General features: G+C 38.6%; 3 protein-coding genes across 6 annotated transcripts; 2 read left to right on the top strand and 1 right to left on the bottom strand.

Moving 5' to 3' along the window:
• Nucleotides 1–11,927: 11,927 nt before the first annotated feature.
• Nucleotides 11,928–15,313, bottom strand: LOC307134759 (patched domain-containing protein 3-like; the record flags this gene model as incomplete). The annotated part of the gene is made up of 4 exons (XM_079830756.1): nucleotides 11,928–13,867; nucleotides 13,944–14,089; nucleotides 14,167–14,294; nucleotides 14,615–15,313. The coding sequence occupies 4 exons, from the start codon at nucleotides 15,311–15,313 to the stop codon at nucleotides 12,249–12,251; spliced, it is 2,592 nt and encodes an 863-aa protein (XP_079686882.1). The 3' UTR covers nucleotides 11,928–12,248.
• Nucleotides 15,314–28,741: 13,428 nt separating this feature from the next.
• Nucleotides 28,742–42,822, top strand: LOC307131105 (stonustoxin subunit alpha-like). Its single transcript, XM_079824581.1, has 9 exons — nucleotides 28,742–28,862; nucleotides 28,971–29,018; nucleotides 32,429–32,541; nucleotides 32,646–32,694; nucleotides 33,098–33,168; nucleotides 34,070–34,162; nucleotides 34,323–36,026; nucleotides 41,921–41,956; nucleotides 42,138–42,822. Exons 6-9 carry the CDS (start codon nucleotides 34,126–34,128, stop codon nucleotides 42,656–42,658), a joined length of 2,298 nt encoding a protein of 765 aa, XP_079680707.1. The 5' UTR covers nucleotides 28,742–28,862; nucleotides 28,971–29,018; nucleotides 32,429–32,541; nucleotides 32,646–32,694; nucleotides 33,098–33,168; nucleotides 34,070–34,125; the 3' UTR covers nucleotides 42,659–42,822.
• A 3,975-nt stretch (nucleotides 42,823–46,797) lies between these two features.
• Nucleotides 46,798–58,370, top strand: LOC307131114 (stonustoxin subunit alpha-like). 4 transcript variants are annotated; one of them, XM_079824596.1, is made up of 9 exons: nucleotides 46,806–46,891; nucleotides 47,000–47,047; nucleotides 51,271–51,383; nucleotides 51,488–51,536; nucleotides 51,961–52,389; nucleotides 52,554–52,634; nucleotides 52,794–54,496; nucleotides 57,471–57,506; nucleotides 57,688–58,370. In XM_079824596.1, exons 7-9 carry the CDS (start codon nucleotides 53,155–53,157, stop codon nucleotides 58,206–58,208), a joined length of 1,899 nt encoding a protein of 632 aa, XP_079680722.1. In that variant the 5' UTR covers nucleotides 46,806–46,891; nucleotides 47,000–47,047; nucleotides 51,271–51,383; nucleotides 51,488–51,536; nucleotides 51,961–52,389; nucleotides 52,554–52,634; nucleotides 52,794–53,154; the 3' UTR covers nucleotides 58,209–58,370. The 4 variants fall into 4 exon arrangements, with proteins under 4 accessions (XP_079680720.1, XP_079680721.1, XP_079680722.1 ...); XM_079824594.1 differs by having other exon boundaries at nucleotides 46,798–46,891; nucleotides 51,961–52,634; XM_079824595.1 differs by having other exon boundaries at nucleotides 46,798–46,891; nucleotides 51,488–52,389.
• The last annotated feature ends 13,719 nt before the right edge of the window (nucleotides 58,371–72,089 follow it).

Genomic DNA, 72,089 nt, shown 5'->3' with positions numbered 1-72,089 from the left:
GGTCGCGGACTTCCAAACGTCCACCTCATCCTCATCCAGCACTCTCTCGCTTCCAGCAACTGTAATACAATCCATAAAGACAATAAGCAACCTGAAAAATACTCACATTGACAAAAAACGGATCTAATATAATAAATCTTACCCTTTTTCTTCTTGATCGACTCCGAGCTAAACTTCGCAGTTTCCGCCTGCTATGTAACGTTAAGTTCAGGTTGTTTGTATCTGAAGCTCCAGCGTGTCGATTCATAATACGTCTTACAGGCAGCTGGAAAACAATTACATGAGACTGGTATTAATAAAAACAGTCACGTTAAAATTAAACAAGGAATGAGAAACACATTAGAAGTTACTTACACACAATTTCGTCGTGATCAGCGGTTAAATCTGGACTCGCGGAAATCGCTCCAAGCAGATAAGAGCTCACAGCTTCGTTATGAGGCGAGGATAGTCTGTGTAAACAAAATGTGCAGTTTTAAGCTCGGATCTATTAACGCATCCATTTCCTTATACAGCTGAATAAAAGCATATTCTTTAAATCGTAACGTTACATACCCATGCTCTGGTTCATAGCGACTGCAGTTTGCCTCAGAGTTATGAAGACGAAGACAGCCTCCTGAAAATGAGTCCAAAAAGTTCGTCGCGTCCATGCAGAGATTGAGTTGAAGACGGTGTCCTGTCATTGTTGATCACGAAAAAGGAAAGCAGCAAAAAACATAAAAAAAAGTTTAAAGCTCGTCTTCTACGCGTCATGGCCATGACCTCGACCTCGCACCTCATTGGACTAGGGCTATAATAAGGAACGCGCCCGGGGCCAAATCTCTTTATACGAAACGCGTGACTTATAATCGTTTCAACCTTCAACACGCCCTGTTTTCCGCTTCAACGCAGCAATTTTTTACGTGTGTCTTCTGTATGTGTAGACCCATGGTGTAGACACGCACATTCTGGTCGTGTAACAGGCATACACGCACAGTCGACGCACAGTTTTAACATGTTAAGAAGACACATTTGAACGTGTTTCTTAACGCGCACATTCTGTACATGTCGAAGTGTAATATTTTTTTTTAAAGCAGACTTACCTTTAGATGTAGCTTAGGCTACATACAGATTAATATAAGATATTAATTAATTGCTTAACTGACTACTGTGCTAGAGTAAAGTAGCCTAATGTTACAATGTATATTAAGTAAATGCTTAATATTATACAATTATTATAATTTATCTATATGGGTTATTGTTTGTTTTTTAAAGTTAGGCTATATATAATTTCTAAAAGTATAGGCTAATTTACACAGCACATATTTATAACTGAAAACACACACAACTTTATTCACTTTCACATAATAATGTTTTTGTAATTTGGTGTTTAGTTTGTTGTATAGTTTGTTTATGCTGTTCTGTCTCTGTTTTGTTTCCAGGAACATCTGATGAGTGCTATAATAAAATGACTTCATTATATTTAAAATATGTTTTGATATTCATTTTATTTATATTATTAATATTTTATTTACCCATAAACGTGTCTTTAGGAAGCCATAAGTTATAGAGACAAGAATAACTTTTGCCATTTAAATGCCACATTCATTTACTGAGGACCCATACAGCCAATGATCATGTGTGAAAACACATACATAAATTGATCACTTAGAAATCAAAACTAAGGTTTGAGAAAGAAAGAATATGCATACAACAAAATATATTGTTTCATAGCAGCTTCAGTAACAAGTTCAAAACAAATTCTGCTGTAAACCGGCTCTAACAAGCCAATATAGTGTCAATATTCAGCTCAAGTGACTTCAGTGTTGATTCAGTTCAGTTGATTTCAGTTCAACTGTAAATTCCTCAGTTGTGCATTGTGTGTAGTTAGATATATGCAAAAACAACATTTTTGGAAATAGTTAAAATAGTTTTGCACAAAGTGTTGCTTTTGCAAGAGATGTCTGATGTTTTGTGTGTAGAGTTACAAGAAATGGAGCCATATTTTCAGAAATTGTGTGTAAGCAATTAGATAAAACTGTAAATGAATCCAGTTTATTTTAGTTCAGGACTCATAGTCCAGGTGTTAGTAATCTGTGCTTAATCTTTGTTCCAGGCAACAATTTTTTAACTCACGATTAACTAGATTAAGGCCTACTCTTGGCATAATTTAAACCCTGTCCAGGAAACCACCTCTTGAAAATCTGCATTGATAATTCATAAAATGTGGTGTGAGCTCAATTTAAATGACAATTACAGAAAAACACAATCTGACTTAACTATAAACAAACAAACTTGTACTTTTCACATTTATGATTAATAGCCATTTAAAAAATCATTCACAGTGCAGGGTGGACAAATTAATGTTGGTATGTAAACTGTATGCTTTACTTGATTTATTTGTGTGCTTTGGTTCATTGTCTTGTTGCATCACATAACCTCTCTAAAGGTTGAAGACATGAACTGCTGTCCTGTATTTTTTTATTTTTTTTACATAACATTGGTTATTGCTAATGACATACAGAGTAATTAATCTACACTGTGAGTCCGGACAAGTTGAATCTACTTAAAAAATTGGAGCAAACTGGTTGCCCTAAAAATTTAGTAATGTGAACTAAAACGAGTACATTTAACTTAAATTTAAGTTAACATTTTAACTTAAACTTTAAACTTGTTTTAGTCAAAAAAATTCAGAACCTAGATAAAACTCCCCCTGCTGCTACTCTGATTTGCATTTGTGTAGCTCACAGCATCTTCATTTACATGATAAAGCCTCCCCTAGAATTAAGGGGAGGGGGGGTCATGGGGGGACAACTGCCAAGCAAGGCCCACGTCAATTTCAGACAATTTACGGCAGTTTTCGGTGTTGCCTGCAAATTGCCGTGCACAGTCGTAAACCTGAAGTTTCACGGCAATCTACAGTGTCACATACTGACGAAAATCCCACTTTTCATGCAGTGAGACCTGAGGTATTTGAATCGGTCTCTGCGGAGGTCCGGATTCAAAATGCTCACGGTTCCCATCATCGTGAGTCAGATCCAGTTCGAGGACTGGTTCATCACGATAGATCTAAGGGACGCATTCTTCCATATCTCCATCCTTCTACGTCACAGGAAGTTCTTGAGGTTCGCCTTCGGGGGCGAGGCGTACCAATATCGAGTGCTTCCCTTCGGTCTAGTTCTTTCCCCACGCACGTTCACAAGGTGCATGGATGCAGCTCTGGCTCCATTGAGACTTCAGGGCATCCGTGTGCTGAATTATCTCGACGACTGGCTCATATTTGCCCAGTCGTACGAGATGGCAGTTCGGCATTGAGATGTCGTTTTGGCCCATATAAGGTGACGCCGTCCTGGAGGACTACGGTTCTAGGGATCGTATGGGACTCGACGATGATGCGGGCACAATTGTTTCCCGCGTGAGTCGAGACCATACTGGCGATGGTCTCAGGAATAAGGCTAGGCCACAGCATCACTGTGGAGCACTTTCAGAGAGTGCTGGGGCTCAGGGCAGCAGCGTCCAACGTTATACCTTTTGGCCTGCTGCTCATGAGACCCCTGCAGTGGTGGCTGAAAACCAAGGGGTTTTCCCCCAGAGGGAATCCTTTCCGTATGATCAGGGTAACGCGCAGATGCCTTCGTTCCCTAGTCATATGGAAGAAACCTTGGTTTCTGTCCCAGGGGCCAGTGTTGGGAGCTTCCTGTTGCCGGAAATCCGTTTCAACAGACGCCTCCCTCACTGGTTGGGGCTTGGAGCAGGGGAGTTTGAGGTCGCGCCCTCTATGCAGACTGGCACATCAAATTCTCCTGTGGACCCTAGGGAAACTGTTGTCCATCAGGGCAATGTATGTCCCGGGGGTCCAAAAGCAGGGAGCAGACATCCTGTCAAGGCAGGGGCTGAGGCCCGGGGAGTAGCGACCCAGCCAACATGTCCATGTGGGCCCCACGTGGTTTTTATCTGGGCTATATGGGCGTCATCTGGGCATGGGCTCAGAGTGGGCACTTTGATGGGCTGAATGTGGGCCCCATCTTGGATAAAGTTGTGGGGCCCAGTTAGGTTGCCCATTATTGTTTATTTGAGGGTCCCATGTGGGCCACATTTGGGCTATATTTAGAATTGTAAAGTTTTATTGTTTGCAGTTGGTTTTGTTTTTTATACAATTATGGGTAACAGCCTAACCCTATTATATATATATATATATATATATATATATATATATATATATATATATATATATACACACACACACACACACACACATACACACATATATATACATACAAACACACTTCATTAAAATTCTTTTTTTAAATGATCTAAAATCACTTGCCTCGTGCAGGCATGGCTTTATCATAATCATGTATGCTTTTTAAGAGAGTGTTCTTGTTAATGTTTTGATAGTATTTTAAACTAATTGTGTCAGGGTTCTGCCCTGGCAGCCTTGTCTGTGTTGTCCTTGTTTAATGTTTCTATGTTTGTGTTGTGTCTGCCTTGTGTTCCTCTTGTCCCACCTCTTTGTTTCCTGTTACCACGCCCCCTTGTTTAGTCCTTGTCTAGTCCTCGTTTCACTAATTGTGCTCACCTGATCCTCATGTGCTTTTCCCTTTTATATTGAGTTCCTTTCCCTCTTGTCTTTGCTGATTCGTTGTATGTACGTATTCAGTGTTTGCTCGTTCATCTTGCCAAGTCAGTTAGAGATTTAGTGTCTCCTATATTTTTGGCTTTGAGTTTATTTATTTTCAGTTTTTTCCCTTTGTTCCTGAATTTTTAGTCAAGGTTCTATCTTTATTTTGCTCTAGTTTTCTCCAGGCTTTATTTTGGTTTCTCTTTTGTTTTCCCCTTTTTCTAGCTCCAGTTATATCTAGTTTATCGTTTGTTTTTAGTGTTCTAGTTTCGCCAGTTTTTATTTGCTTGGTTTTCTTTTGTTGTCTTGAGTGTTGTCTTGTGTTAGTTCCTGCCTCCTCCCTGGGATTCCCTGCCTGCTGGTTCCCTCTGCCTGGTAACTTGACTGGTTCTGAGTGTGTGAGCAGTAAGTACGGATCCCTGCTTCACTGTGTCCTGCCCTGTCTTCTCCACTACCATCTACCTGGCCTGGTCAGTCCTCAGAGGTTCTTCAACCAGCTGTATCTTGGAGCTGGTTCCAGCAGTCACACTCATCCGTTGTGTCATTGTTCTGCGTTGGCCCTGCTGTTTGGACTCACTCGTCCACTACCCTCTTGTGCCTTGTTGAACTGTCCTGTCAATAAATTATCTTTGTTCACTCTGCATCTGGGTCCTCCATTTCAGAAGTCCTGACAAATTGCCTTTTCTTTCATTACTGTTCTTTAGATATGAAACTGATGGGTCTGCCCAATCCCAGGAGTGATGGACTGAAGAATTTTCAATGCTCATGTCCTGTGTGATTTAACTTTTATTTTGTTTTTCTCATGGTCAATAAAAAGGTGATTTGCAAATTCTGAGTTGAAAGTCATTTTTTTTCACAGTAGAAATATGTTTTGCATGTAAATTATTAAGGTCAGGTACAGGTTTAGTAAAACATAGATTAACTTAAAGTTGGCAGGGTTTGATAGTTTATTTTGCAAATCAGCACATTAATTTCACAGGAATAAAAAGAAATATAAATGGGGCCCAGTTCTCACCCACTGGGGTCCCACAAAAAACCCCATAGAGGGGCCATTTGTGGGCCCAGTGGTATCACCCATTTGGGCCCCATAAGGGTTCTGTATGTGGCCCACTTTGGCCCCATTTATTAGAACCCATATGGGACCCATATTGGCCCCTATAATGAATACACAAATGGGCCCCACTTAGAGCCCACTATGGACCCATCATGTGCCCCTATGGGCTAACACACATGGGGCCCATGTGGAGCCGATGGACAAAATTCTATGGGCCCCACTTGGGTTGCCCATGTAGGGCCCAAGTGACAGCCCATCAAAAACCCACATGGGGCCCACATGGCAATGTTGGCTGGGGACTCCACCCAGGGGTGGTGGAGGCCATGTGCGAGAGGTTCGGCCCAGTGGAAGTGGACTTGGTGGCGTCTCGAGAGACGTTCCACTGCCCATTGTGGTGTTCCCTCACGCATCCAGCCCCGCTGGGGTTGGATGCCATGGTTCAGACGTGGCCGAGGCCGCATCTGTACGCATTTCCCCCGTTTGCTCTGCTCCCGGGAGTCCTGGAGAGGGTCCGTCAACAGGGGGTCAGCCTACTTCTGGTAGCACCCCGTTGGCCGACGCGAGTTTGGTGACGGCGGACACTAGGGCAGGCGCTACCCTCGGTGTGGGCTAGTGGGTACTCGTTCCCCAAAGTGTCGTTCCGACGCAGTGAGAGTTCCCTCGAAAGGGAACGGCTCAGGTTACGTCTGTAACCCTTGTTCCCTGAGAAAAGAACGAGCACTGCGTCACGTCACCACACCTCGGCACGCCTGGAGCGCATGCTTCAGAGCAATAGCTGCCGTTTCAATGCGCCGGCTCTCCCTTTATACTTCCGGGTACGCCGTCACGATGACGTCATCACGCACGCCAATCAGATTGGCCTAGTTTCTATACGGACTTCAGATTCGCTAGTGCTTAGGGAGTATCCCCAAAGTGTCGTTCCGACGCAGTGCTCGTTCCCTTCTCAGGGAACAAGGGTTACAGACATAACCCGAGCCGTTTTCCGAGATGAATGGGTGAAAAAAACAATTTGCATTTATTCTTCCTGCATCCTGTACGAGGCTTGTGTGTCTCATTCTGTCGTGGTTGTCAAAAGTGGAAACATTAAATAAAATGTTTCTTGCACTTTTTCATTTTTTCAACACTGGTGGCACTTTATTTTTGCCTGTTTGTGTTTCTGAATGATATTGATAATGATATTTTACCAGTGCAATTTGAAGCACAGAAGAGAGCAGTGTTCAATATTAGAGACATTTAGTTAAGTAGAGACTATACATGTGAATGAACATAAAATGTGTTCTGAGATTTCAGTTTTTTTTTTTTACCAGGGGGGTTTGCATTCATTGATTGTTATTATTCATCTCAGTTCAGCAGGGAAAAGCACTTTAGTTGCTAGTAATATTGAAATGAATGTATTTTCAGTGCAGATTTAGAGATAGAAGGTATTTTTAGTTAATCATATTTTTGTCAGACATGGTTACTGGTTAAATTTAGACATTTGTACCGCTTAGAGCACCTTTTAAAGGACATAACAGAACAACAAAAAAATGAGATTTTTTGAAGGATTACCTATGTTTGCTTTAACAATATGAACAGACATGTTTTGTCCATATGAGAACTTATTATATTTTGTTCAATAACAACGTAACAAATAACAAATGTTATCTTCACTAATTTCTTTAGTCTGGCAATAAACATAAATTATCGTTTTTAGGTATATAATTGTCCGGACCTCGGCCAGTGAGGAGGGTTCATTTACTGGACCTCAAGCAATTTTAGTTGAAGACCCCTGGCCTAGTCGGTATAGGGTTGTCACGTGCCGGAGATAGCAGGCGAAGGCGAGGATCTAAATGCAGGGTTTTTAATAAAATAACACATTGAACAAAACAACTCCAGGAATAAAGAAACAAAGGAACAAAGACCCCTAGGACACACAAACTAGAAGCAACCATAACATGTACTACAACCCACAAACACCAGTAAGACACAAGCACTATATATACAAATGAAAGACTAGCTTAACAAGATAACAAGAGGGAGTGGCTAAATTGGAAACACCTGGGAGAACTAATCAACATGAAACTACAAAGAACTACAAAACATGACAAGACAGGAAATAACAAAAGTCCTCACAAGACAGGGAAACACAGGCTGGGATCATGACTAGGGTCGAGCATACATGTTGTTGATTTTGATGATTTAACGAGTTTAGCCAATTCTTCTTCTCCTATAGCAGTGAATGTGTGTGTGTGTGTGTGTGTGTGTGTGTGTGTGTCTTCTTCTATAGCAGTGAATGAGTGTAATTTTTCCTCAGTGACACTACAATGCTCTGTCTGATGTGATACTGTAGTAGACGCTGCATGGTTAAAATTTTCTTCCTAATATTATCAATCTTACATGTGAAGAAGTTCATAAAGTCATTACTGCTGTGCTGTTTACAATCATCAGAAGTTGAAGCTTTATTTTTGGTTAATTTAGCCACTGTATCGAATAAATACCTTGGGTTGTGTTTGTTTTCTTCCAAGAGAGTTGAGAAATAAGCAGATCTAGCAGTTCTTACGGCCTTTCTGTATGCAATCATGCGCTCTTTCCACAAATTACGAAAGACCTCTAGTTTTGTTTTCTTCCAGCCGTGCTCCCTTTTTCTGGCTGCTGTTTTAAGGGCCCGGGTGTGCTCGTTGTACCACGGCATTGGACTATTTTCTTTAATCTTCTTTAAGCGCAGAGGAGCAACTGTGTCTAAAGTACTGGAAAAGAGAGAGTCAGTAGTTTCTGTTGCAACATCGAGTTCTTCTATGCTATCTGGGATGCTGAGGAGATGATACTGATGAGGGAGATTATTTAAAAAGCAATCTTTAGTAGCGGCAGTGATTGTCCTGCCATTTTTGAAGCGAGGGGGCGGCTTTGCAACCTTAGCTAAATTAAGTATAAATGATACTAGGTAATGATCTGAGATGTCATCGCTCTGCTGCAGAATTTCAACGGTATCAACATTTATTCCATGTGACAATATTAGGTGTAAAGTATGATTATGGCGATGAGTGGGTCCTGACACGTGTTGCCTAACTCCAATAGAGTTTAGTGTATCTTTAAATGCTAATCCCAATACGTCTTTTTCGTTGTCTACATGGATATTAAAATCACCAACAATTAGTACTTTATCTACGGCCAGTACTAACTCTGATAGAAAGTCAGCAAATTCTTTGATAAAGTCTGTATTATGCCCTGGTGGCCTGTATACAGTAGCTAACACAAATGTTAGACAGGATTTATCAATTACTCTACACAACGTTACATAAAGCACCAAAACTTCGAAGGAATTATATTTGAAACTAGACTTCTGAGTAATACTGAAGATATTATTATAAATTACAGCAACCCCTCCCCCTTTACCCTTCAGACGCGGATCATGTTTATAACAATAATCTTGGGGGGTGGACTCATTTAAAGTAATCGTCAGGTCTAGGTTATGATCTGTAATCCTATCATTAATAAGCACTTTTGAGGAAAGGGATCGAATATTCAGCAGCCAGAGTTTTATCATTTGTTCATCTGTATTTTATCTGTTTTTTATTTGTTGAACATCAATTAAAGGGATAATTAACCAAAACATTTAAATTAGCCCATGATTTACTCACCCTCAAGTCATCCTATGTGTATATGACATTCTTCTTTCAGACAAATAAAATGTATTAATTGTAATTGATCAAACAGTAATTGCTGCTCTGTTTTTTAAGTCCATAAAAATGCATCTGTCCGTCAAATAACGTGCTCCACCAGGCTCCGGGGGGTTAATAAAGACCTTCTGAAGCTAATGGATGCGTTTGTGTAAGAAAAATATCCATATTTAAAACTTTATAAAGTAACGTTCCGGCCAATCACCTTCCATGGAAAAAGTGTTGAAAGTGCCTCTCGCCGTTTACGCTATGCTTACGCTACGTCTGATGAGCGAAACTTGTAGTAAAAGCATTTTGAACTGCAGAGGATCTTTCAACACTTTTTCCATAAATAGAATACGGAAGGTAATTGGCCACAACTTTTCTTTATGTCAAACTCTAGGAAGTGTTAAATTAAATATCTTTTAAGTGTTGATTTTTATATTAGGTTATATTAACAAAATTTTAGAGTTACAATTACTCTCTGTAAGATTAGTATTTTCATTCCAGGAAGAGTTCAATTTAAAAAAATTAAACTCTAAGAGCAGATTTATTTTAACTCTGCACTGAAGTATATTTGATGGTCACGCATGTACACTCAGATTGAGTTGATTTTAACTAACAGAGTTTTGCTGTGTGGTCCAGTTTCTTGCCTTCACCCATTTAGACACCAGTTCCTAAGATTTTGGCCTGTGACTGCCATAAAAATTTCCCAGGTCTTTTTTTTTTATGTGAATAAAAGCTTAAATTCAGTCTGTTCAGCATATAAAGCGATAGTGTCTCTTAAGAAATGTTTTACTAAACCGCTCAATTCTGTAAAGCGAGGACGCAGTATCATAAATTCTGATCTGCTACAGCTCTGAGGAGACAGAATTACTGTTGAGGTCTTGTGATATTAAGGTGCAAAATACAATCCTGAATTCTAGAGCACCCTCCAACAGGAATATCGGAAGGGTTGGTTCCAGAGCATTGCCCTGCGCCAGTGGTGCTATGTTTCTGCCGTCCCTACTAAACAAGAACAGGGCTTTCTTGGGTAAGTACACATACTGTAAAATAAAGTGTAACCAGTATACACTCACCTAAGAAAACATCCCCCACACCATTACACCACCACCATGTTCTCATTCTGTTTACGCCAAATTCTGACTCTACCATCTGTCTCGACAGAAATCCAGACTCATCAGACCAGGCAACATTTTTCCAGTCTTCTACTGTCCAATTTTGGTGAGCTGGTGCAAATTGTAGCCTCTTTTTCCTATTTGTAGTGGAGATGAGTGGTACCCGGTGGGGTCTTCTGCTGTTGTAGCCCATCCGCCTCAAGGTTGTGCGTGTTGTGGCTTCACAAATGCTTTGCTGCATACCTCGGTTGTAACGAGTGGTTATTTCAGTCAAAGTTGCTCTTCTATCAGCTTGAATCAGTCGGCCCATTCTCCTCTGACCTCTAGCATCAACAAGGCATTTTGGCCCACAGGACTGCCGCATACTGGATGCTTTTCCCTTTCCACACCATTCTTTGTAAACCCTAGAAATGGTTGTGCGTGAAAATCCCAGTAACTGAGCAGATTGTGAAATACTCAGACCGGCCCGTCTGGCACCAACAACCATGCCACGCTCAAAATTGCTTAAATGCCCTTTCTTTCCCATTCTGACATTCAGTTTGGAGTTCAGGAGATTGTCTTGACCAGGACCACACCCCTAAATGCATTGAAGCAACTGCCATGTGATTGGTTGATTAGATAATATCATTAATGAGAAATTGAACAGGTGTTCCTAATAATCCTTTAGGTGAGTGTATATGGCTGCAATTTCTGCAGAGTATGTAAAGGTAAATGATCAACCATTAGGTTCACATTCTAATCACTCACTTTCCGAAAGGTGCTCAGCGACTGCACCCTGCGCAGACTGTTAGGGTGCACTCATGGGACCACAGTCTGGTTTTAAGAACACTTACACAACACCCTTTTGAGCCTGTGGAGCATTGTGACTTGAAGTGGCTTTCAATGAAGACAGCGGGTGCTTATATCTTGTCTCTCCGCCAATCACTGGAATTAGACACAGGTGGTAGTCATCATTCACGTGACCTCTTTATTACCGCTCATCGCCCACCTGTTCCCCCAGTGCAGACCTCACTTTACCACACCCTCCTCGCCACATATTATGATCAGATCACCCTGGTACTTTAGGTTGCTTCTCTTAGCTCTGGCTTAGCGTAGGATCAGATCAGCCTTTTCTGTTGGTATCGATGAAGGCTGATGATAACCGCTCTTGGTTTCTCTCCTATCACTGGTTTGGCTGCAAGAGTTCTATGGTCTCGGTCGATTTCTCGAGGAGTAGAAAAAATATCCTCACCAAACATGTCTGACAACAACTGAAGAAGACAGATGAGGCCCTTCGATCGACTATTCTAATGTTGTTCCGGTGGCTGCACGATATTTGACTTTGAAATGTAGTTTGGCGTTGCTTTCTGACAAGACCGAGCATGTCACATTAGCATCGGTTACATTGACCTTGGTTTTGGTTGTGTTTGTTGTTTTTTGCAAGATGGGAGAACATAACAGAGAACATAACAGAACAGGTGATTATGCATTCCTGCATATACTGTGTCATAAATTACTCACTCTTTCACTTCTGTGATCAAGATCAAGTTCTTTTAATGCCAAAGATCAAATTCCCAATGTTCAGTAATCAATGTACTTGAACGTAATGGGATTAGAAATGCAAAGTTGTGTTTGCCTTGACATGTTAAAATGAATAGATGTGCATATTAAACAGAACAGCAGGATAAAAGGATAAAAAAGAAGAAAGCTAAATGAAAAACTTGCACAATACACAAAACATGCAGTGTATACATAAGAACAGAACATAATGATTGCTATCACTTGCACGGTCAAATCAAATACAAACAGAAAAAAGTTCCTCCATCCATTTTTTAAGCCTCATGTCCAATGTAGGGTCACGATGCCTATGGACAGTCAGGATCATCAGACCATACATTCTGAATCACAGTTGCGTTTGCTGGCCGTAGTGTTGTGTCACTGAGCTCTGGAAGATTGTGTTCGTCTTTTTCTTGACTTTTACTACAAGTGCAGAGGAAGGTCAGGAACACCGGTATGAACATGATGCCGTGGACGGCCCCGAACAGAATGACTAAGAACATGATTTTGAAGAAGGTCCTGAAGATGTAGCTCTTAGCAGCCGCGAGCACCACCACACCGGCGATAGTGGACACGGCACCCTGAACGATCGGATAGCCCAGTTTATAGATGGCATCAATGGCTTTATCATTCGCTGAGGATTTTTCACTTGACACGAAAGCATAGGATATGTGAGCAGAGAAGTCGACAGAAAACCCGATACAGATAACAAGATTGATCATAGACACGGAGTCTAAACTAACATCCCATAATGCCATGAAACCAGCCACTCCCACAATGACAGATGCGATGGCAAATGTCACCCAGAGAGAGCAGAGAGGGTTTGGGATCAACACGAGTGAAATGACTAGCATTGCACATGTGGCAACTACAATATTTTGGATTGTATTATCAACGACGACGGCATATTGGTCGAAGTAGATGAATGCAGGGTGGTACACTATCAGATCAATATTCTCACACTTTTCTGCGGTTTCTCTAAATGCTTCCAGCATGTTCTTCTCATCGATCGCTGTGCGGATGTTCACAGTCTGAATGAACATGCGTGATGCATGAATTTGATTGTTAGTGAAATTAACATCTTGACTGAAACCAGACTGAGTAAGAAATGCAGTTAAATGGCTTTTGAATTGAGTTTCATTGTTTAAATTGAAACTAGCTGCAATCTGCATATATACACTCAGCCAAGAAATGGGCGAAATGCCTGAATCTGCCACTGTCAGATCTTGAAACTTTTCCAAACACAAGTTAAGACTTTCAGGAGCAGTTGGGCTCCAGTACTCAAAGGCTTCATCCTTTATAACTAACATGACATTGGGACCAAAGGCAGAGAAGAATTCATCTTCTTTGGCATAGTAACTGCCAACATATGAGCCGTCTGCTGCTAAATTTTTCAGATCTAGGCCTTCCTTCATTTGGAAGCATCCATAGATACTGGCTGCCAAATACCCGGCATAGACCAGACACACGAGCGTCTTAACCCACGCTCTCGTCAGAAAAGGGCCGTAATAGTTTTTAAAGAACGAATCCATTGGCATTTCAAATTCCTTGCGTGTCTTTACATTATACGCCCCACCAACACAACAACCTCCACCATCCCCAGTGGCTTGTGGGACTTTCATGCAGGTCAGCCAGTGTCTGTTGCCTTTCTCTCTCGGTCCGTTGAGTGCGAGACACGCGCCAAAGAAGGTGATGTTGAAGATGTAGCAGAACAGAAGAGCTGTGCTGGTGTACATGCAGAAAGACTGAACGGAGCGGAAGGGTGTCATGAGACCGATGTAGAAAGCCAGCACATCTGTCAGCGTGGTGATAGTGATGGACACGCCGGCCTCTTTATACGTTTCTGCTAAACGCATCTCAGCGGCTTTATTAACTTCAGTCTTCTGCCAGCTGGAGATCATGATGAACATGTCATCAACACCCACACCTGGAGGACAGCAGAGACCGTGAGCTGTGAACATCAGCTGTGAGACACCTACTCGTGATGTGATTAATGAACTTACCGAGAATCAGGAAGGGGGCTGTGGCCACGGTCATGGCGAACGGCATCCCACAGAAGAGCAGCAGCCCAAAGCTGGACAACACGGCCATCCCAGCGGAGACCACGCCGAACGCGGCCACCCACACCTTCGTCCTGACACAGTCTAACCTGTGCAAAGACACATGCAATAGAGATAAATGACATAGCTAGAGCTTATTTGATTATTTGTTCATTATTTGTCATACCTCATACAAGACAGAATTGAAACGGTAATGGCCAGGAAATACGTAACAGAGAAGAGGGGGATGATAGAGTCCGAGTTGGCCTCAAGCTCATTCTGTCTTGATATTGATGTAAAGTAAGACACACGGACCTGTAGAAATTCAACACAAAACACTCTTCAGTATAGTTACTGTATACATGACTGTGATGCATTGTGTTCAAGCACAGTGGGAAGATATAGTTATGGAAAATGATGACAAACAATCAAGCACAAATGAACAGATTTGGTCCATTTGATCAAAATATTGCATTTGTTGTCCAAAATACGTTTGGGGCTTGAGTTATAGTTACTGGAGATGATTAGATTAATGTCATATGAAGTACATTTACACACACACAATGGTCACTAGGTATATATATATATATTTATGTAGATATAACTCAGAACTCACAGTAATTTCTTTGACTTACCGTTTTCTGATCTGTATAGTTTGAGAGGAGTTTCAGAAAGCCATCAAGCCAGTCAGAGTTTTGCTTGGTCTTCTCGTCCTTCTCGTCTAAGAAATAAAAAAGCCGGACCGCTTTGGCACTGGTGAGCTTTGAGCTGTCTGGCTTTAGCTCTACTCCGCCGATAGTTGTTCCCCAAAACGTGCCATTATTCATCGGATATGTTATGTTTAAGGAACCTATTTCCGTAGCTTTGTATTTTATAATGTCTAAAATTGCATTTGACACGCATATTCCCTTTGTTTTGGCACAGAGGTTTTCAAGAGTGTTTCCTGTCGTTATACTCTTCACTCGTCTGTCCAGCTCTATAATGTCATTAAAAGCTTCTTCGGTTAATATATTTTCTCCTTGCAAGCCTGTGATGATCAAAGAGGCATTAGTGCCTTCAGACGAAAGCCGTAACTGAGAAAACTCTTCAGATTGTGGGAAGTTTTCCACCACGATCGCCCTCTCCAGCTTGGCAGGTCCATTGACAGGTGTAAACTGGTCTTCAATATCGTTAGCCTCCCTCTCCTTAAGAAAGATAAAACCAGCTCCGAGGGCAGCAGCTACACATAACGGTAATATAAGAAACACATATGGATATCTACCAACAACATGACCAAGCTTTTCAAAGGCCAGAGACAGAGGTCTTTCAATGCAGTCTGTTTTACACTTCGCCATCCTCCACACACTTCAGCAGTTTACGGTGAATCTCTTGCCCCAAAAAACATCCTCCTTCTACATTGACTCAATGTTGTCATAACGTACTTTTAGGCAGAGCTGAACACTAACAGCTCATTTGTTACTTATTACCAAATGGTTACTCATTAACAAACTTCCTTGTCACCTGCCCTCTTCATCACTGCATACTTAACTATCAGGTGTCACGTTTTAGTTTATTTGTTCATGTTGTGCTGCCTTATGACTTTGAGAACTTTTATTTTGAAGTTATTGTTTGAGCAACACTGCCATCTAGTGGCTGTTCAGCCATTTTGTTTAGTTGAAAGTAGGAAGCATCCAGAGCACACGCTTGAGAGATGATGCATCTGATTTGTTTCTTTCCACTGTTCCTGGGATACTAATTGTCTGTAAGTGATCGAAAAGTATTATTATTATTATATTAAGGACACTTCCATGCATTATAGCATGTAAATTCATGTTCTGAAAGTGTCATTGCTGCATTCAAAAATATGTAAATTACTGCCAGCAGTTTATGTTTGTGTTTAGTTTTTTATTAGTGCGTATGTATATTGAAATATGTATTTTGTGTGTTCTATATTTTCAGTTTTAAAGAGGAATTTCAATTAAATCAAGAAAAGTTACACCTTGAAGCATTATTGTTGTCATTCTTCATGTTAGCTCACTGTCTAGCCTTGCAGAGCAACGCATCGTGAGGACAGTATACATGTTTACAGTTATTTTTGATCTGAGGCTTGTTTCATTAAGCAAGTTTACCAAATAAGCCAGGCTTATTTCAGTTAGTCTGACTCATTGTCAAATTATTTAGTTTCATAAATGTAATCTAACAAAGCTCAAGCTCAATCTCCTCAACCACCACCAATGTGCAGCACCACCTGGATGATTGTCACAATTCCCCAGTGTGAGTCTCCGGAGAGGACTCCGTCCCCTGCACAGAGCCCAGAGAGGACTCCGTCCCCTGCACAGAGCCCAGAGAGGACTCCGTCCCCAGCACAGAGCCCAGAGAGGACTCCGTACCCAGCAGAGAGCCCAGAGAGGACTCCGTACCCAGCAGAGAGCCCAGAGAGGACTCCGTACCCAGCACAGAGCCCAGAGAGGACTCCGTCCCCAGCACAGAGCCCAGAGAGGACTCCGTCCCCAGCACAGAGCCCAGAGAGGACTCCGTCCCGTGCACCGAGTCCAGAGATGGCTCCAGCTACTGACCAGCGTCCCAAGCCATTCGTGGGCTGGCTGATTAGTATTAACACTATAAATGACTATACATTTCCTTGTTTGAGGTATACCATGAAACTTACATGATATTATAAATGTTAGTAATACATATGTAACCATGTCATTTATTTATTTGCCAAACAATGGTAATTTTCATGACACCTTCATAATCATGACATGACACATGTCATGAATATGAAGGAGTTTCATCATAACCTGTCTGTGTCTTTGTCATGACAACTTGACATTACCAAGACAACATAACCTGTCATAAATCTGTCATAAACATGACATAGCAGATTAATCATCAAACTTAAGAAGTTTTGGCTTTATGGGTTAACATTTCATTTAACTGTCATGTGGTTGGTTTTGACATGACATTATAATGTCATACATTTTTTTAAGACCACTTTTTCAGTGGTAAAAGTTGAATTTGTCACTAACATGTCATTAAGTGTCAAAACTCTGTCAAATTATGTTGTGACAGTGTCATTAATATTTTTCAGTTCATGTTTTTTTTTTCAAGTGTTGCCACATCGGCAGTGATTCTTCAGTGATTCTGCTTGTCAGGTGTTCATCAGTGTCTGAATTTAAGGGATAGCTCACCGAAAAATGAAACTTCTGTCATCATTTCCTCACCCTCAAGTTGTTCCAAACCTGTATGAGTTTCTTTGTTCTGCTGAACACAAAAGAAGATATTTAGAAGAATGCTGGAAGCCAAGCAGATAGAGCAACCATTGACTACCATAGTAGGGGGAAAAATACTATGGTAGTCAGTAAATTATGACAGAATTTTCATTTTTGGGTGAATTATCCCTTTAAATCACTTCTTTTCATTAACTCTGTCAAGTGGACTATATTAGTGAACTAGTGTAGGGAATAGTGAATGATGGCAAGGGTATGATTTGGATCACAGCCTCTGAGTGTCGACTTTGAGCGCTGCTAACTCACAGTATATTCCTGTACGCTATTTTCTCGAAAATGACAAATATTACCCAGAATACATTGTTTCTGTCAGAATTTGGCCATTTTTTTACAGCAAGGTTTAACAGTGTATGTTTTACATGGTTTATAATGAAATGCGTATTGCGCATTTGTAATTGCTTCTCTGTAATTTTATGATATGATCTTCTTATTATGCGGTATTAATTTTTTTTGGTGTGATTTTGTGTCATTCTCTCCAGGGAATACAGATGAAAAATATTCTTGTTGGCTGATTTTGACACATTTACAGTATTTATTATTGTTGTGCACTTTACATGTCAAATAAACAAATAAATAATTATTATACCTGTACATAAACTCAAGCCATTTCACCAATGGAGTGTGAGAATTGGTGAATATTGAGCCACTGCGCACAGAAAGTGGGAAACTTTTGTGACGCTTACAGACCCTGCAGAAAAAAAGGCAAAATGCTGAAAAGTATAACACATGAAAAAATCAAATATCATAAATTACTATACAGAGCAACCTGGATAAAACATATTGTTATGACTGTCCAAAACGTAGATATAGGCTAAGTTACGTATGTGTGTGTGTGTGTGTGTGTGTGTGTGTGTGTGTGTGTGTGTGTGTGTGTGTGTGTGTGTGTGTGTGTGTGTGTAGGCCCATGTATGTCCTATAGGGTATTTGTCTCATTTCAAATAAGATCGCAATTAGCAATTCATTGAATTAAATTGTTAATGTATTTACTTACCATCGTTGCGATCGCATTTTTGCAGGCTCATGCTTCGATTGCATTTTGGACACTGCATCCTACGTTTCAGGATGCATCCATCGGACTATTCTTCTTTTTTTCGTTTTATCAAAACTAATATTTCTAATATTTTTTAGGAGTTCTTGCAATAACCGGGTCATCTGTAACTAGAGATGGGGAGCCCAGAACAATGCTCACCAGAAGATGTTTGAGTTATTTCCCAATAAACAAATAGAAAATAGAAATTTTAACCTACATAGTGCAATTACACTCTTAAAATTTAACGTTAAAAGTTGATATTGATCATGTTCTATTTTGCAACTAATTTTAATAAAAATGTTGTTAAATTATAATTTTTTACTACAGTGACCGTAGTTCAACTAGTATTTGTAAATGTCCATGGTTACCACTACAAGTAAACATATTTTAATAATGTGTAAACAAAAATATGATCTAATAAGTTGCAATTAAGGCATATTGAATGTTAAAATACTTTTCAAATATGATGTTAAGTGGGTCTCTTTACCCATTTTACTAATAATTTAATACATTTAATAATTAAAAAGTTCAGTTTAGAAGTATCGTATCGGTATCGATATCGTTGATACTGGCCTTGAAAGTATCGGTATCGTATCGAAAACAAAATAAGTGGTATCGCCCATCCCTATATCTGTAACTGCTTTCTAAGCCAACAACCCAATCAGTCTCTGTCCTGTACCACATTCAAATATCGTGCCACTTTACATATTGGCGCCTACTGGATGTGCGTGACGTGCGTAACGTTACCTGACTGTCCCGCGCATATAATTGTCGCAAAACAGACCACACGGACAACATACAGGGCCATCCAAGAAACGAAGAACCCACAAAATTCAATATTTGAGGTAAGCTAAACATGTAAAATTTGTGTTTTATTTAGAAACATTGGCATCATCAGTTGTACAGAACTGTTAGTTTACAAATGTAGCTGACATGACATGGTGTTTATGTTCTTTGCTTTGCGCAACTTTATTTAGATGGAAACTCGTTTCAGTAAAAGAGCACATGGTGGGGGAATGGAGGCCGAGGAAGGTAAAGAAGACGTGGATGATGCGATTGCGAATGAGAGCCTACAACAAGATGTGGATGTGGACAACAATTCCTGCTTTCACAAATGAAGGGAGCCCCCAGGGCACTTGCATCTACTGGAAAGTCATATTCCATACTATTACTATTAAATACTATATTTTGTGAAACATTAACACTACCAGAGGGCTCTCGCTAAGACCCATTAACGAAAAGGAAAAGTTTAAATCGCTTAAAACAGATTCGAACGAGTGATGTTCCACGGCGGCATCTATCTTTGTAATATCCAAAATCTGCTTCAACGTCGCTGCGCTGTCGTCATCGTATAAAGCCCACCCCAACGTTTCTGATTGGTGCCTGGATTTTGAGGCATTAGAAAGGGGCTTGAATGGGCCAGACTACTTGCAGAGTAAATCTAAATTTGCCGGAAGTTGTCTGGGTTTTCCCAGGCTAGCTAGAGTCTTCAACCATGATAAAGGAATTTTGAATCACAGTAATGATACACATACTGCGACGGTAATGCTATGTGAAATAATATTTGTCTCTCTCACTAGAAGTTAAAAACAGTAGCTAGAACCAAACGATATTGCTCAACATCGCCACATAATAACTGCTTATGAAATACAACTGTTTAACTCGCATAAAATGATTACATCAGCAAGACACTATTGACCGTTCTTACATCTATGCCTTTAAGATCTGTTTAAACTCGCATTCATCAAAATAGACCTTATTAGACAACTACAAAACAGATGCACTTGTATGATGATTTCTCAAGCCAACTTAATAATAATACGTTTATTAGGATTTCAGTAAGTTGGCTTTCTCAAGCCAACTTAATAATCTCAATTAATAGTTTGGAAAGCCCTAGTTCATTTATTTGTTTGTGTTGTTTTTTGTTTTTTTCAGTGACCACAACAGATGGAATCATCCGCCGCTACAAGAATGCCCTCAAGAGATTCACCAAGTCTGGATCCATGAAAAAGGCCTTCACCAAGATTAATGTTGACCGCAACACAATTGCAAGAACAGCTATAATTGCTGAGCTAGCAGTCACATATCCAGACGCATTTAAGGAGCTGCTCCCCACAGATGATGTAAATGAGAAGATCTCTGAGTTTGGATGTGCAGTTATAGTATGTGAATTACTAATCTTACAAGTGCATTACAAAATCATGCAAAAATGCAAATACATTTCGAGAATTCTAGCTCTTTTCCTTACAAATATACTATATTTGTATCCACCCTAGTGTGTCTGGTATGGCCTTATGCGATTCCATTATGGTACAATGTTGCCTTGAGGCAACACACAGTTTTTTGTAATTTACTCTAAAACATTTGATGATATATAATGTAAAGTTCTTGAAAATACTTCTTTACTTACCAGTGAATGTGACTCATATTTTTTGTGGGTGATTAACTGGACGGAAACTAGTGAAAAATGCACTTTTCATTGGAGAAAATATGGAGCCATGTGACCTGTGCACAGGTGCTGAAACAGGACACAAAATGGACCCTGGTGGGTCATGTGACCAATTTTTTGCACTTTCATTGATTCGTTTTTGAGTTCTTCTTCCATGAGATAGGTTTGAACAATAAATTGCTGTTTCATTTTATTAAAAATAAACTAAAATAGACTAGGTTGCCTGGAGGCAACACCGTACCATAGAGGGTTAACAAAAGAGATGGCTGAAACTATCACAGCAAAGCTGTGTAAAAGCTGGTAATGCTGTTTGTGGAGTTGTTTAATCCTCCTCTGCTGAGATCGTCAGAGATTTAACATTAGACTTGTTAACATCAGTTGTTATTAACGAGTCATTAATGCTCCATCATCACTTAATAAACTCATTAACTTTAACACTGATTCAGAGTTATTTTAAGTCCATGTAGAGAGGAACCATGTTCTCTAAGGTAAAGTAAATTATTAGCTTATTAAATATGCACAAATTCATCAAAAAGGATGAGTAATCAAAGGCACAGGTAATCATGCAATTAGCCATGCATTACTAATTTAATACGTGAGAGCACACACACAGAAAGCATTTAATTACTTAAGAACTTAACATTTTTTACAATAAAATGCAAATTATTTTATTTTTGAAATAGACAAAATGAACAAAGGAATTCATTATTTGATTGTTTGATTGGCAATAAAAATAGCTATCATGAAAACAATTGATAAATGAAATATTAAAACATCAATCCACAAACTCCAAATAGAACTTGCTATGTCTATTTCACTAACTAATGGTCATTGTTTGACCTCGTTTTACCAAAGTACATGGAAATGCTAAATAGAGAGGCTAAAAGACTCATCTAAATGACGAGGCAAATCGAATAGCTAACAGGAAAAGCAGCGGGCAAATAGAAAGGCAACTGGGATCCAATTGCCCTTTTAAATTCCTGATTAATACTTGTATTTGTAATTCTGTTTGTAAATCCACTTATTTATTGCTCTTTTTACATTGTACTTTATACATTTTGAAATTCCACTATTTATTTATGAATTCATTCCTGTATTTTTATGATGATGTTTTATGTTTCTGCCATCATTTACTCACCCTCATGTTGTTCCAAACCTGTGTGAGTTTCTTTGTTTCCGCTGAACACAAAAGAAGATATTTTGAAGAATGTTTGTAACCTAGCAGAGAGGGCAACCATTGACTACCATAGTAGGGGGAAATACTTTGGTAGTTGTTGCTCTCTCTGCTTTGTTACGAACACTCTTCTAAATATCTTCTCTTGTGTTCAGCAGAACAAAGAAACTCACACAGGTTTGGAACAACATGAGGGTGAGGAAATGATGGCAGAATTTTCATTTTTGGGTGAACTATATCCCTTTAAGGAGGGCCAAATATGAACAGAGGACTATAGGGTTCATTTAAATGTGTAAATCTATAAATGAGCCATGGCATATAGGCATGCACCATTGATTGCATTAAAAAATTCACCTTATAAATACAGTATGTGTTCATTTCAGAATCTGTACCTTCACCACCTTTGGAAAGGCAAGTATTAGACTTCACTGACAAGGTTTTGAAGTGATACACGAATAACATGTATTATAGATTTGTGGGTTGCCTAAAACCTTTGTTCGATTTGTTTTCATTTTAAAGTCAAGGAGAATTTCCAGAAGTCTGGACCAAATATTACAAAGCATTGGGAAATGTGCTAAACCTGGGGCCAATATAAGAGACTACAGTGTTTACAACAAAGCTGATTTATGGGGAGATTGGAAGTGCCCAATATATCAGCTAATCGGTTAAAGATTCGCAAAGCCACTCAACATCTTTGGAAGGTATTTTCTCTTCTGTAAAAGAAAGGGGAAAAAAGGCTTCCGAATTCCATTTGATTATTATTAAGGGTTTACTTTATGTTGCTGATAATGTCTATTTTCAGGGCTCCTGGGAGATTTTGAAAGCAGCTTTAAAGAAAGACAGTCCTTGTGCTGAAAAAGAATCCGAATCTTCAGGTGAAAAGGTATATATTTTTACAAAACAGCTCAGTTTCTGCTTCATTAATAATGACAAAGTTAAGAGTTAAAGAGTTTCTAAACTATTTAATGTTCTTTAAAGTGTTTATGAATATACCTTCTAAAATGTAAAATATGTTACTCATGATAATGTTGAGAAGTTACCATGAAGTTATTTTTAACTGTTTTCAGGAAACTTCAGGGATTAAGAGTGGCTTACAAGGGAGATATGATGATGATGTTGAGGAGAGGCCTTGTGGAGAGCACGATTCCTCCTTGGTAATTTGTCTGTCAGTTCACTCAAAAGGTTAAATTATTAAGGGTTTACTTTATGTTGCTGATAATATCTATTTTCAGGGCACCTGGGAGGTTTTGACAGCATATATAAAGATAGACAGTCCTGCTGAAAAAGAATCCGAATCTTCAGGTGAAAAGGTAAAATTACATATACATTTTTACAACAGTTTGATTTCTGCTTCAGTAATATATTTAAGGAAAGCCATACTGGCTGAATGTAAAAAGAAAGGTCCTTTTTTAACCTTTTCAATATGCTATCACATCCAGAAAATAGTTTGGAAATGCAAGAAGAGAGATTACTTGACAATTTACAAAAAAAATATTCAAAGGGTAAATAACAGTCAGAAAAAAACCCTCAAGAAATAGCACTATTTGATGTCATTTAAAAACTTTGCCTCAAAAGGTGTGGTCTCTTTGAGAAATGTGAAATTAGCTTCATTATTAAAGAGAAAATAAATGTAATTAAAAAAATACAATTCATTTGTTTAATAATAAAAGTCTGCATTTCAATCAAATATATCATTGTAATAGTTTTTTTTTTTGTGTGTTTCAGGATAATGACAAGGAATCCGACTTGGCTGAATCAACTTACCTTTCTACAGATAGCAGTGAAGCAGAAGATGCATTCTTTAAATGTAGTTTGCCACAAGAGCCATGCTTTTTTTTATTGGCAAAAAAGAATGGCAAGACCTGAGGAACCATCAAAAAGGAAAGGATTACAGTGGACAAATGTGATTGCCAGGGGAATAAGGCCAATTCACCCATACTGCAGTTTTGGTTTCAAACGCCACAGTGTGAAAACCATGCACTCACTAAAAAATACAACCCTATTCAAGTGTAATGGCTACTGCCGGCCGGTTTGAAGATTGCCCTATTAATGTTACTGTGGAAGTCACCCTGAAGGCAGCTGTGCTATTCACAGGAGGAGATGTGTGCCACAGTACCACTGAACTGAAAACAAGGCCAGTGCGTGCAGATTCACGCTCCTCGTTGGAAGAAACTCTGGTAACCAAACTACCCAGAAGCATCTATTTGGATTCCATGCAAAAACTCCCAGAGATGGTGATGCAGTCCGGGTGCAGAGATGAAGCGCCAACAAAAGAGGTTCTGAAAAACATTGCATGGACCCAAAGACAACTGAAAAGAGCTCCTCCAAATGATCTTCTAAGTCTCCAAATACTAATTAATGAAAAGAAGGGATCAGACAATGAAGTTCTGCAGGGGGTCTTGATGCACCCAAAAGGCATAATGCTGTGGTCGAAGAAACCGCTGTCAGTTTTTTGCAAAAGGTGCAAGGAGGACATTGTCTATCTGGATGCAATTTGAAGTATAATTCAAAAAGGAAACTCCACAGGTCAACCATACTATGTTTATGAATTAGTTGTGTATAACCCTTCTAAGGGAGCATCTCCTCTTCCAGTTGCAACCTACCTTACTTGTGACCACACAACAGCATCTGTCACGTACTTCTTGCAAGCTTTTCAAACTGACTCAGTCCAATAAACAGGTAAAAACCTTTTCATTTTAGTAGCAAATTTGTGCATTAATGTCTTTCAGTGATTCAGAACTTTACGCAGGACAATCGAACACAGGGAATTATGGAAAAAAGTCAATAGGACCTCAAAAAAAGGATGTTCCAGAGAATTAGACTCACACGACTGGATGACTTTGTGCAGATATATCAAAGGATGCATGATGCACAGCTCCGTGAATATGAAGACACCGTAAGATCAAGAAAGAAAGTAAGGAAATATTTATTTTGTATTTGTACCTTTTACAAAAACATTGTCAATTTAATGTCCCTTAATTATAAACCCATGGTGCTGGAGTATACATTTAATTAAAAAAATGTATGTGCATATACCATCTCTTCCAGAAGAGTCAGCAGCGTAAAGGAGTTTATGTTTCTCCACTAGTGAAGGGTCTGTGCAACATTTAATCCAGTGCAACATATCAGGAGAAGAAGATCAAAAATCAAATGGACTTGGAACGACTCAAGTCCATCAGAGATAAATCCTCCTAAAAGACTATCCAGGCCACCAAAAATAACCATGCTGCAACAGATCCTTCACCAGGATTACTGGTTGACCTGTGATTTCATTGACCTGGCCAGCTACATCATGGCAAACATGGACATTGATAGGTCACTTTTGCCCTTTAGTGCTATTTCTAATGGAGGGATTGTGAGAACGCCTCAAAAAAAGTTTGTACAGATATTGCACATTCGGCAAAACCACTGGATCACAGTTGGTCATTTATTTTGCAATGAAAATCAGCTCTCTGTGTATGACAGTAAAAGTGCCCCTCTGGACCCAAAAACCCTGCACACACTGTCCTGGCTGGTAAGGCCACACTCAGACCATTTTGATGTGCAGCAGCAATCGAATCTGAGCAATCATGCTTGTTTTCGATAGCATTTGCATTTACATTTATGCATTTAGCAGACGCTTTTATCCAAAGCGACTTACAACTTGGGGGTACATGAAGCGATAGGTCATGAATGATGTCAATGATTCTGCGTTTCGGATGCCGTTGGGAAGATCGTTCCACCAGCTGGGAACGTTGAATGAGAATGTTCTGGAAAGGGATTTTTTCCCCCTCTGTGATGGGACCACAAGCCGTCGTTCCTTTGCTGAGCGAAGGCTTCTGGTGGGGCTGTGGATTTGCATATGCTCTTTGCAAGGGTCATCCGCCAGAGCTGTGCATATTTAACGAAGGCAGGCTAAGGGCACAGCTGTATGCCTCATTAACAAAAAACAGCATCACACTTGGCATGAAGACTCGAGAGAGTGAAGCTGAGGCAAACATGACCAAAACTGCAGTACCGGTTTACTGTGTTTGCAGAACAGACAATTACAATGAGCTCATGGTCCAGTGCTCCAAATGTCTAATGTGGGATCATCCTACATGTGTAGATATTCCAAGAAGTGTAATTGGAAATCATGAGGTCTGGCACTGATGAAACCCCAACTTGGTGGAACAAAAAAAGAGTGAAATTAGAAAGCTTTATTATTTTATTTTTATTTTTATATTTTAAATTATTTGAATTTAATTTAAACGTGTCACTTCTGTATTTTAACCTTGCATTTATTTTGGTTCGTACAAATAGGAAATCAAGACTTTATAACCATGCAAAATTGTGCAAATTATTTGATTTTTTTTTTTTTTTCAATTAATAAATGCGGTGGAAGAATGCACTTTTGATTTTGCCTTTATTTTTTCTCTCAAAAATATACAGTAAAATTGCCAGTGAGTATACAGTAATAGTCAGGGTTAAAAGGGTAATATAGTGACAGAATGAGCAAACCTACAAAGGAAAGATTTGTAAGAGTGTTTGAATATGGGACATGGTGCAAGTGATTAAATGCACTTTGAATTTTGGGCTGAGTTTGCCTTTACATTTCTCAAAAACTATACAGGAAAATGACTTGAAAATGAATGCAGTAATACTCATGGTCTCTCTGAACATACCGTAAGTGCGTGGTTAGACGCGCATAACAAAAGTTGTCAGTGGTTAATCAGATAATTTAGAAAGTGTAAGTAAATGATTAATAAACTATTAATAAACATTTATATTCAAAGAACACACTCTTTATAATGTTTGGATCTGTCAATCACACGTCGCGAGTGCAGGCTGATGCGGCTTCATTGCACTTCAGTACCGGTTCATCTTGCACTCACTACTCCAAAGACTGAGCTCTTGGGAGCCAAAAATGCGTTGAGTGTGAACGTCTGAACTATTTAATGTTTCCCTTGCAACTGAATGGCTGTGTATGTTATGTGCTTGCTGACTGTCTGCTGATTTGTTGCTCACTATTTGTTGAGGGTTAAACTTTATACACATGGCTCATTGAAACATGGAAGTCTCTGGTCCCTCAATGTCTTTGAGCAGCATCACAATAATGTCACGAGGCTCAGTGCAAATAGTCCATGACTGTGTGTGCTGGGTTCTTCAACTCTGGTCCTCGAGGGCCACTCTCCTAAATCATTCCTTGTGAACTTAGCACTGCAAACATGTGTTGAGACAGAGTGAAAGTCAACAGAAAACGAGCAAAGCATTGACAGAAAAACAACCTCGGCCACAGAGGAGATAGAGGATGAACCATACACGGGAATATGCGGATTATCATAAATACAACACATTTATCGGACATAAAACATCTCTGCGGCAAAAGCCGAAGTATAAGCAGGTGAAATGTTTGGAAATGTCTCTTGGCACGGCAAAGCACCAGTTTCACTAAAATTACATACACTCACCTAAAGGATTATTAGGAACACACACTAATACTGTGTTTGACCCCCTTTGACCTTCAGAACTGCCTTAATTCTACGTGGCATTGATTCAACAAGGAGCTGAAAGCATTCTTTAGAAATGTTGGCCCATATTGATAGGATAGCATCTTGCAGTTGATGGAGATTTGTGGGATGCACATCCAGGGCATGAAGCTCCCGTTCCACCACATCCCAAAGATGCTCTATTGGGTTGAGATCTGGGGACTGTGGGGGCCATTTTAGTACAGTGAACTCATTGCCATGTTCAAGAAACCAATTTGAAATGATTGGAGCTTTGTGACGGTGCATTATCCTGCTGGAAGTAGCCATCAGAGGATGGGCACATGGTGGTCATAAAGGGATGGACATGGTCAGAAACAATGCTCAGGTAGGCCGTGGCATTTAAACCATGCCCAATTGGCACTAAGGGGCCTAAAGTGTGCCAAGAAAACATCCCCCACACCATTACACCACCACCACCAGCCTGCACAGTGGTAACAAGGCATGATGGATCCATGTTCTCATTCTGTTTACACCAAATTCTGACTCCATCTGAATGGCTCAACAGAAATCCAGACTCATCAGACCAGGCAACATTTTTCCAGTCTTCAACTGTCCAATTTTGGTGAGCTGGTGCAAATTGTAGCCTCTTTTTTTTAGTGGAGATGAGTGGTACCCGGTGGGGTCTTTTGCTGTTGTAGCCCATCCGCCTCAAGGTTGTGCGTGTAGTCTATAGTTAATGTGTCGTGCACAGGCTCGGGTAGGGTCGGACTTGATATGTTTTGGGCCCGATCTAAGCTCTAAAAAGCATCCGGTCAGAAACATCATAGGTCCGGCTTCAGGGCAGATGTTAAAGCTGTCAGAGCCCCACCTGACCTCAGACAGGGGATGGAAGGGGAAGGAGGCAGACGTTACAGGTTTTATATTTGCTTTGGTAATATTTTCACAAGTTAGGTGTACATTTTTAAAACTCTTACTACAAAAATCCAAACTGATCACACTTGTAGCACAGCTGGTCCTTCTTTCACAGCCTGATCTCATGCTTTATTTTCATTCTACATGAAGGTTATTGTAATATATGATGAGAACATTTGCTTTAATCACTGAAACACAACAGTGTGATCTGTCAATGTAGTACTTTTAGCACTCATTTAATAGCAAACAATGCAAGATACATGTTTCACATCACATTAATTACAGTAACACAGGCTACAGTTGCCACATTAGAAAATGGCCTAACTTACATAACATAAATCCATACTGTTTCTAATGGTATCTATTCAGTGTGAATCTATACTGTGGTTGACCTTTTATACAGTTCCCTTTCAGTCGGTCATGTTCGACGTGCGTGTACTGCCAGAAAGCATTTCAAGGTCCAAGGGGCATTGACCCGTCCACTCCAATATTTCCTGACATCGCATGTTTTCATGAGGCATTTCTTCAGAAGCAGGACTATAAACATCACGACAGATTTCTGATCCGCTTCAGACTCACCATATCAAGAACAGAGACTCCAGGTAAGATGTGACTTTAGGTTCAGTGTCAGTGTTATTGTGTTGGAGTGAAGGTTGAGCAAAGCTTCACAGCAAATCATGTTCACTGAAAGGAAAAGTTCTGTTTTTCAGAGGATAGACGTAAGAAGTGAAGAACCTGGAGAGACTAGAACGTGCAAGGTTATATTTAACTATTATATATTTTATTTAATATTAGTGTGTGTGTGTGTGTGTGTGTGTGTGTGTGTGTGTGTGTGTGTGTGTGTGTGTGTGTGTGTGTCCTGTGCTGGCAGAATGAGCTGTAATGCTAAGTATGAGCTACTGGCAAAACAAGTGGGAAAATGTCCATTTTGGTTGAATTTGAGGTTTTCACAAAATTAATTCATTAAACCCTGAATCCCAATGCTCCAGATAGTAATTCAAGTCTCTGTATGTGTGTGTTTTCTGAGAGGTAAACCTTCCTAACCCTTTGGGAGAGACAAATATCTGATGTGTAGCATTATATCTGAGCGTTACAGCGGGTCTGAATATGCAGACTGTCTGTCTCAATGTTAATCAAACAATTGTGGAATCATGGGGAACAAGCTGACTATATATTTGACCTGTACATATGGGTTTGGACTTGTTGGTGTTATTGAAGCAAAAACAAATGTGATGTCCGCACACTGATTTAACTGCTCCAATGTGTTGCAGCGCTTCGACCAACAGGTCTTGGTCAGGCACGAACTTAGAGCCCGTTTAGCCGTTCACATTTCTGGCCAAAGAAAATAAATAAATAAAATAATACATAAATAAAAGAAAAAGGCATAAGAAAATATACACAATACATAAATTAAACAATAATAATAACAATAATAATAATAATATGAAAAAAGAAAAATATATAATATAAAAAAGATTTTAAAAAATAAATAAATAAAAAAGAAAGAAAATAATAATAATAATAATAATAATAATAATAATAATAATAATAATAATAATAATAATAATAATACAATAATAATAATTTGAAAAAAGAAAAATGTATAAATAATATACATTTTATATAATAATTATATATATATATATATTAATTTAAATAAACAAATAAAATAAATAAAAAGGGAAAGAAAAATAAGAAAATAAATAAATAAAATAATATTAATAATAATATAAATAAAAATAATAATAATTAAAAATAAATAAAAAAAGGAGAAAGGAAAATAAATAAATAAATAAATAAAGAGAAAGAAAAAGATAATAATAATAATAATAATAATAATAATAATAATAATAATAAGAATAAGAATAAGAAAAAACATATATAATATAAAAACAGAAAGAAAGAAAAATGTATTATTAATAATAATAATAATAATAATAATAAAAATAATAATAATAATAATTTGAAAAATAAAAAATATTAATAATAAAAAAATAAAAAGAGAAAGGAAAACAAAACAAAATACAATAAATAAATACAATAGTAATAATAATATATAAAAGAGAAATAAATAAATATAAAATAATAATTTTAAGAAATAATAAATAAATAATACATTTTTAAAAAGAAAGGAAATAAATAAATTAAATAATGATAATTTGAAAATAAATAAAAAGAAACAAAAAATAATATGAAAAAGAAAAAAATATATCATATAAAAATGGAAAGAGAGATAAATAAAATAATATTAATAATTAGAAAAAATAAAATAAAATCATAATTTAAAAAAAAAAAAAAGTGAAAATACAATAGAGTCCCAGATAAATGACAAAATAAATCTACAATTACACAAAGGCACTGAGAACAGATGAAGAAATATGCTCAATTCTACAAAAATGGTTTGATATCAAATTCCTCCTTCAACCCAAAATGCGATAAAGTATTTCAAGTCAAAATCCAAAAGCCCAGGATTGTTCTCCATATAATGGACTTCAATGGGTCAAACGGGTCAAATGACAGTTTCAGTGCAGCTTCAAAGGGCTTTAAACAATACCAGACGATGAATACGGGTCTTATCTAGCCAAACCATCAGTCATTTAAAAAACATTTTTTTTTTTAAGTTTATGTTTTATAAGCAATAAGGTAGGGCAGGGCGAAAAACTCCATCTCATCTCCTCCTCGAAGTTCAAAATCGTCCGACATCGTTGGTTTACCTTTCAACTGCCTTTTTTGTAAACAGCGTTTGACTTGGGGTGTACTCACACTAGGTTCACATGCAGTGTGAGCGCTAACCATGCCAGAGCACGGAACAGCTGTGTCATTATGACAAAATGATCATTTTGACTTGGTTTGTAGAAAATGTAGTGTTACCAGTTCCCTAATCCTTTTAATGAAATGCTTATGGACCGGCTATAGAAAACCCCAATGTGTTCCGGACCCCATCCGCACGGCAACAGCATTTGGTGGCCGGAGAACGCAAACCATGAAATAGGTTTGAGACTATGCCATCATCTTCCCCTTTTTTGTCCAATAATTAAAAATTCATTTTTTTCTGAATTGAGTTGCAGGACATTACCGGTCACCCAATGTTTTATATCAGCTATGCATTCCGTTAATCTTGTGAATTGGTAAGTTTCTTCAGGGCGTGAAGAAATATAGAGCTGAGTATCGTCAGCATAACAATGAAAACTAACGCCATACTTCCTAATGATATCTCCCAGTGGTAGCATGTACAGGGTGAAGAGTAGCGGTCCTAGCACTGAGCCTTGTGGTACTCCATACTGAACATGTGATCGGTGTGACATCTCTTCATTTACTGCTACAAACTGATAACGGTCACATAGGTATGATTTAAACCATGATAAAGCAATTCCACTAATGCCTACATAATTTTCGAGTCTATTCAAAAGAATGTTGTGGTCGATGGTATCAAATGCAGCGCTAAGATCGATTAACACTAATAGAGAGATACAGCCACGATCGGATGATAAGAGTAAATCATGTGTAACTCAGATGAGAGCAGTCTCAGTGCTATGAAATGGTCTAAACCCTGACTGGAAATCCTCACAGATACCATTTCTTTCTAAAAAGGAGCATAATTGTGAAGACACTGCCTTTTCTAGTATTTTTGACAGAAAGGGTAGATTTGAGATTGGTCTATAATTGACTAATTCTGTAAGATCAAGTTGCGTTTTTTTAATAAGTGGTTTAATAATAGCCAACTTAAAAGTTTCTCAGTCATGGCAGAAAGTACACTCTGTTTTCTGTTTTCTTTATTTTACAAAAGCACAATGCTTTGTTGATATTGTGAGTGTACACAAATAAAAGTAGACACTTGTATTACTCGTTCCTGATTGACAAAAATGACATGATTTTAAATTGATTTTGTGGCTATGTGGAAAAAATCTACCAAAGCATGCCGGGCTATAAGCGCGTTAGTCGACCCCAGACGGATAAATACACATTAACATTAACAGCGCAGAACCTTGAACTGAGGAAAACTGAGTGCTTAAATACACATGGAATGATAATCAACCGCACAGGTGTGCACAATCAGAAACAACAACCAATGAGAACTCAAAACATAGCAGAATATGACAATGAAACTAACCAAGGCAATGTTTGTGGTATGCATCTCCATCACTGACCTTCACTGACCTTCACACAGGTCTCCTTGTTGACGATTCCAAGATGGCGGCACGTATGATGCCCCTGAAGCAGCCGAGCTGGATCTGCTGTACATGTTTATGGTTGGCAACCCTAGCTGTGGTGAATGCACAGGTAAGTGCACGCCCTCAGACAAAATGTGGAAGTGTAAACAGATGTATTTCATGAGATTAAAGATAAAAAATCTTTGATTTTATGAACTATTTTTCCAAAAATAGGATGTGCTACCACCCAAACCTGATACCAAAGGAAACACAAAATATCCAGGTAAGATTGAAATGTTACAAAATGTGAATATGCTATGAACAATATCACAGGGACAGATTCAAAATCATTAGAAGGACAAATTGTTGTCCTTAGAGGGGAGCGAGACGTTGCGTCATGGTATTGATGCTATGGGAATGCCTACTGCAGAACCGGTGTCTGAAGCATGTGTACCAAAAAACACACAAATTCTGACCTGAATTCAATTATTTGGAGGGGTGTCCCAAAACTTTTGGCAATAGTGTATGTTCTAGCACTGCCCAAATCAAACTTGTTTAATTATTTACTTTTTCTGTCTGGCCAAAATAAATGTTAATCTTGATTCATCTTGTATTATTCTGGAATCATTATTCTAGTATGGATCAATGTGGAGTCCTTTATTTCTGCAAATCTTGTGTTCTGATAGATCACACCGAGGACCTCACTACTGAAGCCTGAAGCACAGAGTGCGGGATAATCCGATTTCTGACGATCACGGTATTAGAAATGACAGCTTTTATATATTACTAAAATTACACTTTTTGTTGAGTGAGCAGGTGCAAACACTTAAAAGGTACAATATTCACTCTGCAATCCTCTGACTAATATCAGAAGTAACCGCTTTGTGTTCGTGAGCGAAATCCAGACGCTTGTAGTCTCTGTGCGATATCGGGTCCCTTGATGAACGAATATTTGAAAATAAGAGATGCTAAGAAAAATCAACAGTCTATATTAAATCACAACTAATCTTAAGATCAGCTGATAAACTCTAAATGTCCAGCTTTCCCAGTTTTCACTGTTATACTGTAGGGGGCGCTATTACACATCTTCTGAAAGAGTACAGCATCTCCTGATCAAAACACAGGTGAAGAAGAAGCAGCAAACAAGCAACATCATATGTGTAATCATATGCATTATATAAAATAACATGATTGTCAACATTAAACAGCATATAAATCAAAACCGCTAAATGTTACTGAAGGAAATGTCGACCCAGGACGAGCTATAGGACTGTGAAACTTATCTACTCCATCTGTGTTTTGATCATCGTTCTGAATCCCTTCTGGATGTAGTCTTTGACAAAAACATGTTTTTCTCAGCTTTTTTGCTCAAAATATAGATTTTTTTTCAATTAAACTTATTAAACCCATATTAAAATGTATATAAAAAAGGGATGCATGAAACTAGAATATAACCTTTTTTAGCAAAGGGTCTGTCCTTTCTTTTGATGAATTGCATTTTCAAATATTCATACAACAAAATATCCATCCAGAAACATTTGTGTAAATGATCAATGGTGGCTGACAACTTTTTAAAAAATTCTGGTGGGAAAAGAGTTAAACATTATTCATTAAATATCATAAGTATATATATATGAGACCTTTGTTATTTACTGCAGCCTTGGCATCAAAGCCCATTGAAGTGGCGGCTCTAGGAAGATCTCTGTTTCCTGGGATGCTGTATGACCTCCGCACGGATGCCTTCATTCCAGGTGCTTTACCAACCTAAAATAAATAAATAATAGTTTATTTCCCCTCTTCACCAAATGTTGCATCACTAGTGCTTGTGTAACAACACGATAAAACCTGCATGATTCTTCAACAGTGCATTGCGTCCTCATCTGTGACTGTTAAAGCCATTTCTCATTTCAGGAGTTACTCTGTGGGATAAGAAGTCACTGAGGGAAGATTTGGACACCCGTCCACAGCTCATGTCAGATGTGAAGTTCAGTAGCTCCGACTCTCTCTCTAGTAAGGCCAGTCTCCTGGATGTAAGTGCTTCCCTGAAAGCCAGCTTCTTAGGAGGGCTGGTGGAGGTGGGAGGATCTGCCAAGTATCTGAATGACACCAAATCCTCAAACCAACAGTCCAGAGTAACTATGCATAACAGTGAAACCTCCAGATTCGATCAGCTCACTATGACTCAGCTGGGCCAGATCACCTACCCTCAGGTGTTTGACCAGAAAACTGCAACTCATGTGGTCACGGCTGTACTGTACGGAGCTCAGGCCTTCATGGTGTTTGATCGGACATTTTCAGAAGAGGAAAACAAGCAGGAGATTGAAGAAGAACTGAATGTCATGATCAAGAAGATCCCTGGATTTTCTATTCTTGGAAAAGGAGCTGTAAAAATGACAGATGGTGATAAGCAAAAGGCTGAGAGCATTGCTTGCAGATTTCATGGTGATGTCCACCTTGAGAAGAGCCCCACCACTTACATGGAGGCTGTAGAGGTGTACAATAATCTCTCCACTATCCTGAAGGAGAATCCAAAGAATGCTGTTCCAATAAGAGTCTGGCTCTATCCTCTTTCTCTACTGGATTCAAAAGCTGCTCAGCTGGAGAGAGAAATCAGCACAAGTCTGGTTTCCAACACTGATGATATAATGGAGGAGCTGGGAGAAGTAGAGAGGACATACAACGACCTCTCCAAAAAAACACTGGTGAATGCTTTCAGTGATATCAAAGAGAGGCTGCATTCATTTCAGAGCTCAGTTAGCATTTACAAGACAATGCTCCTGAAAGCAGTGGCCAGGGTCTTGCCTGCTATACGAGGAGGAGAGATGGAGGAGAAGTCATTGGGAGACGTCCTGAAGATCCACATCACTTCCCCTTTTATAGCTGACAGGCTTAACCAGTGGTTAGATGGTGCAAAGTCTGAACTTAACCTCTTGAGTTCTCACACCAAGATGCTGGAGGGAATCCCAATTCAAGACTCAGATCGTCTCAACTCCATCCTCCGTGATCCTGATATTGATGTTGTGGTGTGCTTGACCTTCACATCTCTGAAGTATGAAGACCCGTATCTTTCAGCCCTGAAGGAGTTTCTGAAATCTGACAAGTTTAAAGAGCTAGATGGGAAACAAAGCATGGTTTCTATGGCATCTGACAGAAAGTGGTTCAATGATACTGCGGTCATCTCAAAGATGAGAGAGACCTTATCTCTTTTCAGAAGTTTTTCAGAGGCTAATAAAAATGAAAAGAGATACAGATTCGTTATGTCAGCCATCCCTGATCCATCCAGTCCAGGCTCCTCCATCCGTCTGTATGAAAAAGGGAAGCTGACAGACACTCAGTTCCAGCCCGTGTCGAAGCCTCCCCCTCCAGAAGTGAAGGAGGTCCTGGAGAGCAGTGTGTCCCTGAAACTGCAGAAGTCCCCGACTGGAGAAACTGTGCAGTATAGAGTGGAGTACCAGCAGCTGAACGAGGAACAGTGGCATGCCATAAACACACCTGATGAAAACTTTAATCTGACTGGATTGAAGTTTGTAAGGCAGTACATGATCCGCTACAGGATTGTGAGTAAAATGGGAGTGAGTGAAGCCAGTGACACTATCGGCCCCATACCGTCTTCAGGTGAGTGTCAAGACACAGAGTATATTATGTATTTGATGTCAGATGTAGGCTACTGTACTACTGTGCCATATGAACATTTATTTGCATTAATCTTCATCTTTAAAAAATAACAATAATTTGCTTCACTCACTCAATGTTTGTATTGACAACCATATTTCCTAACAGGTGTGGCTAATAATAATTATAGGTCACAATATTAATGTAACAGGTTGTAAAGCGTTTCCAAATTGACAATAAATGTAAACTATATACATTGAGGAAAATAAGTATTTGAACACTCTGCTATTTTGCAAGTTCTCCTACTTAGAAATCATGGAGGGTCTGAAATTGTCATCGTAGGTTCATGTCCACTGTGAGAGACATAATCTAAAAATAAAAAATCCAGAAATCACAATAAATGATTTTTTAACTATTTATTTGTATGATACAGCTGCAAATAAGTATTTGAACACCTGTCTATCAGCTAGAATTCTGACCCTCAGACCTGTTAGTCTGCCTTTAAAATGTCCACCTCCACTCCATTTATTATCCTAAATTAGATGCCCCTGTTTGAGGTCGCTAGCTGCATAAAGACACCTGGCCACCCCATACAATCAGTAAGAATCCAACTACTAACATGGCCAAGACCAAAGAGCTGTCCAAAGACACTAGAGACAAAATTGTACACCTCCACAAGGCTGGAAAGGACTACGGGAAAATTGCCAAGCAGCTTGGTGAAAAAAGCTCCACTGTTGGAGCAATCATTAGAAAATGGAAGAGGCTAAACATGACTGTCAATCTCCCTCGGACTGGGGCTCCATGCAAGATCTCACCTCGTGGGGTCTCAATGATCCTAAGAAAGGTGAGAAATCAGCCCAGAACTACACGGGAGGAGCTGCTCAATGACCTGAAAAGAGCTGGGACCACCGTTTCCAAGGTTACTGTTGGTAATACACTAAGACGTCATGGTTTGAAATCATGCATGGCACGTAAGGTTCCCCTGCTTAAACCAGCACATGTCAAGGCACACCATCTTAAGTTTGCCAATGACCATTTGGATGATCCAGAGGAGTCATGGGAGAAAGTCATGTGGTCAGATGAGACCAAAATAGAACTTTTTGGTCATAATTCCACTAAATGTGTTCGGAGGAAGAAGAATGATGAGCACCATCCCAAGAACATCATCCCTACTGTGAAGCATAGCATCATGCTTTGGGGGTGTTTTTCTGCACATGGGACGGGGCGACTGCACTGTATTAAGGAGAAGATGACCGGGGCCATGTATTGCCAGATTTTGGGGAACAACCTCCTTCCCTCAGTTAGAGCATTGAAGATGGGTCGAGGCTGGGTCTTCCAACATGACAATGACCCGAAGCCAAGGAGTGGCTCTGTAAGAAGCATATCAAGGTTCTGGCGTGGCCTAGCCAGTCTCCAGACCTAAACCCAATAGAGAATCTTTGGAGGAGCTCAAACTCTGTGTTTCTCAGCGACAGGCCAGAAACCTGACTGATCTAGAGAAGATCTGTGTGGAGGAGTGGGCCAAAATCCCTCCTGCAGTGCAAACCTGCTGAACAACTACAGGAAACCTTTGACCTCTGTAACTGCAAACAAAGGCTACTGTACCAAATATTAACATTGATTTTCTCAGGCGTTCAAATACTTATTTGCAGCTGTATCATACAAATAAATAGTAAAAAAAATCATACATTGTGATTTCTGGATTTTGTTTTTTAGATTATGTCTCTCACAGTGGACATGCACCTACGATGATAATTACAGACCCTCCATGATTTCTAATTGGGAGAACATGCAAAATAGCAGGGTGTTCAAATACTTATTTTCCTCACTACATTTTGAATTATGTGCTAAAATGCTGTAATTTATGAACACATGAACGGATTTGTATGGGTCATCAACACGATGCCCTGAAAGAGCCTGAAAAGTTTCGGTTTTGGGCTATGGTTTGTGCAGCGTTGTAAATTAGCGCTTTAAAAGCTGCTATCTGCGAAACCGCTAGTCCGATCGCGACAAAACTAAAAATGTCAGATTAAAAAAACCCTAGATTGGAATTCAAACAAGTTTCCTGGATACAAATTATATCAGGCCATTAGGCTCCTTGCTTTCCATTGCAAGATAATTACCATAATAATAATGAACCATTCCATAACCTTTTTTTCCTGAGGTTCACTTCTTCCCATGTCAGTCCAACCAACCCTAGGTGATCCACTGCTGCTTTCACTACCAGCTGTATTTTTAGCATTTTTTGATTTTACTTCAGCTGTACTATTAATTACCCCTGCTATTAGGGTTGCCACCCGTCCCGTAAAATACGGAATCGTCCCGTATTTACAAGCAAAATGACGCGTTCCGTATCAAACCAATACGGGATTTGTTCCGTATTTTTCATAGGTCCACACATAGTTCAATAAACACACAAGGATTTTGCAGTGTGGAGAATACTGATAGCAAATATAAACAAATCAATTTCACAAGTAGTACAGGAGCTCATTTGTGCGTGATTGCGTTTTAGCGGCTTTGTTGTCATAGCGGCGGAGTCTCGAGAACATGCGCTGTGCTGTGTGTGCCTGTGAACTTGCGCGTTTTTTTAAAAACATGTCGAGCTCGCGTCGCGTGCGTCCACCGGTTAAACGCAAGAGGATCTCCAGATATAGAACTGAATATCAAAAAGGTATCAATGGGTCTGTCCAGTAACTCATGATGAACCTCAGGCGAACTGCACACTTTGTGAGAAGCATTTCAGTGTCTCAGACTGAGTGACTTAAAGCAACAGCGGTGACAGACACATCTGTGCTTCTAAAGGTAGCCTATAGTTTTTTTTTTTATGGATAATATATTAATATAATATTCCATACATTATCAGAGCTTGGCAGACAGAATTATTATTTTTTAGGCAGGTTAATTAATAGATTATAGCCTAATAAATGTAATTATTAATTTATAATTTAGCTACGCTATAATCATACATAACCAATAATCCTGTCATATAAAGTTTATGACATTTAAATTTTTTTTGATAAAAATGGGACAAATAATTACATGATAATATAGTCATAATTTAAGTAAATTCATTAAAAAAAATTACATTTTTGAAATTCAAAAAAGTGATTACTGGTTCAGAATGACTGCTTAAAGGGACAGTTCACCCAAAAATGAAAATTCTGTCATCATTTTCTCACCCTCAAGTTGTTCCAAACATGTATACATTTCTTTGTTATGTTGAACACAGGAAGATTACTATGAAAGTCAATGGTGCCCCCAAAGAAGCCTGGTTACAAACATTCTTCAAAATATCTTCTTTTGTGTTCAGCAGAACAAAGAAACTCATACAGGTCTGGAACATCATGAGGGCGAGTAAATTATGACAGAATTTTAATTTTGGGCTGAACTGTCCCTTTAAAGTGCACCAAATAGGCTACTAAAGAGTTCTTTAGAAATAAATTTAAAAAAAAAAAGTAAAATAATATAAAATGTGTTCTGTTGCAAGTTCACATACTTGATCTCATGTTTTCTTATGGTTTATTATTGAGCTGTCAAGTTGTCAATGTAGAAATAATAATTTCATGACGTGTTTTTTTTTTTTGGGGGGGGGGGGGGGGGGTCCGGGGGGGGGGTCCGGGGGGTTGTGAACGGGTGTCCCTTATTTTGCCACACCAAAGGTGGCAACCCTACCTGCTATGAATGTTACAAAGTCCTTTTTATCAGCATAAATACTGTCATCCTTCATTTCTTCATGCACAGTCGCACTACTGTTCTGCTCTTTTGCAACCTTTGCAACCTTTTGCAACCCTGCATAGGCGATCCTTCATTCAACTTTTATTTTGTGGATATTATTCTCTCTTTTCATCACCTCGCATCCCCCATATTCCATATTATGATCTCCTCCACAGTTGCAACGTTTTGGTTGTACTCCTGCACCAAACTTTCCATACTCATGGTCTCCGCCACACCTCGCACATCTTCTCTGCTCTTTACAAATTGTTGCTGAATGACCAAATCTTTGACAGTTAAAACACCTCAAAGGTTTAGGTACATACATTCTCACTGGGTAGCTCAAAAAACCTAGGAACACCTTCTTTGGCAAATCTTATCCTTCAAATTCAATCAATATTGTTTTCAGTGTTGGGAGTAATGCGCTACAAAGTAACGCGTTACTGTAATTCCACTATTTTTAGCGGTAACGCAGAAGTAACTAAATATTTTTTTAATCAAGTAACGTAATTACAATTACTGAAATTTAAATGTGAGATGGTGGTCCAGTGGGTTAAACCATGGAGCTGATATGCAGAAGGTTGCTGGTTCGATCCTGGCGGTCTCCACCAGTGTGTCCTTGAGCAAGGCACTTTGTTGCTCCAGGGGGATTGTCCCTGTAATAAGTAATAAGTAAGTCACTTTGGATAAAAGCGTCTGCCAAATGCAGAAATGTAAATGAGTTACTCGTTACTCTCTTTTGTGAAAAATGAACGCTTGCAGACAAGAAGCTCAGATCTAGGCCCAAGCCTGTCCTGTGCTTTTCTTTCTTTCTTTCTTTCTTTCTTTCTTTCTTTCTTTCTTTCTTTCTTTCTTTCTTTCTTTCTTTCTTTCTTTTTTGTCTTTTTTTGTTTCTTTCTTTCATTTCTTTATTAAGTTAATTTAGAAAAATGTTTGGAGCATTTTTTGTTTGTTAAATTAAAGTTTTTGTTTTTCAAAGTGACGACCAAATGGCCGACAGTGAGTTAACCCAACGCTTTAGCCTCTCAAATCAACACTGGACTCGTCTTACCTATTATAAAGTCGATAGATATCAAACACTTCAAGCATCACAATGTTAGTTTAAACTACTATCCCCACCACCACCACCTCAGTAAAAAGGCATTTTTTTATAAGTTGAGGTTAGGCGTAGGCGCTCGCAAACGAAACGGGCTGCACAATCTAAAAAAAAAAAAACCTGCAGGTTGTCTTTCCTTACAACTCTCCGCAAAACGAATATAATCCGATCTTCAATTCTCTCGCTATATGCACATTTAACGGAGTTCACGTCAACGAAAAGCAAAAGATATGAGCTGCATTTTATGTATCAGTGAAAAGATCAAAGACCGCAATACGAGAGAGCGAACTAAGCACTGCTAAGATCATTTAGTCTCATTAGTTTTAATGAAGATGATTGTGTTTTTGAGCATATAAGACTTACTTTCAGCTTCACTGGCGGCAGGTTGCGTGTTGGCTTGCGAATTGGTTGTTTGAGTGATCGGATTTAAATCTGTCTCGAAAGAATTTCAGAAGGCATTTACTGGTCTGGTCTTTTCACATTCGGATAGATATCTGGTCAGAGAAAACGAATGAAGTGAGCAGGTGTAAAAAGGCCATAACTCTCCCAGTATACTCTCCCAGCTGAGCCGAGGGAACGCTGGACACTAAACCCTGCACTACTGCTTGATTTGAAGGCCTTTTGCCCTGTTGATTACAATAAATAGGTCTATAAATGATGTTTATTGTGTTTGACTGATCAGTACTGTTCATATTTACATTTAAAAAGCAGACATAAAAGTTTCTTTCCCTAGTAACTTTTGATATTCACTAATTGGTAAAGTAATGCAATTACTTTTAAAAGAAGTAACTGTAACTAATTACTAATTTTCAGTAACTTGCCCAACACTGGTTGTTTTCAATCTTTGAGCATCTATTATTACCCCTCCTTTGACATCTCTCTTCATTCCAACATTTATTGGCCCTCCTGTGATTACTCATTTACATCCACCAGCATTTCTCTTTCCCAGCTCCTTTGAACTTTCTACCTTTATTTTCCCAATCACCATATTTGATTTGGCTTCTGTAGACATGAACTGATCACAATGGATGCAGGGATCATTTCCTCTTGTCATGATAATCACACTCTTCATGTCTGTTGATTTCCACAGTCCCTGATCCCGTGACCAGAGACGACTTCCTGCAATGTAAGTGACTGAGAACACAAGCAGAGAAACTCATGAGTGTGTTCATGTTCCTCCTGGAGAAGAGGAAAGAAAACATGACAGGAGAGTTTTAGAGCTGATCATGTGAATGATGATTAAACTGAACATGAAGAGTTCAGCTACAATAACGACAACTCATTCTGATGTGTTTTCTCTCCGTCAGATTCACTTTGGCTGACTCTGGATAACAACACAGCATTTGAAGACCTCAAACTGTCTGAGGACAACAGAGAGATTACTGTCGCTTTCAAAGCTCAGCCGTATCCTGATCATCCTGACAGATTTAAGCAACTTTATCAGGTGTTGTGTAGAGAGAGTGTGCGTGGACGCTCTTACTGGGAGGTTGAGACCATTGGTGAAGGTGTGGGTATATCATTGTCATATAAGAGCATCTGCAGGAAGAGATGGAGTGATGATTGTCGGTTTGGAAAAAATGATAAGTCCTGGAGTTTGCTCTGCTTAAAACCCAGTTACTCATACTGGCACAATAATAAGCAGTATGTTACCCCTGCAGGGGAAACTAATAGAGTAGGAGTGTATGTGGATCCCAGTGCAGGAACTCTGTCCTTCTACAGCGTCAATGGAGACAAAATGAGCCTCATCCGCAGAGACCAGACCACTTTCACTGAGCCGCTCTATCCTGGGTTTTGGTTTCTGCATCGTGCAACAGCGAAACTGATTTGATGAATCATGATAGACTGTAGAGAGATTCTACCCATAATGCTTTGAGCTCATGATAAATCAGTGACCGTGAGTGTTATAGAGTCTCTCTTCATGACATTAATACTACAGATTAACTTCTGTAAATGAAATAACATGTGTGTGTAATAAATCCCCAGTAAGATCAGTGTGTGTGTTCTTGTCTACTTATCTAACAGGGGACCTTGGTGTCGTGCAACATTCACCAACAGGGGACCGCCGAGCCAAGAGGGGACATTTTTCAGGTTCCCTGTTGGTCATGCTTTAAATCAAGTAAAAAACTACCGTTGTGATTTTTTAAAACCGCCCAAGTGGGGACCTAGGGTGGGAGGGACATCAGTGGGAGGCAAAAATGATAAATAAGTGAATAAAAGTGTCCACTGACCGTAACTTTACAAGGTCAAGACAAACTTTTGGAATACAAAATGGGGTAACTAAGAAGATTTTAAAACACTGTGCCTCCTAGTATTTACCATTTATCTCATGGGAAACCCATCAATCATTAACAAGATAACATCCCTATTTGAATTTAGTTTTTTTATTTCTGCAATTTACACCAATACAAACTGCAAATGCCAGACGTTCCCCCATGCCAGGGTCAGGAATTAACTTTTCCATTAAGGGGCTCCTTGCAATTGATTGTTACGGACGGCATGCAGATCAGGGGCGAGGGCTCAAAATGCAGGATGAAAAAAGTTTTTATTTACGAAAAATAATAATAAACACAAAAAACCCCCATCAAATCAGGAACAAGCACCTACAACAAGTAACATTGACATACCAAAGATGATGTACCCGCACAGGACTGAACACATAATGAAAATAATAAAGGGTGACAAATCCGGCAGGACACAAGGGAGAACAGGCGGGGCAAATCAACCAATAATCAGATAACAAGATGGGCGGGGTTGACATAGACTAGAGACATGATGTAAGACCAAACAAGCACATGGCTAGGATAGGACAAGACAGACATGTAACAATTCCCAAGAGCATTTTATTTATTTATAAGTGCAATTTTTAAATGATTACCAAACACTTACATTTAACCAATTACTTGAATCAATCAGAATACTAGACTGCTACCAATAACATTTTATCACAGAAGCTGCATCTGAAATAGCTTAAATGTTTATTTACACAGACGGTTTAATGTTTCTCAAAAACTCATTGTCAGACTTGATATTGATATTGTAGGCTAATAATGATTCGTCGATTAATAGATACACAAAATGTCTTTGTTTTATCTGTGTAGTCAGAATATGACGTGACACAATCTTTCAAACATTTACAAATTATTTTAACGCTTTTTATGCATTAGAAAATGAGACTTTGTGTGATCTTACCAGCATGATGAATAGATTATATTAACCGGAATAAGCTATACAGAAAGGGAGCAGAGAATGTGACAAACAAAACTCTTTGCTTCAACATTGACTAATCTGAACGCCTCTGATTGGCCATCATGCTGGACAGACTATTATCACCCAATGGCTGGTTGTCTAAGTGGTGTCTGCAAAATAACATAGGGTTCATAGACAATTGGAAAAGTTTTTGGGGCAAACCTGACCTGTTGAAGAAGGATGGCATCCATCCCTCCTGGGGTGGTTCCGCTCTTCTCTCTAGTAATTTGGCACATAGTCTTAGAGCTAAACCTTGACTCACTAGGGCCCAGGTCAGGAAGCAGACAAACTGGCTAAACCGACCGTCTGCTAGCTGTCTCACGTCACCGGAGTCAGATAAATCCCAGCACATAGAGACTCTTTCACCTAGATATTATCATATAGAGACTGTGTCTGTTCCCCGAATTAGTAAATACAAAAAAACATCAAAACCATTCAACAGTAAAAATGTAACCTGCACCTGTCACTCGAAGTGGCCACACCCTTAATTATGCAGAACTTTAATGCTTTATATAATGTAAACGAATGAGTTATAAAAAGATTGACCCCCCTCACAGTCGTCATGAAGGGCAAAATTAGCCGTTTAGACCAAAACCACAATTTGTACCAGGCTGTAAACATGTTTTAATCTGCTGTAAAGTTGGGCATTTTAACATGAGCTCAATGAGATTCTGCTCCTTCTGGAGCCTGTCTCTAGCGGCCAGTCGATGAATTGCAGTATATGTCACTTCCGTATTGGCTTCAAGAGAAACTGCGGGAGGAGCCGCTTGGTGCGCACTGAAGAAAACTCTTTGCTTCAGCGATTACTAATCTGAACACCTCTGATTGGCCATCATGCTCGACAGAAACGCGTGTGATTGGTTATAATGCTCAATGCTGCAAAAGGAAATCTGACGGAATGCAGCAGTCGGGTGGATCGAAGGAATGAAGTATTACGAAGTTTCAAAGTTTGTTTAAGCATTTTGTAAAATTATATAAAGAAATGCCACCAAAACAACTCAATAACAATTGTAATATGATCAAACTAAATCTACTAATTTATGAAGACACAATTCAAAATAATCAGAATCCATTTGACTTCCCAATTACACAAAAGCCAAAGAAAGTAAGAAGTCTTGTGGTCCTGACAGCATTCTGGGTGAAATGCTGAAGCACAGCACACCGGAGCTGCAGACGGCTGTGCTCAAACTATTCAACACTGTACTTAGTTCAGGCTGTTTCCCTGACATCTGGAGCCAAGGACTTATAACCCCAATTCACAAAAGTGGAAATAAATGAGCAGTAATCTGGGGAAGTTATTTAGCAGTATTTTAAACAATAGAATTGTAAACTTCCTTAACCCCTAGGAGTCTGAGCTGTTTTGGGGCCCTTTAGAAGTTTTGACATGCTCTGACATTTGTGTTTTTTTCAGTTGCTTATAAACACATTAATGGCAAAAGTGTAATTACACTGTATTCAGCACAAACTGGGCTACCATAATATGAGAGCAACATGTATGTACATGCTTGTATTTTTGAGAAAAATGTTTATGCATGATTTTTGAAAAAACAGTTTGAAAATAAAGGCCTCAAAACACTCAATAGATATATATCCACAAGTCTTTTGACTAATGGGTGTATTTGCCTAGAGCTTTTTGCTTCAAACTGATGTGAGAATCATTGAGCCTACTCATTCACATGAAACAATACACTGATTTAACATTTGTAAATTTGCCCGTTCTCCTCTGACCTCTAGCATCAACAAGGCATTTTGGCCCACAGGACTGTGGCATTTGGTGGCATTTCTTTGCTACTGGATGCTTTTCCCTTTTCACACCATTCTTTGTAAACCCTAGAAATGGTTGTGCGTGAAAATCCCAGTAACTGAGCAGATTGTGAAATACTCAGACCGGCCCGTCTGGCACCAACAACCATGCCACACTCAAAATTGCTTAACTCACCTTTCTTATCTGTTGGTATTTGCTAGAGTCCATGATACCATGTCCAGGATCTCTGGAAGAAAGAGGCTCACAACATTAAAGATACAGCAGAGTATTTCATTTTACTCATGGGGTACTTTTTTATCCCTCTGTGCACCAAACCCAAATTAAGTGAAGTTGTGTACAGCTATATAGTTAATGTGTCGTGCACAGGCTCGGGTAGGGTCGGACTTGATATGTTTTGGGCCCGATCTAAGCTCTAAAAAGCATCCGGTCAGAAACATCATAGGTCCGGCTTCAGGGCAGATGTTAAAGCTGTCAGAGCCCCACCTGACCTCAGACAGGGGATGGAAGGGGAAGGAGGCAGACGTTACAGGTTTTATATTTGCTTTGGTAATATTTTCACAAGTTAGGTGTACATTTTTAAAACTCTTACTACAAAAATCCAAACTGATCACACTTGTAGCACAGCTGGTCCTTCTTTCACAGCCTGATCTCATGCTTTATTTTCATTCTACATGAAGGTTATTGTAATATATGATGAGAACATTTGCTTTAATCACTGAAACACAACAGTGTGATCTGTCAATGTAGTCCTTTTAGCACTCCTTTAATAGCAAACAATGCAAGATACATGTTTCACACATCACATTAATTACAGTAACACAGGCTACACATAACATAAATCCATACTGTTGCTAATGGCATCTATTCAGTGGTATCTACTGCCAGAAAGCATGTCAAGGTCTAAGGGGCATTGACCTCCCCTCTCCAATCTTTCCCAACATTTCCCAACAGCGCATGTGTTCATGAGGCATTCCCTCAGAAGCAGGACTAAACATCACGACAGATTTCTGATCCGCTTCAGACTCACCATATCAAGAACAGAGACTCCAGGTAAGATGTGATTTTAGGTTCAGTGTCAGTGTTATTGTGTTGGAGTGAAGGTTGAGCAAAGCTTCACAGCAAATCATGTTCACTGAAAGGAAAAGTTCTGTTTTTCAGAGGATAGACGTAAGAAGTGAAGAACCTGGAGAGACTAGAACGTGCAAGGTTATATTTAACTATTACATTCTATTTAATATTAGTGTGTGTGTGTGTGTGTGTGTGTGTGTGTGTGTGTGTGTGTGTGTGTGTGTGTGTGTGTGTGTGTGTGTGTGTGTGTGTGTGTGTGTGTGTGTGTGTCCTGTGCTGGCAGAATGAGCTGTAATGCTAAGTATGAGCTACTGGCAAAACAAGTGGGAAAATGTCCATTTTGGTTGAATGTGAGGTTTTCACAAAATGAATTCATTAAACCCTGAATCCCAATGCTCCAGATAGTAATTCAAGTCTCTGTATGTGTGTGTTTTCTGAGAGGTAAACCTTCCTAACCCTTTGGGAGAGACTCATATCTGATGTGTAGCATTATATCTGAGCGTTACAGCGGCTCTGAATATGCAGACTGTCTGTCTCAATGTTAATCAAACAATTGTGGAATCATGGGGAACAAGCTGACTATATATTTGACCTGTACATATGGGTTTGGACTTGGTTTGTGGCAAACGTAGTGTTATTGAAGCAAAAACAAATGTGATGTCCGCACACTGATTTAACTGCTCCAATGTGTTGCAGCGCTTCGACCAACAGGTCTTGGTCAGGCACGAACTTAGAGCCCGTTTAGCCGTTCACATTTCTGGCCAAAGAAAATAAAGAAATAAAATAATACATAAATAAAAGAAAAAGGAATAAGAAAATATACACAATACATAAATTAAACAACAATAATAATAATAATAATAATAATAATAATAATAATAATATGAAAAAAGAAAAAATATATAATATGAAAAAGATTTGAAAAAATAAATAAATAAGAAAAGAAAGAAAATAATAATAATAATAATAATTTGAAAAAGAAAAAGAAAAATTTATAAATAAAAGTATAATAATTTAAATAAACAAATAAAATAAATAAAAAGGGAAAGAAAAATATGAAAATAAATAAATAAAACAATATTAATAATAATAATAATAATAATTTGAAAAATAAATAAAAAAGAGAAAGGAAAATAAATTAATTAATTAATTAAATAATGATAATTTAAAAAAATAAATAAAGAGAAAGAAAAAGATAATATTATTATTATTATTATTATCTTTTTCTTCTTCTTCTTTTTCTTCTTATTATTATTAAGAAAAAGATAATAATAATAATAATTATTATTATTATTATTATTATTTGGAAAATAAATAAAAAAGAGAAAGGAAAATAAATAAATATATAGATTAATTAAATAATGATAATAAAAAACAATAATAAAGAGAAAGAAAAAGATAATAATAATAATAATAATAATAATTTGAAAAATAAATAATAATAATTAAAAAATTAAAAAGAGAAAGGAAAACAAAACAAAATACAATAAATAAATACAATAGTAATAATAATGTATAAAAGAGAAATAAATAAATAAATAAATAAATATAAAATAATAATTTTAAGAAATAATAAATAAATAAAACACATTTGAAAAATAAAGGAAATAAATACATTTAATAATCATAATTTGAAAATAAACAGAAAGAAAGAAACATTTAATAATAATAATTTGAAAAAAAATTAATTAAAAAAGAGAAAGGAAAACAAAACAAAACAAAACAATATACAATAAATAAATACAATAATAATAATAATATGAAAAAGAAAAAACTATATATCATAGAAAACTGAAAGAATAAATAAAATAATATTAATAATTTGAAAAAATAAAATAAATAAATAAAATAATAATAATAATAACATATAAAAGAGAAATAAATAAATATAAAATAATAATTTTAAGAAATAAATAATAAATGAATAAATAAAATTCATTTTTAAAAAGAAAGGAAATAAATTAAATAATGATAATTTGAAAATAAATAAAAAGAAAGAAAAATTATAATAAGAAAAAGGAAGAAATATATCATATAAAAAAATGGAAAGAAAGATAAATAAAATAATATTAATAATTTGAAAAAATAAAATAAAAAAAATAAAATAATAACTAAAAAAACTCATGTGAAAATACAATAGAGTCCCAGATAAAGTCCCAAATAAATCTACAATTACACAAAGGCACTGAGAACAGATGAAGAAATATGCTCAATTCTACAAAGAAGGTTTGATATTAAATTCCTCCTTCAACCCAAAAGGCAATAAAGTATTTCAGGTAAAAATCCAAAAGCTCTCCCGTTGCGTACAAGATAAATCACATGCGTGGAAGAGCAAGTAAACGTCCCATGTATTGAAATATTCCGACCAGCGTGTGGATGACTGAAAGATTTACATTAGTGTGTAAAAGTACACTGGGCACAGTAACCACAGACGGAAAATCTGATTTTACAAGCGTCACACAAATTACTTTGACGTTTGAAGACCAATCAAGGACCTTCTTTAAATACACTAGACAAAGTTGGATCACTAGAAATATTATGCTAATGTCTGTGTAAAGCGTTACGGACTTCCCCACCAGATGCGGAGTATTAGACAGCACAGATAGGGCCATTTCCTGTTTGTACTTTACCCTTAAAGGATTAGTTCACTTTTAAACTTCTGCTGATCATTTACTCACCCCCATGTCATCCAAGATGTCCATGTCTTTCTTTCTTCAGTCGAAAAGAAATTAAGGTTTTTGATGAAAACATTCCAGGATATTTCTCCATATAATGGACTTCAATGGGCTCCAAACGGGTCAAATGACAGCTTCAACAAAGGGCTTTAAACAATACCAGACGATGAATAAGGGTCTTATCTAGCCAAACCATCAGTCATTTAAAAAATAAAAAAAGTTTATGTTTTATAAGCAATAAGGTAGGGCAGGGCGAAAAACTCCATCTCATCTCCTCCTCGAAGTTCAAAATCGTCCGACATCGTTGGTTTACCTTTCAACTCCCTTTTTTGTAAACAGCGTTTGACTTAGGGTGTACTCACACTAGGCACTCGAGCGCGTTTCACCCCCAAAGCCCGGTTCGTTTGACTAGTGTGAGCGCTCCGTTGCGTGCCCCGGCTCGGTTCGTTTAGCCGGCCCTGGCCCACTTGGAAGCGGTGGGCCAGAGCGCGGTTTGGTTGGGCTCGAGCGCTGTTCACATGCAGCATTTGGTGGCCGGAGAACGCAAACCATGAAATAGGTTTGAGACTATGCCATCATCTTCCCCCTTTTTGTCCAATAATTAAAAATTCAGTTTTTTCTGAATTGAGTTGCAGGGAATTTCCGGTCATCCAGTGTTTTATATCAGCTATGCATTCCGTTAATCTTGTGAATTGGTAAGTTTCTTCTGGGCGTGAAGAAATATAGAGCTGAGTATCGTCAGCATAACAATGAAAACGAATGCCATGCTTCCTAATGATATCTCCCAGTGGTAGCATGTACAGGGTGAAGAGCAGCGGTCCTAGCACTGAGCCTTGTGGTACTCCATACTGAACTTGTGATCGGTGTGACATTTCTTCATTTACTGCTACAAACTGATAAAGGTCACATAGGTATGATTTAAACCATGATAAAGCAATTCCACTAATACCTACATAATTTTCGAGTCTATTCAAAAGAATGTTGTGGTCGACGGTATTAAATGCAGTGCTAAGATCGAGTAACACTAATAGAGAGATACAGCCACGATCGGATGATAAGAGTAAATCATGTGTAACTCAGATGAGAGCAGTCTCAGTGCTATGATACGCTCTAAATCCTGACTGGAAATCCTCACAGATACCATTTCTTTCTAAAAAGGAGCATAATTGTGAGGACACTGCCTTTTCAAGTATTTTTGACAGAAAGGGTAGATTTGTGATTGGCCTATTATTGACTAATTCTGTAGGATCAAGTTGCGGTTTTTTAATAAGTGGCTTAATAATAGCCAACTTAAAAGTTTCTCAGTCATGGCAGAAAGTACACTCTGTTTTCTGTTTTCTTTATTTTACAAAAGCACAATGCTTTGTTGATATTGTGAGTGTACACAAATAAAAGTAAACACTTGTAATGACATGATTTTAAATTGATTTTGTGGCTATGCGGAAAAAATCTACCAAAGCATGCCGGGCTGTTAAATACCCCAGACGGTTAAATACACATGACGCAGAACCTTGAATTGAGGAAAACTGAGTGCTTAAATACACATGGAATGATAATCAACCGCACAGGTGTGCACAATCAGAAACAACAACCAATGAGAACTCGCAGAATATGAACAAAGAAACTAAACAAGGCAATGTTTGTGGTATGCATCTCCATCACTGACCTTCACTGACCTTCACACAGGTCTCCTTGTTGACGATTCCAAGATGGCGGCACGTATAATGCCCCTGAAGCAGCCGAGCTGGATCTGCTGTACATGTTTATGGTTGGCAACCCTAGCTGTGGTGAATGCACAGGTAAGTGCACTCCCTCAGACAAAATGTGGAAGTGTAAACAGATGTATTTCATGAGATTAAAGATAAAAAATCTTTGATTTTATGAACCATTCTTCCAAAAATAGGAAGTGCTACAACCCAAACCTGATACCAATGGAAACACAAAATATCCAGGTAAGATTGAAATGTTACAAATTGTGAATATGCTATGAACAATAATCACAGGGACAGATTCAAAATCATTAGGACAAATTGTCTCAGGTTACGTATGTAACCCGGTTCCCTAAGAGGGGAGCGAGACGCTGCATCATGGTATTGATGCTATGGGAATGCCTACTGCAGAACCGGTGTCTGAAGCACGTGTGCCAAAAAACACACCAATTCTGACCTGAATTCAATGATTTGGAGGGGTGTCCCAACACTTTGGGCAATAGTGTATGTTCTAGCACTGCCCAAATCAAACTTGTTTAATTATTTACTTTTTCTGTCTGGCCAAAATAAATGTTAATCTTGATTCATCTTGTATTATTCTGAAATCATTATTCTAGTATGGATCAATGTGGAGTCCTTTATTTCTGCAAATCTTGTGTTATGATAGATCACACCGAGGACCTCACTACTGAAGCCTGAAGCACAGAGTGCGGGATAATCCGATTTCTGATTTAGCAAGTTGCAGCTTTTATATATTACTAAAATTACACTTTTTGTTGAGTGAGCAGGTGCAAACACTTAAAAAGGTACAATATTCACTCTGCAATCCTCTGACTAATATCAGAAGTAACCGCTTTGTGTTTGTGAGCGAAATCCGGACGCTTGTAGTCTCTGTGCAATATCGGGTCCCTTGATGAACGAATATTTCAAAATAAGAGATGCTAAGAAAAATCAACAATCTATATTAAATCACAACTAATCTTAAGATCAGATGATAAACTCTAAAGTCCAGCTTTCCCAGTTTTCACTGTTATACTGTAGGGGGCGCTATTACACATCTTCTGAAAGAGTACAGCATCTCCTGATCAAAACACAGGTGAAGAAGAAGCAGCAGACAAGCGATATCATGTGTAATCATATGCATTATATAAAATAACGTGATTGTCAACATTAAACAGCATATAAATCAAAGGACGAGCTATAGGACTGTGAAACTTATCTACTCCATCTGTGTTTTGATCATCGTTCTGAATCGTTCAGGGCCCATTGAAATGGCAGCTCTAGGAAGACCTCTGTTTCCTGGTATGCTGTATGACTGCCGCACGGATACCTTCATTCCAGGTACCAACCTAAAATAAATAAATAAATAAAAGTTTATTTCCCCTCTTCACCAAATGTTGCATCACTAGTGCTTGTGTAACAACACGATAAAACCTGCATGTTTCTTCAACAGTGCATTGCGTCCTCATCCGTGACTGTTAAAGCCATTTCTCATTTCAGGAGTTACTCTGTGGGATAAGAAGTCACTGAGAGAAGATTTGAACGCCCGTCCAAAGCCCATGTCAGATTTGAAGTTCATTAGCTCCGACTCTTTCTCTAGTAAGGCCAGTATCCTGGATGTAAGTGCTTCCCTGAAGGCCAGCTTCTTAGCAGGGCTGGTGGAGGTGGGAGGATCTGCCAAGTTTCTGAATGACACCAAATCCTCAAACCAACAGTCCAGAGTAACATTGTCTTACAGTGAAATCACCAGATTCGAATATTTCGCTAAGGCTCCACTGGGAGACATCACCTACCCTCAGGTGTTTGACCAGAAAACTGCAACTCATGTGGTCACGTGGTACTGTACGGAGCTCAGGCCTTCATGGTGTTTGATCGGACATTTTCAGAAGAGGAAGACAAGCAGGAGATTGAGGGAGAACTGAATATCATGGTCAAGAAGATCCCTTGGTTTTCTATTGAGGGAAAAGGAGCTGTAAAAATGATAGATAGTGATAAGCAAAAGGCTGAGAGCATTGCTTGCACATTTTATGGTGACGTCCATCTTGAGAAGAGCCCCACCACTTACATGGAGGCCGTAGAGGTGTACAATAATCTCTCCACTATCCTGAAGGAGAATCCACAGAATGCAGTTCCAATGAAAGTTTTGCTCTATCCTCTTTCTGAACTGAATACAACAGCAGCTCGGCTGGACAGAGAAATCAGCACACGTCTGGTTTCCAACATTGAAGATGTAATGGAGGAGCTGGGAGAAGTAGAGAGGACATGCAACGACCTCTCCAGAAAAACACTGGTGAATGCTTTCAGTGATATCAAAGAGAGGCTGCATTCATTTCAGAGCTCAGTTAGCATTTACAAGACAATGCTCCTGAAAGCAGTGGCCAGGGTCTTGCCTGCTATACGAGGAGGAGAGATGGAGGAGAAGTCACTGGAAGACGTCCTGAAGATCCACATCAGCTCCCCTTTTATAGCTGACAGGCTTAACCAGTGGTTAGATGGTGCGAAGGCTGAACTTGACCTCTTGAGTTCTCACACGAAGATGCTGGAGGGAATCACAACTGAAGACTCAGACCGCCTCAACTCCATCCTCCGTGATCCTAATATTGATGTTGTGGTGTGCTTGACCTTCACATCTCTGAAGTATGAAGAACCGTGTCTTTCAAACCTTTCAGAGTTTCTGAAATCTGACAAGTTTAAAGAGCTAGATGGGGAACAAAGCATGGTTTCTATGGCATCTGACAGAAAGTGGTTCAATGATACTGCGGTCATCTCAAAGATGAGAGAGACCTTATCTCTTTTCAGAAGTTTTTCAGAGGCTAATAAAGATGAAAAGAGATACAGATTCATTATGTCTGCCATCCCCGATCCATCCAGTCCAGGCTCCTCCATCCGTCTGTATGAAAAAGGGAAGCTGACAGACACTCAGTTCCAGCCCGTGTCGAAGCCTCCCCCTCCAGAAGTGAAGGAGGTCCTGGAGAGCAGTGTGTCCCTGAAACTGCAGAAGTCCCCGACTGGAGAAACTGTGCAGTATAGAGTGGAGTACCAGCAGCTGAACGAGGAACAGTGGCATGTCATAAACACACCTGATGAAGACTTTAACCTGACTGGATTGAAGTTTGTAAGGCAGTACATGATCCGCTACAGGATAGTGGGTAAAGTGGGAGTGAGTGAAGCCAGTGACACTATCGGCCCCATACCGTCTTCAGGTAAGGTCGTATGCTCATTTCTTTGCATCAATCTTTATCTTTAAAAAATAACAATAATTTGCTTCACTCACTCAATGTTTGTATTGACAACTATATTTCCTAACAGGTGTGGCTAATAATAATAACTATAGGTCACAATTTTAATGTAACAGGTTGTAAAGCGTTTCCAAATTGACAATAAACGTAAACTATTCACATTTTGAATTATGTGCTAAAATGCTGTATTTTATGAACACATGAACGGATTTTTATGGGTCATCAACACGATGCCCTGAAAGAGCCTGAAAAGTTTCGAAACAGCGCCACCTAGTTTATAATTTCCTCATTTCAAACGCTTATAACTTTGGATGTGGTTGACTCGTTTTCATGGGAGTAACTTTTTTTGTCTCCTGAATCCATTCCAGGTTTTGGGCTATGGTTTGTGCAGCATTGTAATTTAGCGCTTTAAAAGCTGCTATCTTCGAAACCGCTAGTCCGATCGCGACAAAACTAAAAATGTCAGATTAAAAACCCCTAGATTTGAATTCAAAAAAGTTTCCTGGATACAAATTATATCAGGTTTCACAGCCAATTTGTTAATAACATGTTTGAATTCCTGTCCATTTGCCATTAGGCTCCTTGCTTTCCTTTGCAAGAGGATTACCATAATAATAATGAACCATTCCATAACCTTTTTTTCCTGAGGTTCTCCCTCACTTCTTCCCATGTCAGTCCGACCAACCCTAGGTGATCCACTGCTGCTTTCACTACCAGCTGTATTTTTAGCATTTTTTTATTTTACTTCAGCTGTACTATTAATTACCCTTGCTATGACTGTTACAAAGTCCTTTTTATCAGCATAAATACTGTCATCCTTCATTTCTTCATGCACAGTCGCACTACTGTTCTGCTCTTTTGCAACCCTTGCAGCTTCTGCATAGGCGATCCTTCTTTCAACTTTTATTTTGTGGATATTATTCTCTCTTTTCATCACCTCGCATCCCCCATATGCCATATTATGATCTCCTCCACAGTTGCAACGTTTTGGTTGTACTCCTGCACCACACTTTCCATACTCATGGTCTCCGCCACACCTCGCACATCTTCTCTGCTCTTTACAAATTGTTGCTGAATGACCAAATCTTTGACAGTTAAAACACCTCAAAGGTTTAGGTACATACATTCTCACTGGGTAGCTCAAAAAACCTAGGAACACCTTCTTTGGCAAATCTTTTCCTTCAAATTCAATCAATATTGTTTTCAGTGTTGGGAGTAATGCGTAAGTAACAAAGTAACGCGTTACTGTAATTCCACTACTTTTAGCGGTAACGCAGAAGTAACTAAATATTTTTTTAATCAAGTAACACAATTACAATTACTGAAATTTAAATGTGAGATGGTGGTCCAGTGGGTTAAACCATGGTACTGATATGCAGAAGGTTGCTGGTTCGATCCCAGCGGTCGCCACCAGTGTGTCCTTGAGCAAGGAGATGGTGGTCCAGTGGGTTAAACCATGGGACTGATATGCAGAAGGTTGCTGGTTTGATCCCAGTGGTCACCACCAGTGTGTCCTTGAGCAAGGCACTTTACTCCATGTTGCTCCAGGGGGATTGTCCTTCTAATAAGGGCAAAATGCCAAATGCAGAAATGTAAATGAGTTACTCGTTACTCTCTTTTGTGAAAATGAACACTTGCAGACAAGAAGCTCAGATCTAGGCTCTAGCCTGGCCTGTGCTTTTCTTTTCTTTCCTTCTTATCCTCCCTATTACACATTGTTGCTGCCATTAAAGTAGTTCAGTTTTGTTTTTAATGTCAAAGTAGTTTTATTTCGTTTCGTTTCTTTATTAAGTTAATTTAGAAAAATGTTTGGAGCATTTTTTGTTTGTTAAATTAAAGTTTTTGTTTTTCAAAGTGATGACCAAGCGGCCGACAGTGAGTTAACCCAACGCTCTAGCCTCTCAAATCAACACTGGACTCGTCTTACCTATAATAAAATCCATAGATATCAAACACTTCAAGCATCACAATGTTAGTTTAAACTACTATCCCCACCACCACCACCTCAGTAAAAAGGGATTTTTTTATAAGTTGAGGTTAGGCGTAGGCGCTCGCAAACGAAACGGGCTGCACAATCTAAAAAAATAAAAACCTGCAGGTTGTCTTGCCTTACAACTCTCCGCTAAACGAATATAATCCGATCTTCAATTCTCTCGCTATATGCACCTTTAACGGAGTTCACGTCAACGAAAGCAAAATATATGAGCTGCATTTTATATATCAGTTAAAAGATCAAAGACCGCAATACGAGAAAGAGCGAACTAAGCACTGTTAAGATCATTTAGTCTCATTAGTTTTAATGAAGATGATTGTGTTTTTGAGCATATAAGACTTACTTTCAGCTTCACTGGCGGCAGGTTGCGTGTTGGCTTGCTTTACTCCTTCGCGCGACGCGTGTTGCACCTTCCGAATTGGTTGTTTGAGTGATCGGATTTAAATCCGTCTCGAAAAAATCTCAGAAGGCATTTACTGGTCTGGTCTTTTCACATTCGGATAGATATCTGGTCAGAGAAAACGAATGAAGTGAGCAGGTGTAAAAAGGCCATAACTCTCCCAGTATACTCTCCCAGCTGAGCCGAGGGAACGCTGGACACTAAACCCTGCACTACTGCTTGATTTGAAGGCCTTTTGCCCTGTTGATTACAATAAATAGGTCTATAAATGATGTTTATTGTGTTTGACTCGTCAGTACAGTTCATATTTACATTTAAAAAGCAGACTTAAAAGTTACTTTCCCTAGTAACTAATTACTTTTGATATTCAGTTATTGATAAAGTAATTTTCAGTAACTTGCCCAACACTGGTTGTTTTCAATCTTTATTTTCCCAATCACCATATTTGGTTTGGCTTCTGTAGACATGAACTGATCACAATGGATGCAAGGATCATTTCCTCTTGTCATGATAATCACACTCTTCATGTCTGTTGGTTTCCACAGTCCCTGATCCCGTGACCAGAGACGACTTCCTACAATGTAAGTCACTGAGAACACAAGCAGAGAAACTCATGAGTGTGTTCATGTTCCTCCTGGAGAAGAGGAAAGAAAACATGACAGGAGAGTTTTAGAGTTGATCATGTGAATGATGATTAAACTGAACATGAAGAGTTCAGCTACAATAACGACAACTCATTCTGATGTGTTTTCTCTCCGTCAGATTCACTTTGGCTGACTCTGGATAACAACACAGCATTTGAAGACCTCAAACTGTCTGAGGACAACAGAGAGATTACTGTCGCTTTCAAAGCTCAGCCGTATCCTGATCATCCTGACAGATTTAAGCAACTTTATCAGGTGTTGTGTAGAGAGAGTGTGCGTGGACGCTCTTACTGGGAGGTTGAGACCATTGGTGAAGGTGTGGGTATATCATTGTCATATAAGAGCATCTGCAGGAAGAGATGGAGTGATGATTGTCGGTTTGGAAAAAATGATAAGTCCTGGAGTTTGCTCTGCTTAAAACCCAGTTACTCATACTGGCACAATAATAAGCAGTATGTTACCCCTGCAGGGGAAACTAATAGAGTAGGAGTGTATGTGGATCCCAGTGCAGGAACTCTGTCCTTCTACAGCGTCAATGGAGACAAAATGAGCCTCATCCGCAGAGACCAGACCACTTTCACTGAGCCGCTCTATCCTGGGTTTTGGTTTCTGCATCGTGCAACAGCGAAACTGATTTGATGAATCATGATAGACTGTAGAGAGATTCTACCCATAATGCTTTGAGCTCATGATAAATCAGTGACCGAGAGTGTTATAGAGTCTCTCTTCATGACATTAATACTACAGATTAACTTCTGTAAATGAAATAACATGTGTGTGTAATAAATCCCCAGTAAGATCAGTGTGTGTGTTCTTGTCTACTTATCTAACAGGGGACCTTGGTGTCGTGCAACATTCACCAACAGGGGACCGCCGAGCCAAGAGGGGACATTTTTCAGGTTCCCTGTTGGTCATGCTTTAAATCAAGTAAAAAACTACCGTTGTGATTTTTTAAAACCGCCCAAGTGGGGCCCTAGGGTGGGAGGGACATCAGTGGGAGGCAAAAATGATAAATAAGTGAATAAAAGTGTCCACTGACCATAACTTTACAAGGTCAAGACAAACTTTTGGAATACAAAATGGGGTAACTAAGAAGATTTTAAAACACTGTGCCTCCTAGTATTTACCATTTATCTCATGGGAAACCCATCAATCATTAACAAGATAACATCCCTATTTGAATTTAGTTTTTTTATTTCTGCAATTTACACCAATACAAACTGCAAATGCCAGACGTTCCCCCATGCCAGGGTCAGAAATTAACTTTTCCATTAAGGGGCTCCTTGCAATTGATTGTCACGGACAGCATGCAGATCAGGGGCGAGGACTCAAAATGCAGGAGGAAAAAAGGGGTTTATTTACAAAAAATAATAATAAACACAAAAAAACCCCCATCAAATCAGGAACAAGCACCTACAACAAGTAACATTGACATATCAAAGATGACGTACCCGCACAGGTCTGAACACACAATGAGAATAATAAAGGGTGACAAATCAGGCAGGACACAAGGGAGAACAGGCGGGGCAAATCAACCAATAATCAGATAACAAGATAGGCGGGGTTGACATAGACTAGAGACATGATGTAAGACCAAACAAGCACATGGCTAGGATAGGACAAGACAGACATGTAACAATTTCCAAGAGCATTTTCTTTATTTATAAGTGCAATTTTAATGATTACCAAACACTTACATTTAACCAATTACTTAAATCAATCAGAATACTAGACTGCTACCAATAACATTTTATCACAGAAGCTGCATCTGAAATAGCTTAAATGTTTATTTACACAGACGGTTTAATAAAAACTCATTGTCAGACTTGATATTGATATTGTAGGCTAATAATGATTCGTCGATTACATAAAATGTCTTTGTTTTATCTGTGTAGTCAGAATATGACGTGACACAATCTTTCAAACATTTACAAATTATTTTAATGCTTTTTATGCATTAGAAAATGAGACTTTGTGTGATCTTACCAGCATGATGAATAGATTATATTAACCGGAATAAACTATACAGAAAGGGAGCAGAGAATGTGACAAACAAAACTGAACAAAACTCTTTGCTTCAACATTGACTAATCTGAACGCCTCTGATTGGCCATCATGCTGGACAGACTATTATCACCCAATGGCTGGTTGTCTAAGTGGTGTCTGCAAAATAACATAGGGTTCATAGACAATTGGAAAAGTTTTTGGGGCAGACCTGACCTGTTGAAGAAGGATGGCATCCATCCCTCTTGGGGTGGTGCCGCTCTTCTCTCTAGTAATTTGGCACATAGTCTTAGAGCTAAACCTTGACTCACTAGGGCCCAGGTCAGGAAGCAGACAAACTGGCTAAACCGACCGCCTGCTAGCTGCCTCACGTCACCGGAGTCAGATAAATCCCAGCACATAGAGACTCTTTCACCTAGATATTATCATATAGAGACTGTGTCTGTTCCCCGAATTAGTAAATACAAAAAAACATCAAAACCATTCAACAGTAAAAATTTAATTGATGTCCAACAAATAAACAACAGATATAATACAGATGAACAATTGATAAAGCTTGGGTTGCTGAATATTAGATCCCTTTCCCCAAAAGCGCTTATTGTTAATGATATGATTACAGATAATAATCTAGATGTGCTGTGTTTGACAGAAACCTGGCTAAAACCTGACGACTACATTACTTTAAATGAGTCCACCCCCCCAAGATTATTGTTATAAACTTGAGCCGCGTCTGAAAGGTAAAGGGGGAGGGGTTGCGTTGATTTATAATAATATCTTCAGTATAACTCAGAAGTCTAGTTTCAAATTTTGGTGCTTTATGTAACGTTATGAGAGAGTGTGCGCACCATAGACTGTAAAAAAATATGGACGTAGTGTCCGTGACGTCACCCATAGGATTCTGATGAGCCGTTCTGAAGCGCAAAGTATGGACGAGATGGCCGCCGTGTGATTGGTTATAATGCTCAGTGCTGCAAAAGGAAATCTGACGGAATGCAGCAGTCGGGTGGATCGAAGGAATGAAGTATTACGAAGTTACAAAGTTTGTTTAAGCATTTTGGGAAATTATATAAAGAAATGCCACCAAAACAACTCAATGACAATTATAATATGAATATGATCAAACAAAATCTACTAATTTATGAAGACACAATTCAAAATAATCAGAATCCATTTGACTTCCCAATTACACAAAAGCCAAAGAAAGTAAGAAATCTTGTGGTCCTGACAGCATTCTGGGAGAAATGCTGAAGCACAGCACACCGGAGCTGCAGACGGCTGTGCTCAAACTATTCAACACTGTACTTAGTTCAGGCTGTTTCCCTGACATCTGGAGCCAAGGACTTATAACCCCAATTCACAAAAGTGGAAATAAATGAGCAGTAATCTGGGGAAGTTATTTAGCAGTATTTTAAACAATAGAATTGTAAACTTCCTTAACCCCTAGGAGTCTGAGCTGTTTTGGGGCCCTTTAGAAGTTTTGGTATGCTATTTGATATGCTATCTATGTATTTATTCACTAATAAGAAGAATCTCAGGACTAATAATATATTTGATGCAAATTAATGCAAAATATTGTTTACAAAGATGATTTCCCAACTAGAATTAGACCTCGAATTCCGTTCACTGTTCTGTTTGACCTGGTTACGGCCTTGCTTTGAATTAGTCTATCATTTTAAATAAAACTAAAATAATTCATAATGATTTCATTTCTATAGGCTATTTTTTTAATAGAGTAGGCAAGAGAAGCCTATGTTCTGAAGAATCTCTCATGTTCAGAAGGAAAGCTCAAATTCAGAGGAACTGTTCATGTTCAGAAGAAACATTCATGTTGAAGAACTGTTAATAATAAAGATTGAGAAGATTGGGTCAGTTGTGCTACTTACTTTTTTTTGAACACTTGAAAAACTGTTTTTGTGGAACACTTGATGCGGCCCAGCCTGACCCAGAGTCTACCTCCAGCGGCCCCCAGGTAAAATGAGATAGAGACCCCTGGTGTAAATAGAATCTATTTGCTATTTACAATTGGTGTAGTCGCTGCCTTTATTTTTACAGCCATCTTTGATCATATTTACCAGGGGTGCCAATAATTATGACCACAACTCTGTGTGTGTATATATATATATATATATATGTGTGTGTATATATATATATATATATATATATATATATATATATATATATGTGTGTGTATATATATATATATATATATATATATATATATATATATATATATATATATATATATATATATATATATATATATATATATGTATATATATATATATATATATGTATATATATATATATATATATGTATATATATGTATTAGGGATCTGCAATCTGTAATTATCGTGTATTTCCCTCACTTTACAAAAAAACAGTATGTGTAAATGCATCAAAATGTCCCTTCAGCTTCTGTGTTTCCTCTTCATTGCAAAGATTCATTGTGTTGATATTGATTTCATCATTTGATAGGATTCATCTATTGAGGAAAGTACAAATGTTCATGAATATTTTTTTTGTCTGGCATTATTTGACTTGCATTGAAAATGTAAAATTTGATGTCAATGAAGATGGAGAAGATGTCCTCACCATGGAGGAGGAGCTGTGCTTAAGGCACGACACTATGATGGAGATTTTCCTCCAGCAGCTGAAGGCCATAAGAGAATCTGTTTTCTTCTTAGACCGAGGATTTAAGGAGTTCATCTTGATGGAGGAGCTGAATTTCTGCACAGAGAGGCTAGAGGCACAGGTCCAAACTGACCTCCAGCTGCTGGTGGAAAACTTTAAGAAGTATGGTGAAGAAATGGTGAAGGCCATGGGGGAATCTGTGACCAAGAGGATGGATGCTGTGGACAGGAAACTGGACAGTCTGGCTTCGAGGATCACTACAATGGAAGTGGAGGTCTGTGGTATGGTGGCTTCTACTTCTTTTGGAGGTTCCAGATTTGGGACGCGACATGGAGATCTTCCTGGACCTTCAGAGTGTGGCTTCTCTATCTCGAATCAGCCCAAGTCGGGGTGCAATGTTGACCACAACAATGTCTGTTGAATCCATCTCTGACCAGACCTCAGAACAAGAGATGAAGCACTTTCATCCACCCAGGTTCCAGATGTGGGATGCAACATGGATGTCTCCGTGGACCTTCAGAGTCTGTCTCTTGTGCAAGCCGGTTCCTCAGGTTTTCAAAAGAGCCCACTTTGCACAAGCACAAGCTGGCCCAGTCTCTAGTCTAGAGGATCTGGAACCTGAACTAGCTGCCAAACTAAGGCCCTACACAAGACTGAGGTATACTAGACAGGAGAAACTTCCAGGACTCAAAGCTACATACTTCAATCTCCAAATGGACAGGTGGAAAATTACTGGTATGTTTACATTTTCCTTTCCGTTGTGCGTTGAGGCTTAATGTCGAATGTATAAATATTTATATAATTTGGTTTGGTTTGTCATGAGTGCTAACCTGTTTGATTGTTTTTTTATTCAGACACCAAGGGCCTCTGAGACAAGGCAGACGTAATAAAAGACACTGGTGAGAGGGATGGATTATGGATCCTGGCTGGAGCCCTCGGGGACCAAGGAACTTCAGGCCTACCTATGAGAGAGAATTAAGACCAATTTAAAGAAAAAGAGAAGAAGTGAGCTGGTTGTGAAGCAGGATAAAAAACATTAAATCAAACTTTCCAAGCTAGTGGTCAAAAGTCAATTTAGTATACTTTAGTACACTCCATTTAATACATAGTTGCTTGTTTATAGTCATGGGCAGTTGTTGTTAAAATCCATATACGTTCTAGGTTTTCATTTATGGAACCCAAACTTAAAATGTCTTGTTATTTGTTGCTTTGCTAAGAATTTATTACATTTTGTTAAATTTTGTTTATAGCCCAACATAACATATGTAAAATAGGATCAAAGATGGATGTGTAATTAGTGTGAATATTTTTGTTCTGTGTGTGTATATAAACTTTGTAAATTTCTATATAGATCTATCTCTGTATAGCCGTGTTTCCACCGCAGGAACTTTCCCCAGGAACCAGGAACTTTGGGCTGGTACTCAGTGTGTTTCGACCGCAGGGTCTAAATGAAGTTCCGGGTAAATATTTCCCCCTCCAAACGGCCCTGCTCACGAGGTAGTACTTTTTCAAAGTTTCGGGAACTTTCGGGGGTGGGACTTGAAGCAGCACTGCTTGCATCTCCTCCATAGTTGTTATTGTTGCAGACATGTGTCGCGCAATAATGATGACTGTCTGTTGCTGACTGGGAGGAGCAGTCGCGCGCAGTCCCACGTCTCTGGGCTAATCTGCCTAATCTGGGCTTATGTATTGTGGTAGCCAGAAGGAAGCGTGGTCCTGGCACAATGCAGCACCTTGGAGAGCACCATCAGTGCCACCCATGATGTTCAGGACCAGGGATAGCTCCTCTAACACAGGTGTGCACCGTTTCCCCTCTGACAGGGAGCCTCAGCTGTGGCATTTGAGCCCGAATTGCAGCCACATAAAGGGTCCAGAAATCATACAGGATCATAGAGTTATGGGGTGTGTTTCAATCAGCGCCCTAGTTCAGTAGTCAGGGCACTGATCAGGGAGTGAGCCCATTGACTGAACTAGGGAGCTGATTGAGACGCACCCCAGGCCTCATTTATAAAATATTGCGTAGAAACTGTCCTATGTTTGATCTAAGATCATTTCTCAAATGTGTGTACATGTGATTCCGAAAAACGAACGCCTCTCTTTTGCATGTGAAATATATAAATCGTAAATGACCTTGAAATTATGCGCAGCTGAATGGTTTCAGATCTCCGCCTTATAACCCCCCCCCCCCCCTAATTAATATCATTAGCATATAAAAGAGCACATTCTGAAGAATTTCCGGAGCCTGATGAAATCGATATAAATACATGTTTAATACTGCAAAATACGCTCAATGCAGTCACTGCCCTTGCAGTGCAATTTGGAATATAGATAAACTTAAACCCGGCTATATCAGGCTAGAGAGAACACCTGGCTGTGATCAGAGTCAGTCAGCACTGCTTGTGTGTTTTGTGTAACTTGCAGATTGTAAAATTAGGATAAGAAAAGTGTGAGCCTGGAAATAAGGTTTTAAAAAAGAAAAAAACAAAACAAGCAATCTCTCTCTCAATTTCAAATCAGCAACACAATCTCTACATAAATGTTTTCTATGATGCTCAAATTGCATAAAAAAGCTCATATTTCAGGTTCTCCAGCTAACGCGCAAGTGCAGTCTCAAGCGCGTGTGGTGTTTCTATGGCAACCCGAGCTTCCACAGTGACTGTAATGACTTTAAAAATAATAAACCTCTGCAAATCTCTGCAAAAGACGCATTTGTGAACAAAACCAGCTGTGATGTAAAGGCACGGAGACGACACTAAATGAAATTGCCAAGAGTGTTTATTTACAAAAGAAAAACAAGTGAATAATAATAATGATAAATATAGCTGCGAGCAGTCATTAACGGGGCCAAGCGCAAAGAAGAAGACAAGACATGCCAACATGGCTGAGAGGGTTAGACCAACTGCAACAATGAGCAATTAAAGGCATTTTAAGATTATTTTAGGCAAAATGGCTGAAAAATCATATATACAGTCACTAATAATATGATTTAATGGTTTGTCAGTTTTGCCCAAATAGGTGGCGCTGTAACGAAATTGATGTTGTGTGGTCAGAGTGAGATGACGATGACAAAGGCACAGTTTGGTGTCAGTATGTCAAAGCATTGCAGAGATACAGCCTCAAGAGTCATTTTGGCACTTTGTCGCTGCAGTATATGAAAACGGTTTTGTCTGTTGACACGAAATTAATAACTTTTTTGCTGTAATAGTCTGAAGATGTTACGATTCGATTTTGGTGAAATTCAGACAAATGGTCTAGGAGGAGTTTGAAAAAGTAGGTTTGTAAAGGAAATCAAAATGGCGAACAGAATGTTTGGCCAAATATGGTAAAATTGGGATCTATGTTCTTGGCATGACCCAAGGAATCTATTAAATCCAGATTTATGACAATAAGTCAAATTTAATCAAAAGTTATTAGCATTATTGGAAAATTAATTATAACTTATAACTTAATCGAATTGGCTTGAGCCAAGGAATCCGAGGAAAAAAATATTTTGTTTCTAGCCCTTACGGTTCAAAGGTTATAGCAAAAATAATATGAGTAAAATTTTGGACATGTGGTGGTGCTAGAGGAATTGTTTTAGATTGTAATGTTTGAAAGAATGGTAATACAGGTTCTTCAAGAATTGCTGCGTTACTTACAATACATAATCTGTTTGCTTTAGCATGGAAATGAACAAATGTATGTCTGTTATCTTTTATATAACAATAATTCAGTTTTTTGACATTTCCTTTGTTATTTGTTCACTTTTTTTAAAAAAGAATGTTCCCATGTTTCATTAATAAATGTTAATTTTATTGTGCAAGTAAATATTTAAAATATGAATCTTTTTAAAATAATATTAATAAATAAGTCATAACACTGGTCTGTGTAAAAGTAATGGTTTGAAATAAATTAATAAAAGTATGACTTAAGGTCAAGACAATTTAGTGGCATTAATATAACTGATGAACATGTTAATAGGTTAAAGTTATATTTATTTTATTAGTATCATAGTATTTTCATCAATGTGTTTGTGATTTTGATTTTTTTAGAGAATACATTCTGTCTTGCGTTTTTTTCTCTGCTTTTTTGTGCAAGTAAAAAAAAAGGTTGAAATGAATAGATGTAGACTGTGTGTTGTTTTTCACACTCCTGCTGGTTGAAACAGTTTTATTTTCAATATAAATCCTTTTCAGGAACTGACAATGCCAATTGTACAATTTTAGGAACGTTTGAACATCAAGATAAAGAAAGTTTAGCAAATAGAACATATTGACATCTTTAATCATTGAGTTGTTTTAAATTGTTAACTATCAATAACGAACTGTAAAGGCTTGAAGTTATAATTAAACAGGAAATTTAACAACACACATTTTTAAGAATATTCTTCAAGTCGTTGATCAACAAGAATGCAAGTTTGGTTCATAAAATAGTAATTTAAACTGTGGGAAAAACAAAAGAAACTTAATTTTAAGTCAATTAGTTTTAAAACAAGATTGAAGACAGAATTATTTATAGAAATGAACTTTTTAAATGGTTTTGAAGTGAACACTGGAACTCTGGTCCTCTGGATCATTCATCTTTAGTCTGAAAAGCATAAGAGAACTTATTTAACATGGACAGAAGAATAGCATGACATTTCACATGAGATGGTCATCATAAGTTACATAGTGTATCTTAAAACATGCAAAAGCTCTAACAATTAGGTACCTTTGTGCAGTTTTAGTAGCTCAAAGTGACTTGTTTATTTGCTGTTAAATTAACTAAGTTGTGTGCAGTTACTTATATGGAAGATTAAATAAATAGAAAAATTGTTGGTAGGGTAAGGTAGTTGTTGGTAGGGTAAGGTAGTTGTTGGTAGGGTAAGGTAGTTGTTGGAAGGGTTAGGTAGTTGTTGGTAGGGTAAGGTAGTTGTTGGAAGGGTAAGGTAGTTGTTGGTAGGGTAAGGTAGTTGTTAGAAGGGTAAGGTAGTTGTTGGCAGGGTAAGTTAGTTGTTGGTAGGGTAAGGTAGTTGTTGGTAGGGTAAGGTAGTTGTTGGAAGGGTAAGGTAGTTGTTGGTAGGGTAAGGTAGTTGTTGGAAGGGTAAGGTAGTTGTTGGTAGGGTAAGGTAGTTGTTGGAAGGGTAAGGTAGTTGTTGGAAGGGTAAGGTAGTTGTTGGAAGGGTAAGGTAGTTGTTGGTAGGGTAAGGTAGTTGTTGGTAGGGTTGGTAGGGTAAGGTAGTTGTTGGAAGGGTAAGGTAGTTGTTGGAAGGGTAAGGTAGTTGTTGGTAGGGTAAGGTAGTTGTTGGTAGGGTAAGGTAGTTGCTTTAGGAAAGCAGATTTTGTGGTCTTGGGCATTATCAGTACTGAGGATGAACTCTAAGTAGTGCTGAGTATAAATGTGTGGGTTAATATTTGTATGGTAGTGTACATTTGTGTGTGCAACATACCTCTGTAGAGTTAAGGTGGTAATGGTGTGTTGACTTTGTGTTATTGCAGAGTGATGAACTTTAGTAAGGTAGGTGAGGTTGAGAGACAACGATGAGAGTGATGATGATCTTTTGTTGGTTTTGGATCATGAAGCCGATTTTTTCTTGGGGGATGGTTTGGCATGCTTTGTGTTTGTTGAGGGCGAGCAAGGCACTGGAAGATTTTGGTGGTCAGTGCTGTCTTCAATGTATGTTGTTTGTGCAGTGTTTGATGTTTTTTGCAGTTTTTTTGGGAGTGGTCCATCTGTTGTGATGAGGTTGGCCTGTGCAAGGTGCTTCAGTGTCTTTGGACTGTGATTTTGACAGGATGTTGAAGCAATATGTGTTTCTTCACATGTAGCTTGGCATAGCTCTTCATCACTGTTGTGTTGCTGTGCGGTGTCTTGGGTTTGGGTAGTGCTTGGTTTGGAAAGCTTTGTCATTTGATGCTCGTCAGTGTAGTGTATTGTCAAAGGTCCTGCCATTATAAGTAACTCTTCTATGTCTTGTGCGTCCATGGTTGTTATGTCGTTTTGCTGCGTTATGTAGTTGTGGAGAATGGAATTGGTTATTGACAGTCCAATTTCCTTATTGTTGATGCAGACAGTCAGTGTGCCATTGCACTTAGTGAGGTAGCTGGATGTTTTCCAGAGCATTTTGCAGCTGGGGCATCGGTGGAAAGGAGTTTTGATCGTGAAATCCTTTTGTGCGGTGTGGCATTTTTGGCAGAGTTTCATTACATTAATTACAGCAGCTTCTATCTCTCCAGTCAGATGTTGGAGTTTTGTCTCCTGGGTAGTTGTTGCATCCGGTGGGTTGAATGAGATTGGCTTGTCAAGAGGAGTTATAGTTGTCTGGCGGGTAGTGGTCAATGTAGTCTTCTCTCTGTAGCTTCTTGTTGTGACGTTGGTGAAGGTGTAGGAGAAGTGAGGTTGTACCAAATCGATGTGTTTGTCCCAGAGAGAGAGAGTTCAATGGTAGATGTTGGGTCGGCAACAAACCAGGGACCTCGCATTCTGTGTCTCTGAAGGTCACTGTGGAGCTGGATGGGTCAACTTTGTAAACTGCAGCTTCTAATTTGGGGATCTGCAGGGGACAAAATATGTTCATTCATGTGTTGAGAGTGTGTAGTTATTATGATTTTAGTATCATGAACGGTGTGGTTTGTTTGAAACTTATATTGATATCTAGAGCACTGATTCTCAAAACTGTCCTGGCAATCCTTTACATTATTGATTGATTGATTGATTTTATTTCTGGATCAAACCGGTACAAAAAGAAAGAAACAGTAATCCAAAAGGATAACATGCTAAAGTAAAAATACTTATTTCCAGCATGGTCCTTGGTGTTACACACTGTAAAACAATAAACAGAAACATAATGGACAAAAACAAAGAAAAAACAAAAACAAACCCATACAATATGAAGAGGAGGGTAAAAAAAAAAAATCACATAAAACAAACTAAAACAAAATAAAAACACTATAAAGACTCTCCAAACTATTAATAACTAATATACCCTATCCCATAAATGTTTTTTGACCTGTGTTTTAAAAATCCCTCTTGATGATAGGAGTTTTGTAGCAGTAGGTAAAATATTCCATGCCATGATACCAGTATAAAAGAAAGAATTTTTAATTGCATTTGTAGCTCTAGGAACTATGCAAGAGCGGATGCTGGCCCTAGTATTATAGCCATGCTGCGTATGGACCATGTTTACGTTAGAGCATAAATATTTGGGGGCATGACCATTAACAATGTTAAACATATGATTTAACTTAAGTTGTTCTACTCTTAGATGTACAGGTAGTAGACCAGCTCTTGTAAACTCCTCCCTACCAATATGAGTACGGGAGGGTACTTTTAATAGGTACCGAATAACATTGTTTTGCAGCACTTGGAATTTATTTTTAAATTTCGCAGTCAACTCAGAAAACCATGCAGAGCAGGCAAAATCTACATGACATTGAATCAGAGTTAATACCAATAATTTCTTTACAGAGGAATCAAAAAGCTTTGTCTTGCGATATAAAAACTTTAACTTACAGGCACATTTGGCTAAAACCTTGGCTGCAATGGCTTCACCTTTAAGTGATTGATCCAATGTTAGACCCAAATATGTAACACTTGATTTGGATACAATTTCAAACCCATTACACATCACCTTTACAGTATTTGATTTTGCCAGTTTCCTTTTTGTACCAAACAAAATTGATTCAGTCTTGCCCAGATGCATAGAGAGCTTATTGTCTACTAGCCACTGGCTGACAGACTCGAGCTCTATGCCAAGAGTATTTTCAATGTCTTTAACATTACACCCTGGGACAAGTAAAACAGAATCATCAGCATATAATAGCAACTTGCACCGTACCGCAGCTGATATATCATTTATACATACTAAAAATAACAGGGGCCCCAGGATCGAACCTTGGGGCACCCCGCATGTTATACTCTGTGGATCAGAAAGGGTCCCCTCAACATCACAGACCTGGGTCCTGTCTGTTAAGAAAGAAGTGAACCATATGAGTGCTGAGTTACTAAAACCCATACACTGTAATTTAGAAATCAAAATCTTATGGTTCACAGTGTCGAATGCTTTTTGCAGGTCAAGTAATAGCATACCAACATAATTCCCTCGATCAAAATTCTGACGCACATAATCAAAAAGGTGAATGAGACAGGTGTCGGTAGAATATGCAGCTCTAAAGCCAGACTGGAGCTCATATAATAAATCATGCCTGATGAAATACTCCTCCACCTGTTCATACACAAGGCGCTCAAAAATCTTTGATACAGCTGACAGGATTGATACTGGCCTATAATTTCCAACATCAGTTCTGCTACTTTTCTTAAAAAGAGGAACCACTCTGGCATTTTTCATATCGCATGGGAAAACTCCCTGACTTAAGGACAAATTTATAATATGGGTAAGAATACTATATATAACCCCTGCACTATCCCTAAGAAACCTGGAGGGGATAAGATCCAAGCCAGAAGCCTTATTCACTGACAGGGTGGAGAGGATCGCTTTTACTTTATCCTCTGTGACCGGGCTAATTACAAATGCACCTGCAGAGACATTTTTACTTTTATAAAAAGAGTTAACAAAATTGATGCCAAATTTGTCAGAAACACCAGGCAATTTACTGACCAGACTGGCAGCAATGGTTGTAAAATATTGGTAAAAATGACAGGCAATCAGCCGCTTATCAAAACACATCTCATTCTGAATAATAAGCCCCGCTTTTCCAGACTTAGATTTTGCCTTTGCTGTTGATCCCATATCATTGAGAATTTTCCACAGTTTTTTAGGCTGTTTTACATTTGCAGCAATGGAATCAGTATAAAATGTAGACTTAGCTTGCTGTATCTTGCAATTAACTTGATTTCTAAGATAAGCATAAGAGTTATAGTCCGCTGGAAGTTTAGACTTTTTAAACTTTCTGAAACATCTATTACGTTGTCTGATCATGTCAACAATTTCAGATGTCATCCAACATGCACTTCTATGCTTAATTCTTGTTTCCCTCATAGGAGCGACTTCATCAAGAGCTGCTATAAAACGCTGCTTAAACAAATCCCAAGCCTTATCAACATCATTACATTCAAACACATCAGACCAGTCTCTCTCAGACAGCCTTTGATTGAACACCTCAGCAGAGTACTGTTTGGTACATCTGTATTTGATAGAACAGTGCTCATTTATTGGCTGAGATTTCATTTTTTTGCGTGTGCAAAAGACTGCATTATGATCACTAAAAGCCACATCCAACACACCCGATTTACTTATCATTTCATGGTCAGATACCAAAATTAAATCAAGAAGGGACTGACTGTTTATAGACAACCTAGTAGGCTCTGTAATTAATTGCTGTAAACCAGACACCCTACATAGACATGAGAGACATTCTTTCAAGCTACTTCGTGGCAATAATAGATTTGTATTAAAATCACCCATAATGATGCATTCTTTCTCTAGGCATACATTGCTTTTACAACAGACAGATTCAAGGAGTTCATAAAAGTCAGTTTGCTTAGGAGGACGATAACATACACCAACAATGATGGGCTTGGTTTTAGGAAGAATTAACTCCACCCAAGCTGCCTCCAAGCCATCAACCTGCAGATCGTGGCGCGGATTGAAAGTTATATCAGACCTTATAAAAAGGCACACTCCTCCTCCATGTCTGTTGCGATCGCGTCGGTAGATGGAATAACCTGTAAGCCCAACTTCACACTCTTGAATCGAACAGTCTAGCCAGGTCTCCGATACAGCGATCACAGCAGCCTTAGATGTAAACGCGAGGTGGCCAATTTCATCCAGTTTGGGTAACAGACTCCTTGCATTAACGTGAATAAAATGCATCCCTTTCTGATTTAAAAGACCAAGTGACTCAGAGTGTCTCTCATCCATACTGTCGTCATCATAAGTTCGCAATTCCTTTGTGTCATCAAAGACA

This window comes from Gobio gobio (assembly GCF_949357685.1).
Source record: "Gobio gobio genome assembly, chromosome: 1".
NCBI classification, from domain to species: Eukaryota; Metazoa; Chordata; class Actinopteri; order Cypriniformes; family Gobionidae; genus Gobio; species Gobio gobio.
Note: the sequence above shows the minus strand (reverse complement) of the source record. Positions and strands in the feature narration are given on the sequence as shown.

What these genes read in the sequence shown, in the direction of transcription:
- LOC307131105 (XM_079824581.1), top strand. Translation starts at nt 34,126, where the DNA reads ATGCTGTATGACCTCCGCACGGATGCCTTCATTCCAG. An exon ending in CACGGATGCCTTCATTCCAG is followed by an intron (nt 34,163 to 34,322) that starts GTGCTTTACCAA and finishes TTCTCATTTCAG; the next exon opens with GAGTTACTCTGTGGGATAAG. An exon ending in CGGCCCCATACCGTCTTCAG is followed by an intron (nt 36,027 to 41,920) that starts GTGAGTGTCAAG and finishes TGATTTCCACAG; the next exon opens with TCCCTGATCCCGTGACCAGA.
- LOC307131114 (XM_079824594.1), top strand. Translation starts at nt 53,155, where the DNA reads ATGGTGTTTGATCGGACATTTTCAGAAGAGGAAGACAAGCAGGAGATT. An exon ending in CGGCCCCATACCGTCTTCAG is followed by an intron (nt 54,497 to 57,470) that starts GTAAGGTCGTAT and finishes TGGTTTCCACAG; the next exon opens with TCCCTGATCCCGTGACCAGA. An exon ending in CAGAGACGACTTCCTACAAT is followed by an intron (nt 57,507 to 57,687) that starts GTAAGTCACTGA and finishes TCTCTCCGTCAG; the next exon opens with ATTCACTTTGGCTGACTCTG.